Below are 72,089 nucleotides of genomic sequence, written 5' to 3'. Positions count from 1 at the left end.
CTCACCCTCCTCATAACCCAACCATTTGCCGAATTCTGTCAATTCTACTTTGACATCTCTCACATACGTGGTCATCTCACCTCTGACACCCACCACCCCTCATTCAACTTCGGTGACTCCCTACCAGCTCCATTACCAAATTCCTTTTGTTTCCTACATGACTCTAGTTCCTTCCAGTCTTCTTATACCTTTTTTCTCTCCACATCCTCTGTGATCCAGTGATAATGGCCTCCTTGTTATTCTTTGAAGAAGACATTTCATCTCTGGACTCTGGCCATTTTCACTGTCCCCTTATACCTGACACTCTTTCCATCTTCACCTCTGCCTTCTTGGCTTCACTGGATTCCTTCAAAACTCAGCTAAAGTCTCACCTTCTGCAAGAAGCCTTTCCTAATTGCTTTAAGTTAAGGGCCTTCACTCTGAGATTATCTCCAATTTATTCTGTATATGACTTGTCTTTACAAAGTTATTTGCATGTTGTTTCTGGCATTAGATTATTAACTTCTTGCAAACAGGAATTGTCTTTTGCCTATGTTAGTGACCCCAGTCTTTAGCACAGCCTGCCACATAGCAGGCATTTAATAAATGTTTGTTGATTGATTTTTGCTCTTGTTTATTTAAAATTTAAATTTTATCCTTAATGGTCTTTTTTCCTTGGCCATTGCTCCACTGTGAAGATACATTATTATTTATGTATGTATATGTTCCTTATAGATTCTGGACGTCAATTTTTATCTGACCGATTAATTTATAATGAATTTCAAATTATGTTATTTAAATTTTTAAAAAATTCTTTAAATATTGTTTAGACTGTTTCTGGTTATGCAAAATCCTTTATCCTAATCTATTCAAACCTATCAACTTTATCTCCATTAATTTCTTTTCTATCTGAATGCTAAAAGATGGCCTGTTTCATCATAACTGAGACAAATATTCCTTTATCTTCCATTTAAAAATATTCTAAAAATATATTTAGACAGCTGATTCTATTAGAACTTAATGTAGCACATAGCTTTTAATCTCCATTCCCTCCCCCACATTTTAAAAAAGTATTTAGTCATTCTGTTTTCCTAGTGGTTATCACCAAAGAGCAGTTCCATGGTACTTTGTGGGTGTGAATTTATCCACACTAATCTTTTATATTCATTTGACTCCTTATCTGGAGTCTCCATTGATAAATATTTCTTTTTTTTCCAATAACAGTATTTATAATTATTGCATTATACTACAGTTTTATTATCTGGTTATCTTAGTACTATCCCTTTTCTATTTTTTTTTCTTTTTTCATGGTTCTTTTAACATTCCTATCTGTATGGGTTTTTTAAATATAATTTTTGTTAAGTTTTAATTCTATGAGAACAACCTATTGGCATTTGTATGAGTTTTGGATTAAATCTATTATTTAATTTAGAAAGTACTTTTACTCTATTTGTTCTGCCTAAGCATGACAGAGATATGCCTTCATTTATTCAATTCTTGTCCAAATTATTTTGAAATTGTCTTTGTGTGGACCTCCTATATAGAATGGTAAACTAAGGCTCAACGCAGTCTTGAGTTTTCTCATGCCATTTACAAATAGAAATATATAAATCCTCCAATACCAATGTTTATTCCTTTGTTTCTCTACAAATATATAATATAGGCTCATGGTTTCACATATGTACTTTTTCTGTAACATGGGAAAAGATCCTTTCAAATGTTTTCAAAATAATATCTGTTTTGTGAAAAAAAAGAAAAAATCCTGGATTTAATTGAAATATCTCTTTAGAGAGACATTTGCAAGCAAGTTTTTGAAAGTGAAAAATGGGTAATATAGTAGAAAGGACAGCATCACATAATACAATATAATATGGAAATTTAATTGTTATAAATTAAATGTCATAACAGGAAAAACAAAAGAGCCCAAAGAGGGCCTTAGTCAGCAGACACTTGACCTATTTGTCAAGTAGAGAGACAGCAGCCAAAGGCAACACTGACTTAGAATATAAACTCATTTGTAAAATCTTCTGATGCAAGATTATGGCCAGTGTTGCCTCATAAAGCAGAGGGAAGCAATGGTAGGTTAAAATTGATGTAGAGAAAGCTTGGCAAGAGACTCAGCTAAACAGAGCCTTTCGAGGGCAGTTAAAGATGAAAACAGAAGAATGACAATGAACAACAGAAAAATGGAAAATATCAGCAGAGATTTTTATAAGAAACTCTTTTCGCCCTCAAGGATTACTAACAGCCCCAAATATACTTGTACAGGAAGAAAGGAAATTAAAGAGAATAAAGATAGGAAAAACAGTTGTATTAAACCAAGTACATATAGAGGAGAGCTGTGCTAGAGATAACACAATGTGAGGATGTCGAGAGATTGACTTAGGATCATAAACTAAATTTGGTAGGATCCTGTGAGACCTAGGAAAGCCAGAGTTCCAATCCAACTTCAGGTACTTACTAACTATATGATCCTAACCATTTAACTTCTACCTATCTCAGTTTCCTCATCTGTAAAATGACGATATAATAGGATCTCCCCCAGGGTTGTGGTTGGAATCAAATTAGATATTTATAAGTAAGTACTCTGTAAATGCTAGCTAATAATTAATTATGACATATAGTCCAACTCCTTCATCTGACAAATGAGCCGTAGAGATTAGGTAATTTGATCAGTCACAAAAGTAGGTAGTAAAGTGTCAGAGGAAGGATTTGAACCTAGGTCTTCTGAGCCAATGTGATTTTTCACATTTATAAGGTATCAGAAGTAGAAAAGTATCACAAAAATACCTTATTCCTTATTAACTCTCAAAAAATTAGTGAAGAGATCATCAATAATTACCAACTTGCTTTCCCATTTATATAAAATCTTTGTAATTGATGATATGACATGTACATCAAAAGTATCTTTAATGCCAGTACTAGTAGAGAACAATAAGGCTTTTGCAAAAGGAAGTCTACCATGAACCATATCTTTACCCTTACATGAACAATGAATGCAAGATCCCACTAGGCTTATTGTCAACTTTGAAAAAGCTTTCAGTTTTGTAAAGCAAAATATTACTTTAAAGTCTCTCTCCTAATAAAGCATCTCCCATCCTAATTATTTAAAATTCCCTAAAAGATAAAACAACAAAGTTTAACCTTGTTCCAGGAATCTTTGATTATGAATGTCATGAGAAATATAAACTAGAAGCATGGATGTTTTCCAGAGTGTTGAAATGGTCTTAAAACATAGAATGTTAAAACTAGAAGGGCTTTTAGCAAATAAACTTTTAAAAGTGGAAAAGACCTTTAGGAGTTATCTTAGAATATTAGAACTAGAAGGGAATAAAATATATGGAATTTTAGAAGTAGAAGGACCTTAGGACATCAAATTGTTTAAGCTGAATAAGATACTAGAATATATAAAATTAGAATTGAAGGAATGTTAGGACAGAATGTTAGAGTAGGAAGAAGAAATATAAATATGAACACAAAACATATCCTCAAATAAACTTTGGATGAGAGAGACAGATAGATAGACACAGAGATAGAGACAGGGACAGAGAAGAGAAGAGAAGAGAAGAGAAGAGAAGAGAAGAGAAGAGAAGAGAAGAGAAGAGAAGAGAAGAGAAGAGAAGAGAAGAGAAGAGAAGAGAAGAGAAGAGAAGAGAGAGAAGAGAAGAGAAGAGAAAGAGAAGAGAAGAGAAGAGAAGAGAAAGAGAAGAGAAGAGAAGAGAAGAGAAGAGAAGAGAAGAGAAGAGAAGAGAGAGAAGAGAAGAGAGAACCAGAATCTGAGATGATTCTAGGACATTACTGCAAGGAAGTAAGAACTAGGTAGTATTAACCTGGAAAAACACACCACCAATGGGGAATTTCCTTTGAACTAAAGAATTTAGGGTTCTATTTATACATTAGGGAATACCTAAGGAAACTTAAGATTTGTCTCTCTCTACTACTCCTATCCACGGTGATCAATTGGGTGCTTGATGGCCTATTGTTCAGTCTGGGTTATTTAGGGAGTTTCTTGAAGGCAAATTCCCATGGGATAAGGGTAATTTGGAATTTCCTAAAACCAAGTTGCCAGGAGGGATTGTCCTCCTTCCCCTGTTTCAAAGACCACATCTAACCTTGCAGCCAACAACAATTCCACTTATATATTCTCTTGCTTTTTTCCCATTTTGGCCAGGCATTTTACCACTATCCCTAACCCTGCTATTAGGAATCTTAAATCTTTACTTTACTTTAACCCTTAGGGCCACTCCTTTCCTCTCCTTCCGTTCTAGTCTTCTCACCAGACAAGAGAGACATCCTCATCCTCCTAATGATTCTTTGGGTCCTTCCCATGCATCTTGACAATGAACCCATGGAATCTCTGGACCTTTCCATTTCCCTGTCTCCTGAGCCCTCCTATATTTGTTGTCTTTCTCAACTATGAGCTCCTTGAGAGCAGGGATTGTTTTCCTTTTCAGTTGGATCCATAGAGCTTACTCTTTCATTTATTAGAGATCATCTTGTCCAGGGTTCTTAATCCTGGGGCCACAAAGTTTGTAAAAAAATATTTTGAGAACCATATTTCAATATAATTGGTTTTCTTTGTGATCTTATGCAATTTGTCTTATGAGTTTAAAGACATTCTGAGAAGATGCCAGAGTGCCAAAGTCTGTCTATGATACCCAAAAAGGTTAAGAAACTTTTGATCCTTGTTATTCCCTATTCCTTTTTAGAGATGAGGATACTGAAACCCAGAACACAGCAGACGTAGAGGATTCAAGATGAATATAAGGCAGGAGACAATTCCCATCAGCATCCTCATAGCTGGCAGGGCTGGGGCAGCTAGATGCATAGTTCCAACCTCCTCTTCTCACCATTATAGCTCATGCATCATCTGTCAAAAAGACCTAAAAGTAAATCAACAAATTTGCCCAACCAGAAGGCGGGCTAGCAGCACTGAATTGCTACTTACCACATACATGAGAACTTCCCTCAAACAGCAATTTTGTGATGCCAATACTCTGCCCCATACCAAAACTAGCAATTATAGCACCTAGAACAAGAGCTATGCCCAGCATGAGTAGCAGGAAACAGACTAGGAGCAAGCAATAGGGAATCAACCTTGTAATTCATGATGAAAAAATAATATAATAAGTAATTGAGAAAAATGCAGACCGGAGGAAGAATTAGGTAGTACTTTGACTTCAATGCTGCCAGAGTAAATACGTTTAGTACAAGATTTGGCATGGTGAGGGTAGGGGAAGCCCAACAGCTTCAGGGAAGTTCAAGAAAGACCACTGAACTTCAAGCTTGCGAGAGATTGGAGATTCTAAGAAGCCAGCATGAAAAGGGACTGTTTTTCAGTGCTAGGGGACAGTCTGCCACGTATGAGCCACAGCGAGAAGACTGATTAGCCTGTGCTTGCAAGGGCATGATGGAGAGTCATACATAAGGCTGGAAAGATAGGTTGGAGTCAAATCAATATGAGTTTGCATGATTTGAGAGGGAGGGAATGTGAAGCCACTAAAGTTTACTGAGCAAAGGAATGACATGTTCAGACTACAGGAAAATCACTTTGGCTACTGTGTGGATGATGAATTGAAGAGGGAGAACACTGGATGAATAATCCCTATTGTCCAGATTATGGCATTCAGTTGAATGAGCAGCCCATTGAGTAAGTCCATCACTATCTAATTTGGGATAAGTGCTGCTAGTGGACAAAAAGCCAAGCCCCAAACAGAGTACAAGAAAGAACATGGGCCAGATTGGACTCAGGAAGCTGAATAGAACTTTCACCAATCTCAGTTCTTCATTGACTCAAAAACCCAATCATTTTAACATCATATTCTGCCTTCAGTCAGTCAATAAGTACTTATTAAACATCTTCTGTGTGCCAGGCCCTGACTAAGCATTAGCTGTATGAAGAAAGGTAAAAGACAGTCCCTGCCCTCAAGAAGTTTTTATTGTAATAAGAAAGTCAACATATTAAATAATTACATATAAGAGAGACATTTGATAGATAAAGAGAGAAGTAAATGGGTATATGTTCCGAGATAGAGATAGATACAGATGGTTATAGACATATACATATATAGACATTAGAAATAAATAGATCTATATGTCTATATATATTTATATTGAAATAAGGATCTAGATAGACATAGAGATAGGTAGATAGGTAAATAGATTGATGGTAGGGATAGATAGACAGATACTGATGGAGATAAATAGATGGATGGATGGATGGATAGATAGATAGATGCATAGATAGATAGATAGATAGATAGATAGATAGATAGATAGATAGATAGATAGATGATAGGTAGATGAATGGATAGATAGATAGATAGATAGATAGATAGATAGATAGATAGATAGATATGGATATAGAGAGACAAACCAAGATAGATAGACACAGACAGAGAGACAGACAGACAGATAGATAGATAGATAGATAGATAGATAGATAGATAGATAGATAGATAGATGGATGGATGGATGGATGGATAGACAGATAGGTAGATGGATAGACAGGCAGACAGACAGATAGATAGACAGATAGATAGATAGATAGATAGATAGATAGATAGATGATAGATAGATGGATGGATAGATAGATAGATGCATAGATAGATAGATAGATGATAGATGGATAGATAGATAGATAGATAGATAGATAGATAGATAGATAGATAGATAGATATGGATAAAGAGAGACAAACCAAGATAGATAGACACAGACAGAGAGACAGACAGATAGATAGATGGATGGATGGATGGATGGATAGATAGATAGATAGATGATAGATAGATAGATGGATGGATAGATAGATATGGATAGAGAGAGACAAACCAAGATAGATAGACACAGACAGAGAGACAGACAGATAGATAGATGGATGGATGGATAGATAGATAGATAGATAGATAGATAGATAGATAGATAGATAGATAGATAGATAGATAGATAGATAGATAGATAGATAGACAGACAATAAATTAGAAGACAGTTCATCTCAATGAAGAAGGCACTAGTGCCCAGGGGGTTAGGAAAAGGTTCATGAAGAAAGTGAGATTCTGGCAATGCTATAAGCCTACAAATCATGGATGTCACAAGGAACTCTTATCCCATCAGGCATTAATGGCAAAGCCCACAGCATTACAAATGTCCCGTATCCATGACAGAGTGGAAAGAGGGCTTTTTTTCATATTCCAAAAGGAATTTGCTACACCTACTAATTATATAACTTTGGGCAAGTTAGTAGTTTAGTGATTTGGAGCTCAATGTCTTTCAGCTGAGGATAAAATGGAGATAATCATGTCCCACTCAAGAGAGGAGTTGGTGGAGGAAGATACAGACACCCAAGACACTTTAGGAATAGGGCACCATCATCCTGACGATAACTCAGTCTTGTGAAGCAGCCAGAAGGTGCTAAAGGAAGTTAGAGATGGAGAAAACTGTGGCAAACAGGAGTCATGGAAGGTATTGTAGAGGACATGCAGTTACTCTACACATAGCACAACCCTGTCCTTTTTTTTTAGTCATTTATAGCTTTTTCACTTTCATTTTCTCTCTAAAAAGGCAGCACTATAGATAAGGGAAACTGGAATCATGGAACCGCGGGTCTCATTTTGCAGGTAAGAAGATAGGAGCCAGAGTGGCATGACCCAAATTTCACGTTGGTTAAGGCACAAAGCCCCCCTGCTCTACCCAAAACAGGGATCCAGCCATTCCTCAAGGTCTTAGGCTTTCCAGGGGAATGGTTAAGCTCTCTGGCCGCTGGTCTCCCATCCTCCCCAGAATGGAGAGTCTGGCAGCCACAGCTGCCTCTTATATAGTTGGATAGTGCAAAGCACAAGGCTAAAGGCCTGGGCTGACGCCTTTCAGCCCCCTGCAGTGTTATAATTACCTATGGGGCATGTTGACCAACGACTCTATCTCCCCAGTAAGTAGGCCAAGGTAAACATTCCTTAGAAGGGTATTAAGAGGAGAGAATGTACTATGCTGAGGAACAGGGAAGGCTCTAATCCTCTTTTAGGACTAGGGAAAGATTGAGAGTGTTTAACAGATTCCTTAGTATGGTGGAGTAAAAGAAGTCTGGATATGGAATCAAAAGCCCTGGGTTCGAATGCTACTTAATATGGAGGATATTTTATTTACCTTCTCAGCATTCAGTCCCTCCCCTCTCCAAAATGAAGGCATTAAGCTAATCAATAGCTAAGGCTCTTTATAACTTGAAATCTTAGAATTCTATAAACTCTAGTAAGTGCTTATTGTGATTAAGAAAGAGAAGAAATGATCCCTTAACTTAAGAATCTTATGATCTCCTTAAATAAATAACTCATACACCAACCAAAAAGCCAATAAGCAGGATGGTCTATAATCAATAATGTACTTCATCATGAATATGAGAGCTCATATGAGAGGGAGGTCAGAGCTGGGACAGTCAGGCAGAGAAGAGATAGATAAGATTTGGGTAAGTAAAGAGGAGAAAACAGAAGTCTGAAGATAGTAAAATTCTAGACTGATAGAAAACAGAAAAATAGAGAAAATTGTAGACTAATAGAAAACAGAAACAAAAATAGAAAAAAAAAGCCCTGGAAGAAAATGTATAAACCCTCTAGTCCAAGCTCCCTATTTTGCAGAATCAGAAAAACCCAGATGGACATGTGGCTGGTCCCAGATGACTCAGTGAGTTATTGGCAAGGATATAGGATGCTATATATGCCCTTTGACCCAGCAAAATACAACTACTAAATCTGTAACCCAAAGAGATCAAAAAAGGAGGGGACAACCTACCTGTACAAAACTATTTATAGGAGCTCTTTTGGGGATGGCAAAAAATTGGGAATCAAAGCAATGCCCATCAAATGGAGGATGACTGAGCAAGTTGTGATATATGATTGTGATGGAGTACTATTATGCTATAAGAAATGAGGAGCAGAATACTCTCACAAAAACCGGGGAAGACTTATATGAACTGATGCAAAGTGAAGTGAGCAAAACAGGGAGAACATTGTACACAAAAATTGCAAAATTGTTTGATGATCGACAGTGAATGACAGATATTCTCAGTGATACAATGATCCAAGACAATTTTGAAAGAATTATTATGAAACATACTATCTCCAGAGAAAGAGCTGACGGACTCTGAATGCAGATTGAAGCATATTTTTTTTACTCTCTTGATTTTTCCTTGGCTTTTTAATATTTGTTTCTTTCTCAACATGGCTAATATGGAAGTATGTTTTGCATGACTGCACTTGTATAATCTATATCAAATTGATTTTCTTCTCAATGCCTGGAGGAAAGGAGAAGGGAAAGAATATGGAATGCAATATGTTTTAAAAACAAATGTTAAAAATTGTTTTTACACATAATTGGAAAAATAAAATATAAAAATTTAAATAAAACAAAAGAATATAGAATGCTAATGCTTAAATTCAAATTTGGGGGGATTCCACAGGGCAGTCTAAAAACAGAAACCCACTGAGAGTTGAAGAGCAGGAGATAGGGTAGAAGAAAAGAAATGGGAAAGTGAAGAAGCTGTCCAATGTCCCTCTTATATTCATAAGAAATTATGGTACAATATACATATTTTTAAACTTTTTAGTGTCAAGGACCCTTTTAGCAATTTGGGGAAACCTAGGGATTTCTTCTAACAATAATGTCTTTAAGTAATTGAAGGAAATGCTAAATTTCAGTTACAGATGAATAAAAATAAGGATGTAAATTTTTTTCCCATCCAAATTCACAGCTCCCTGAAGTCTATCCCTACATCATGTACCCTAGGTTAAGAACTCTTAGTACAGTGGAAAGAACAATGAATTTTTAGTCAAAAGACTTGGATTCAAGTCTCACCCTTGGAACTTATTAGCTCTGTGGCCTTAGGCAATTCCATTCAGTCAGCAAACATTTATTAAGTGCTTACTGGACTCACTAAGTATCAAAGATTCAAACACAAAGTGTCATTGCCCTCCAGGACCCAGCAGTATACTAGAACATACAAACTTTTTTTTAAAACCCTGACCTTCTGTCTAAATATGAATTCTAAGCTGGAAGAGTGGTAAGGGCTAGGCAATCAGGGTTAAGTGACTTGCCCAAGGTCACACAGCTAGGAAATATCTGAGGCTGAATTTGAATCCACGTCCTCCAACCTTCAAGTCTGAAATTCTATCCCCTGTGCTACCTAGCTGCCAAAACATACAAACTTAGAAACAGCTGAGTAAATGCAACATAATTTGAATACTCATAACTGGGACACCAGAAAAGCTTTCACTTATGTAAGAAGCACCTGAAGCAAGCCTTAAAAGAAGCCAAAAGTCCTCTGAGAGGGGAGAGGAGGAGAAAGCCCATAAGAGGTTTGAGGGGCAGCACAAACCTGAAGCATGAAAGATTGAGTTTAAGAGACAGATAATGGGCCAGTTTGGCTGAAACATTGAGATGTGAAAATGAGTAATGTGAAGCCTGGAAAGGTAGGGCTGGAGCCAGACTCTGAGGAGCTTAAGATGCCAGGCTGAAGAATTTAAATTGTATCCTTAGAGAGAATAGAGAGAAAGAACAATTGATTTCTCCTCCTATCATATATATTTTATGTCACTCATACCTATTATAGACATGTTGGCAAACCAAAGGCACATGTGCTGGGGGAGAGGGAGTCACTGAGAGCCCTCTCGGTGGGCACATGCGCCATTGCCCCAGCACAGAATTCACCAGAGTTCATTACTGGAAAGCCAGAGAGATACAGGGCAGGGTTGCTCCCCTCCCCCCTCCATGCAGTTTGTTGTTTGGGCACTCAGACTCTAAAAAATTCGCCATCACTGTACTATAGATAGATACCACAGTAGGAACAACAGCAACTCCTACCTGTGTCCCATTGTAACGACTAACCACTTTTAATTTATCAGCAGTGAACCTTGAGGAGAAAGTATCGAACCTTTCTCACAGGAGGAATACTTGTCATCTTGAGAAACTTTTTCAAAGGCGGCATGAGCTGTGATAGAGATAAAAAATCATGGAGCACTTTTAGGAAACAGTGAGTTCATCTTGGCTGCTCTACAGGTATGAGTAGAGAAGTAATAGTGTTAAAAATTTAATTAATTAAAGAGAGGTGCTGGATATAATGGAAAAGCTCCTGAATGTTGGACCACAAAATTTGAATTTCATTGTAGGCAAAGGAGAGCCAATAAAATGCTTAAAGTAGGGGAGCAAAATAATCAGAATGGGCTTTAGGAAGAAAATATTGGCAGTGGCATGTAGGATGTTATTAAAGTGGGGAGAAATGTGAATTCTAGCCATGTTGAGTAGGTGTCTAGCAGGGACTGGAGCTCAGGAGAGGTATGAAGGTTGTGTATAAAGAGACCTGTATAAAGATATACCTGTATATGATCATTGAACTCTTGGAGCTAAGGAGATCACCAACTGAGTTTAGAGAGGGATTAGAGGACCTATGATGAAACCTTGAGGAATTCCTGTTGTTGGAGGCTTGAGATGGCTGATAACTAATGTTAATATAGCAAAGGAGACTGAGAAGTAATTGTCATAGCAGCAGCAGAACCAAGAAATAGCAGGGTTTTGGAATTAGACCACACAGAGAGGATGCAGAGGGTTAAACAGATGGGGAAGAAGATTGATTGATGATATCAAAAGCCACAGAGAGGCCAAAGGAACAAGGACTAACAAAATTGGGGATTTAGCAGTTATAGAATCATTAAATCATAAAATCTTGGAGATTTGAGTTGGAGAAGGGAGTTTCAGGCAAGAGGTGGGATGAGAAGCTTGATTACAAGGGGTTGAAAGGTGAGGGAAAGTAAGGAAATAGAGTCAATGAACATAGATGGAGTTTTCTAGAAATTTGGTTATGAAATGTAGAAGCAACATAGGATAATAGCTTGTGGGGATGGGAGGGTCAAGCAGATTTTTAAGGATAAGAGAGACCTGAACTTACTTGTAGGCAGCAGTTGAAGGAGCCAGTTGACAAGGAGAGGGTAAGGGTGAGAGAGAATGATTAAGATGGGATGCAACTTCTAGAGGAGACAGGATGGAATCAATGGATCAAGTAATTGAGCCTTGGCAAGAAGACCTGCCTCTTCCTAGAATAAAAGAGAAAAGAAATGGAAACAAATTTGAGGTGGGGAAGAAGAGGGAGCTCCCAATAGATGGCCTCAATTTTCTTAATAAATTAAGAAGCAGAGTCCTCTAATGAAAAGGAGAGGGGAAGTGGTGGTATTGGGGATAGGAGGAAAGAAAATTTTGATTTGGAGTATATGGTAAAGGGCTTATCAAGGAAAAATAAAAAAGATAAGTTGCACAGTAGTGAGAACGTAGGTAGCTGAGATTTCATAACAAAAGCTTGCAGTGGATCCAGTCACTATGTTTATGAAAATTCTTCCAGTGGCATTGGTTGGTTGTTGTCCATCATACTCAAAGAGGACCAAGATGGCATCAGGCGATGTCTTTTTACTTGTGGATTTCAGTGAGACAGAGTTATCAGCCTCACTTTCTCTTCCAGTGTCATCAAAGTCCAGTGACAAGACAAAACTAAAGATGACTGGAAAAAAACTCAGGATACAGTGGATAATCTAGGGTTCTTTGATATCTAACCAAGCTCTAAGCACCTTACAGTGCCTTCTTCAGACATCTTCATGGCTGTTGGAACAACTGTTCTCCTCCACCCCTGCCATTAGGGGAAGTCTTCACCTGCCTGAGGCAGACACACCCCTAATTCACCAATAGGTCTGAGGCCTATTGGTTCCCTTTAACCTACTTTTACCTGCTTGCTGAGATGATTTACCAGGCTACAGTACATGCCACTGCTTCTTGCAGCCACAGGCAAGAGCTAGATGGCAGGTGAACATCAAAGGGGGGAAGCATCCCTGAGAAGGGCACATCAGAGGTATTAGTCTTCCCTGAACATCCTGAACACCCCCAGTACCATTATACAGCATGTAGAGTGGGAGCGGAGATCACAGATGGTGAGAGTAACCCAGGATTGAGGTTTGGCAAGGCAATAATAATAATGGTGAGATGAAATGGAAAGGGATCCAAGAGCAGAGGAACAGTGTTGTGTTGGATTGATTAAATACAGAGTCAAGGCTGAAAGTGAGAAACTGTGGTTAGAGCAAGAATGATGGCCTGGGAAAACCATGGAGGGCTAAAGCCACTAGATACCATGGTGGGGTAGAAAGAAAGAAGGGAGGAGAGGAGATTGGGATGTAGGCTCTGTATCCCCAGCACAAAACACCATCCCTGGTACACAGTGGGTAAACTGAACTGACCAATCAGACGGAGGAATTTCAAAGATCTGGACTGGAGAGATAGCACAGTTATGGGGGGAGGTGACATCACTTGGGTTGCTGAGATACTTTGAAGATACTGGTCATGGGAGTTGAGGAATTTGATGAACTGGGATACCAGGGCATTTGAAGGGACTCAGATCCTATTAAGTTGGCTTCTGGTGTCCAGGATATAGCAGAAAGAAATCTGACGGCCCCCTGTCAGCTGGGTGACCCTGAGGAAGTATTTTTATCTCTCTGGGTCTTGGTTTCCTTATCTGTAAAATGAGTAGTTTGAACCAGATGATCTTAAGGCCCCCTCTATTTCTAAATCATTGTGGTCCCATGTTTCTAGTTCTGGATATGATCCTGGCAGAGAGAAGTCTGCTCTAAGTGGCCCTGGTTGGGCTGGCAAGAGGCCTGGTCTCTGGGTGCTTAATGGTTTCAGAGGGAAGAAGCAATCATGCTTTTCACAGATGGTTTGGAGAAACAGGGCAAAACAAATAATGCCTCCACACATGGGAGTAGGTTCTGGAGCAAACTGGTAATGAAGGGTGGCATGCTGTCAAGGTTTCACCCAGGGCAGAATATTTACACACACACCCATTCAGTACCAGAGTAAAAAGGCTTCTTAGCCCTGTGGGTAGATCTCAATATTCCCAGGATCCTTTTGGAAAAGGAAGGAGAAGGTGCAGGGGTAGGAATATTAGTGTGATAGAGACCCCCCACCCCCAACTTGCTTAGGTGCTTGGAAATTGTGGAGAGCAAGCCATTCTTCTGTCTGAATCCCAGTTTTCCCATCTATAAAATAAGGAGAGTGGACCAGAGGACCTCAAGTACTTTGCATAAATGGGAAGGGAATAATTGGCACAGTAGATAGAATAGTGGGCCTGGAGTCAAGAAGCCCTGAGTTCAAATCTAGATTCAGATATGTAATAGTTATATGACTCTGGGCAAATCACTTAACCTCTGTTTGCCTCAACTTCTTCAACTGCAAAATGAGAATAATAATAGCTCCTACCTTCCAGAATTGTGAGAATCAAATGAGATAATACTAATTTTTAAAAGGGTCTAGTGCAGTGTCTGGCACATTAAGTGCATGATGAATACTTATACCCTTTTCGCTCTACCTCACAGCTCTCCCCATTTGGTTTTGTGATCCTGTGGTCCTTTCCTTAATGATTATGGAGATTTCGTGCATCATATATGGGTGAATCCTTCCCTAGTTTGGGGTTGTGAGCCATAATTCTTCAGTCTGACCTTCACAAAGCAGGAAGAGCCAATGCAAAATTGGGTATGGAACTCAATATGTTTTCCTCAGTATGTTGATGGCATAAAATGTGGAAGACTTGTGGTTCTGGGAAACATTAACAAGGGAATTTGAATGGAGATGATAGATACACACTGTGAAACAAGGAAGAGCCTGAACAGAGACCCAGACAAGGAGGAACACATTTTGAGTCTTCTTCTGAGGCAATATGGTAGGACTAAGCCCAGGACCGTTAGACACAAAGAAGGTTACTTAGTCCGTCAATAAATCTACCACTATTGGACCCAAGTATGATGGCTTCCAAATGGGAAACCTAAGAGATAGCTGAAAGTGGACCTCCATTAAATCTTATTCAGAATGCGGGAGGCAGAGTTAGCCCCAAATTCATGGGTTTGCTAGAAAGCACCTCAGAAGTCATCCAGTCCAACGCCTTCATTTTAGAGGCAAAGAGAAGTCAATGGATTTGCCCCAGTCACCCAGAAAATCAGCAACAGTACTGGGATTTGAACCTAGGCCCTCTGACCCTGAATCTGGGACACTTTCCACCATACTACCCCAATTCCCAAAGGATGCTATCATGCTCATCATGCTTAGGAGTCGCTCTGATGTTTGGACAGACTATAGAAACTCTTGCCTTTAAGATAGTCTAGGAAAGTATATTATATATATATATATATATATATATATGTACTACACTATATGTAGTCTGTTGAGATATAGACTGAACAGAATGCTGGACTTGGAATTGTAAGGCACAGTGTCACATCCTAGCTTAGATAGCTTATTAGCTATGTGAACTAGCTTACTGGATAGAAAGAATTTATTTCTTTGAGCTTCAACCTACTCATTTGTAAGTTGGGTATAATAGTACACCTAACTCTTAGTTAACCCCAAAGGGCTGGAGAAAGCTGAGCTAGCAAGCTTACTGAGCCAAGCTGAGTTGGATTGGGTTTCTCCCAATTTTGGTTGCTTAGATCCTGCCATTGATACATCACTGCTGCCCTTTGCTCCTGTAACTTGAACCCTGCTCCTGCTTCTGCCCCCAGCTCCCCAATGACCTCTTGCAAGCTGCTCTGAGGAGCCTGTCACTCCTCCAAAAAGTTCTTTCTAACCCATGAACAGATGTTACCACTAAAAGACCAACAGTGCCTCTAGAAGCAGAACAGCCATTGCTGCTAGTGGCTGAGCCAAAGCTCCAGGGTCACCCAGCTCCAAGAAAATGGGGTGAATGACTATGGGGCTTTGCCATGCCTCCGCGCCATATTCCCAATTCAATTCATCACCTAGTGGATAAAGGACACTTTGCCACGTGTTGGAGATGACAACATTTTTTATGTTCAAGTTCCTGCCCTCAAGTAGGTTACAATCTACTTTCCATTAAAAAGTTCATAAGAGCTAGAGATTATGCAATCTAAGCCCCCTCCCCAAACACACACCATTTTAGAAACAGAGGAAATTGAGACCTAGAATAGTATTTTATTTTTCTCAAGGCCACAGATCAAGTTAGTGTTAGAGCTGGGACCAGAACCCAGTTCTCTTGACTTCAGATTTAGTCCCCTTTCCACATAAGGAAAAAAATCAGTGTAGTTTAGGTAGAGAGTTTATCCTTCTGAGCTGGAGTATAGAACATCAAAAACATGAAGGGGGGGGGGGGGGGACTGTAATCATTAACCTTGGGCAACTGCCAGTTCCTTCTGTTCTAGAGTCACCTGATTATTTAGATCAACATCCCGGCTTCCCTCCAACCCAGAATAACCAGACAAAGGAGAAGTAGCCCTTGCTGGCATTCTAGCTGTGAAGGAATTCCTGAAGGGCAAGGAACAGGAGGCATAAAGGAATCCACCTTCATAGATTTGTGGAAGTTCCCAAATGCTGGTGCTGAAATAGAGAGCGTTGAATGGTTCCATGAACAAAGAGAATGTCTGAACTGTATAACTACAGAAAGTCAAATCATAAAACAAGGAATGTCAGAACAGAATAGCAGAGCTGGAAGAGTCCATGGAGCATAGAATGGCAGAACTAGAAGATCCTTAGAGATTACTTAGCCCAAGAGCTTCATTTGTCAGATGAGGAAACTGAGGAACAGAAACATAAAGCTACTTGCTCAAGGTCACATAGTTCGTTAGTAGTAGAACCAGTGCCAAAACTCAAGTTTCCCAATTCCTAGCCTAGTGCTCTTTCCACAAAGCAGGATTTCCCTGGAGTTTTAATCATCTCAACAACTATGTGACGTCTCTGCTGCCTATGTAACTTGGTTTTTATCTCCTGCAATCCTTCATTTGTTTGGCGATGATGAAATAATGGACAACAGCAACCAGTCATTGAGAAATGGCCAGCATACGCACGCTGTGGGGTCAGGAATTGATTGTCCAGATGCTGAACCTTTGGGACTCAAGTCTGAATGCTTTAGAAAGGTGATAAACCTCTGTGGTGGTAGGTCAGAGAGGGGATACTGAAGGGAGAAGAATGAGAGGAGATTTACAATCTCTTCAAGCTCAACTTCATGGATGGTCCATTTGGGGCCAACCTTTAGTTGTATGGTAACCATGCTCGAATACTTCTAATTATAATGAAAAAGACTCCAACTGACTGCTCATAGGTCATCATTAAGCCTAGCCAAATTGATGGCAAACCTCTGGACAAATGTGACCCAGGAAGGAGACATTCCTTGCCTGAGGTCACATAGAAAGTAAATGGAGAAGTCAGGATTTGAACTCAAGTCCTTGGACTGCACATGTTCCTTCATGAAGTCCAAATTATCCTTGAAAAGAGGTCTCTCTACCACATAATTGACAAGTACTCACTCAGATTTTAAGACTTCTAAAGAGAATCCTTGGATGCTGGTACCTTTCTAAACAGCCCATTCCATTTTAGCTCCAATTGCTAGGCAGATTTTCTTTACACCTATTCAATTCAACAAAAATATATTAAGCACCTACTATGGGCAAAGTACAGAAGTCTAAAGTTGCCTCTCTGTAATTCTTCCCATTGTTCTTTACTCTGTCCTCTGGAACCAAGTAGAACAAGGGAAATCTTTCCTTCATGTTACAACTCATAAAAAAAAATTGTAGAGGTTTAAAAAAATTGTATTAATTAAAATTTAAATTATTTTTTTATTTTATGAAAACATTCCACCCAAAGATAGAACATGATATCTTATATTTCCATTTTCCAAGGATATATACCAATTGCTCCAAGCTGGCCCTCCCTGGGCACATCTATTTCTGGTAAACACAAAAGGCTTGTAATGTATGATTCAGTGGGTTCCAGCACTTCACACAGTCTCTGGCACTTAATAAATGCTTTCTCATTCATTCATTCCCTCTTGAATCATCAGCCCATCCAAAAACCTAGTTTGCCTAAGAAAGACTAGAAAGAACTACATACAGCTCACATGGTATCATGTGCTCTCTTTTGGCAAATAGCAAGAACCTTAGGAGTAAGAGAGATAAAGGGTTGGGGTTGATCAAGTCACTGAATCTCTTCAGAGCTCAGTTTTCCCCTCTAGAAATTGAGGGGGATTGGACTCTGTAACGCAATGGATCAAAAAATATTTATTACGTGCCTACTATGTGCCACTACTGTGCTAGGCACTAGAGATAGTCCTTAACTTCAAAGAGTCATAATAGCTAAGATCATTTCTTGATTCCCGAATCTAGGATCACTTTTTGTTGCTATTTGTTTTAGTCATGTCCAACTCTTTGTGACCCCATTTGGAATTTTCTTGACAAAAACACTAGAATAGTTTGCCATTTCCTTCTCCAGGTCATTTTTCAGATGAAGCAACTGAGGCAAACTGGGTTAAGTGACTTGCCCATCATTACACAGCTAATAAATGACTGAGGTCAAATTTGAACTCAGATCTTCCTGACTCCAAACCCAGTGTTCTATCTACTGTGCTACCTAGCTGCCTCTAGAATAACTTACATGAACATAAAATGTTATTGCTTACAAATTAAGTTATTAAATTATTAAAGAGCATTAATATTCCTTATTTCGTTATCTCTTTCCATTAAAATTCTCATCTAATACTACATCATGGTGTGGAGGGGGCTCTGGATTACTGAAGACTATGTAAGTGGAATGCAAATCCTGGAAGACTGAAAAAACTTTGAGAGAAGTCCTCCAGAAAGGGGATAGGTCTGGCATCCAAGAGCCACACAAAGGCTCATCACCAGAAGTTTGGCCACTCCGAAATGAAGTGATTGACTTTGATTTAGTTTATCTATTCAGTTTCTGCTATGTTCAAAACTTTTTGCTAGCCAATGAGGACACAAAGACCCACCATTGCCCTCAGGCAGCTTATGTTCTACCAAGAGAACATGATAAATACAAAGTAAATACAAAGTATATACAAGGTAAGACAGATCAATTGCCCAACATTTATTAAGCCTTTTCCCTGTGTCAAATACTGGGCTAAGTGGTGGGAATACAAAAACAGTAATTAAACAGCGATTGCCCTCAGGGACTTTACATTCTATCTGAGATGACACTATGCACATCCCTGTAAGTATACGTGTAAATATCCAAAGTAATTTCAAGCAGTTTAACAACTGGAAGAATCAGGAAAGGCTTCGTGGAGGAAGTGAAATGAGGCATTTACCTCCCGAAGGCATCATGGTAGTGGTCTGCTTTAATGGAAGGAGCCCCCATATCAATGAAATCATGCACGCTGAAGTTGTGAAGTATCTCTCACTCCGGGACTGTCCATGTCTGGAAATGGGAAGAAGACTGGGTCTAGATTCATACATTTTATATCTGAAAGGATCCTTTGAGAGAGAAATGGAGGTCTATGGAGAGGAGTTGAATTGCTCAGGGTCTAATCACTGATAGAGATGTAGTATGGCACAGTGAATAAAGATCCTTCTGACTCAAAGGTCAGAAAAATCTGAGTTCACGTCCCTCCTCTGGCACATCCTGGCTGTGTGACCCCAAGTCATTTAGACTCTCAGAGCCCTAGGCAACTCTCCAAGACTCTGAGTTACAGAGAAGGGGCCAATCTGCAGTGGTAGAGGGCATTTCCTCATTGGCAGCCCCATGCACCAAAGAAATCACAAATTTCCTCCAATCCTCTCCCCATGTAATTGGTAGGAAACCAAGACAAGATTTGAATATCTCTCTTCAGAATCCAAATCTAGTGAATCTTCCACTATACCATTTAAAGTCAAGAAAACCTGAAGTTAATATTTACTGATACCACCACTACCACCACTACTCCTACTACTACCACCATTTCTCCTCCTCCTCTTTCTTCTATTACCACTTCTATTAATACCCCTACTAGCAGTTGTATTACTTCTACTGCCACCACCACCACTAATAATAATAATGATTAACATTATATAGGTTTTAAAATAATTATTGTTAATAATAATTTAGAAAATTAATGAACACTTATATAGACTTATAAAATATAAGGTTTATAATATGTGTCCTCACAACAACTCTGGGAGATAAGTGATACAGATGAGGAAACTGAGGCTGAGAGAGGTTACATGACTCTCCCAGAGTTACACTGGCTAGCTATATTCATGTGACCCTGGGCAAATCTTTTCCCTTTGAGTTTCTGATTCTCCATCTATAAAATGGGGAGTTTAAAATACGTGAGTGAAGAAAGCACGTTGTAAGATGTAAGCTACTATACAAAGAGTGGGCACTACTAGGTAAGGACCACACTAATCCAGTATGGTTGGCAGGAGATAGATCATGGCCACCATTTTGAAGATGAGGAAATGGAGGTCCAGTTGCAGCAAAGTGAGTCAGCCAAGGTCAGAGGGCTAGTAAGCAGCAGAGTAAGGATTCTAAACCTAGCTGGACACGATGACCTCTCTGACTCCTTTGAGCTCAAACTCCAAGAAAGCCCTTAAGTAGGAGATGGCACCTGAGCTATGCCAGGGCTCATTCCATGTCACCAGACTGTACTGGTCTAAGGCCATTTGCAATTTTTTTCCCAAAGAGAATTCATTAATAGGCATTCAACCCTACCTCTACTTGCAATAGCAACCAGTGGGGAGAGTAGATGCTAAGGGCAAATCTCACAGGCTCCATCTATCTCTAGCATGGGTCAGATGAGACTGGGCTCCCTGGCAAGCTGCCAATGCCCAGATTCTGACTTCTGAGCCTAGCAACTGCCACAAAATCCACAAATATCTAGTCTACAGTGCTCTCACAGTGCCTGCTATGTATCAGGTACTGAGGGACACAGAAAAATATTAGAGTTGGGTCCTTTCATCAGTTGCTAAGAAGTCAAGTTAGGAAAATAAGTCTCATATAAGAGAAGACAGATCTTTGAAGAGGCCAGTTTAGTGTTCTAGAAAGAGCCCTGGACTAAGAATATGGGAGCTTGGGCTCTAGTCTTTCTCCAGTCTACTCTCTGCTACTGGCTTTGTGGCCCTGGGTAAATCATTTTCAGGCTTCAGTTTCTTTTTTATAAAATGGAGGCATTATCAGGACAAAAGAAGATAAGGCATAATAGAGCCAATGGATCCAATCCAAATTAAAATGTAATTGGAAAGTGCTTAGCAAAATTAATTAAAAATTAAACACAAATAAGGGTAATTTGCTGCCTCCTAAGTCAACATGAAGCCCACCAAGATTCATTGTCATTTGAATTTGACATCACTGGTATAGAAAGAGTGTGAAGAGGAAATTGGACAAGGTCCTTGTGGGAAACAGACCAGCCCAGACTAATGAGGAGAGCCTAAGGGAGCAAAAGTTGATCAGGCTGGAGGGGGAGTTTGGGGCCAGATGGCTGAGGGCTTCAAATGTCAGGCTGAGGAGGTTGCATTTTATGGTGTAGCCCCAGGACCCCTTTCTCCCCAACAGGGTTTGGCATCCCAGGATATCGGGAAAGAACTCATCTTGGACTCTTTGGTCTACCACTCGCTCAAGTCTAAACTTCCAGCACAGGGATCTGTTTCCAATTTCACAGCTGAACAAATAAAAAAGGAAACATACAAGCACCAGAAGTATTTAAAATTTCCTTTTTTCTTTTTATTGGCAAAGTAAATATATTTTATGAAGGACAAAAGAAAATATACAGAATTGTAACTTATATACACTGGCTTCATAGATTTTTTATTTCAAATTTACACAAATTTTGATATGTTATTAAAAGATATTTTATATAGATGCATCTATGTACAGTTTATTTACATACATTCATAGGATGTGAGATAAACCAGTCAATACAAGCTAGTTCATTGTATATTAATTTCTAGAGGACAGAAGGAATGCTTCGCTAGCATACGGTAGTCTATTGGCGCTCTTACGTACAGCGTGCTCTTCATTTCTACAATGCGCTAATGCTAGAATTGCAGTGTTTTATTTGGGATTTGTCTGGGACACGGAGAGGAAAGAAAGCCAACTGATAGTTATCTCTGAACAGCAGTGTCTTAGTAAAGATAACCCCCATCCCATTTTCTCTGACTACTGATTCTATTTGATTCTACTGTTTCTTACCTTAAAACAAACACCTCTCTGTCTCTCTCTCTCTGTCTCTCTCTCTCTGTCTCTCTCTCTCTCTCTCTCTCTCTCTCTCTCTGTCTCTCTCTCTCTCTCTCTCTCTCTCTCTCTCTCTCTCTCTCTCTCTCTCTCTCTCACTCTCTCTCTCTCTCACTCTCTCTCTCTCTCTCTCTCTCTCTCTCTCTCTCACATACTCTCTCTGTCTCTCTCTCAATCTCTCTGTCTCTCACACACACACACACATGCACACACATATATGCACACAGGCTTGCATGATAAGCACCCACCAACAGGAACCTACAATGATTTGCTGTTTTATGTATTCATTTATTTGCTTTAAGTTTTCTTCTTACCCACTGAGGCTCAGGGGGCTGCTAGGACAAGAGAGCATCATGAGAGCTAGATCCCACTCGACCCACCCTGGGGCTGCCCTGGAGAATGTCTTCCTCAGGATGGAGGCAGACCCATGGGCTACATGCCACCTTCCCCTATTGGCATGCTCCGGGGATCTCAAACCTGGCGAGGGGACTGGCCCCTTCAAAAACAAGATCCAGGGAAAACAGGATAGATGGCCTCTGCAACGTGGGGTGAGGAGCTAGACTTCAGTAGGTCCTCTATTCAAATCCCGTCTTAGACACTTATTCATGGTGTGGCCATGATGAGTTACTTCACCTTTGCTGGCCTACTTTCTCATCTGTAAAACGGGGGGATTGGGGTGGCCCAGAAGGGCTTTAGGGTCCCTTCCAGCCCCCGCCCTCCTAGGATCCTCCAGGAGATGTGAAAGAAATGACCTTTGACCCACTTTCACTGATTTCCTTCCTGAATTCTTGGCTCCAATGGGATTCATCCTTTGGAAATACGTTCTGTCATTTCCAGATGGGGGAAACAGCTGAAATCTCAACTTTTTTTTTTTAAAGCTTCCTGAATCAGGACAGATCCACGAGGAGTTACAGGCCCATAAGAAGAAATGGGGGTTTCTGAAAGCCTCCCTCCATCCCTCCTCCCCCACTAGAGCCCTTGGCAGTGGCCATAGGGACACAAAGGACTTGTTTTCGTTTTCCAAAAGGAATTTGCTATATCCAAACTGGACAAATAGGCCCAGCTTAATAAAAACTCACAATGAATAGCCCTGTTTATGAGCAAAGCCCACAGGAATGCCAGAACTGTAATTAACTAGCTACAAGGAGCCCATAAATTTTCCTTGTGCCGAAGAAAACAGCTTAAAATAAAACACTGTAATTTCCGAGGGAAGAAGCGGCAGCAAAGACATGAAAGGGGGAGGGGGGAGAAGATCAGGCATAAAAATAATAACCGCAGAAAAGCTTCATTCTCAAATTCCATTTGGAGGACACAAACATTCATGTGTGGTGGTGTCAGATAACAGCGTTCCCTGTTATGGAGACAAATAAATTATCGCTATAAAAAACATTGAACAAAGTGCTGGAGTCAGCTGTTCTCGGCCCAAGAGGTGGGAGGAGAGGGCAGGGGGAGGCAGGTCAGTTCACGGAGCGCACCGAGCGGTTGCTTCGGGGGAAACGATGCACCTTGATATGCTTGGACAAGTGGTCACTCCGGGCAAACTTTTTCTCGCAGACGGGACACTGGTACGGCTTCACACCCGAATGGGAGCGTCTGTGTCGAGAGAGTTCGTCCGACCGGGAAAATCTGCCCATGTAAGGGAAAAGAAGCAAGGGTTAGAATCCCCTGACTCGGGAGCTCAGACGAGAGTCATGCCGCGCAGGAAGGGGGCCTTGGGGCTCATCCAGCCCCTTCTGCGTGCCAGGCAGGGAAACTGAGGCTCAGGGAGCTGCAGGATGTCCAGGGTCCTCCAGTGGGTTAGCGACAATTAGGGGCAGGGGGAGGGGGGCATTTTTCCTCCAGGACTCAGCTCTCCTCATTCCCCCATGCCCTGCTCTCCCCTATATTTCACTGCCTGATTAGACTAATGCTCTGGACTCTCCTGGCATAGAAGGTGACATGATTTGGACTGGCTGAAGGTCTGGCCTCTCTTTTTCCTTTGTGTCATCCCACTTTTTGGAGATGGTTTGATCAGGAAACAGCGATATTCACGGGTAGATGGGCCAGGGTCTTCCAGCTGCCCTGGGCCTCAATGTCTCGGAGAGGCTGGCACAGCAAATGTTTATTCTCGTTTTGAGGAAAGTGAAACTGAGAAGCAAAACCCTCCTCCCCAACCATGGAAAATGATTAGATATGGCTGAGGATACGAACTGGACATTTTGTAGCCTGTGTCCTAAGTATCTCAAGTCATTTTCTTTCTCGAAAAACCTTGTAGGATCTTCCCTGGTTAGAACAATTGAGTCTACATTCCTTAGCTTGGCATTCAAGGACCTTCAGGACCCGACCTAATTTTATTTTACCCCTCTTTCTGCCCCCTCCAGACTCCAGCCAAAGGAGACAACTTGATATTCCTCAAGTATGCATTTTACCGTGCTGACTCCAGGCCTTTAGCACTCCTTGGTCCTTTCCCTCTAGATTGCCGTCTTCTGACATTTTCCCCATCCTTCAAGGCCTACGTCCAACCCTGTTGCCTCCAGGAGTCTCCCCTGATGTCTTTCCTTTCTCTTACCCAACCTAACAGGTCTTTCTTCCTTCAGGATTATCTGCAGAGAGGCTTTCAACATCAGTCATGGCAGAATAATCCTGTGTGTTGCCCCACTGAACAAAAGCAGGGAGATGGCAGCTAGGTATGCCCTACCTAGGCTGAGGAGCCAAAGAGTTAATGGCCTGGGAAGTCTGTTCTGCTGAAAGGACTGGATGTCTAAGTGTGTACAGAACAGTGGCCCAAGTATCCACAGTCGTCTCTCTCCATTCTGTCTCGGTCTCCTCGCTGCTTACCCAGAGGGGCCCAGGGTACACAGCTGTGGCTACTTTTTGAAATTTGGGCACAGAATAGGTAGGGCATGGTCTTGGCGAGCAAACCCGCTCCTCGCAAGCCCAACAATGGGTTTAATTCACACCTGAAACGTTTGAGGGTTTTTTTGAGAGATTTCCCCCAATGGACTCCTTCCACTTGGGAAGAACACACTGTTTACTAAGAAGAGTAAACAGACATCACCTTCAGAAGCCAGCTTGGGAGGAAAGATACCAGAGATTGTGCGGCTGAGTTTAGAATAAACAAACAAAACATAACAATACAAAGCCAAAAACATCATTTCCAGCTGGAGGGAAGTACAGTGGATGCTCCCATCACCAGGCAATATCTAAGGAGTCTTTGTGAATTCAGCCTCAGAGCCTTGAGAGCCTCTGCCATCTTCTCCTCTTCCCAAATGCCAACCAGCCAATCTGGCCAGTGGTCATGAGCTGCCTATAAAGAGTTCTGATGGGCCTTTGTCACCCCCCCTCCTGCCCCACAGCCTTCTCCCAGCCCTGAGTCTACTCTAGTCCATGGGCACTTCCGATGTGGCTGGGAGTGGATCCGCTATCCACAGGAGAGGAGAAGGCTGAGAAGAATAACCCCACAGATGGCAACCCCCTTTTCTACACTGGGAGTCTTAGACATTGTACCTAAAATAGGGATATGGCTTCCTCCCACCTGCCTCAAGAAGCCTTCCTTGACTACTCTAGTTTACTCCTAAGGCATGTTGGTTATAGAACGACAAACCAGAAGGGAACACGGAACACAGACTTGACTACTCTAGTTTACTCCTAAGGCATGTTGGTTATAGAACGACAAATCAGAAGGGAACACGGAACACAGACTTGACTACTCTAGTTTACTCCTAAGGCATGTTGGTTATAGAACGACAAATCAGAAGGGAACACGGAACACAGACTTGACTACTCTAGTTTACTCCTAAGGCATGTTGGTTATAGAACGACAAATCAGAAGGGAACACGGAACACAGACTTGACTACTCTAGTTTACTCCTAAGGCATGTTGGTTATAGAACGACAAATCAGAAGGGAACACGGAACACAGACTTGACTACTCTAGTTTACTCCTAAGGCATGTTGGTTATAGAATGACAAATCAGAAGGGAACACGGAACACAGACTATGAATGCATGAAAAAGCACTAACTAATGGGCGAGGAATGTTAGCGATTGAAGGGTTCTTAGAAAATAGACTGTCAGAACAAGAAAGTAACTAAGAACCAAAGAACTATAATGTTGGGGCTATTGGATGGGATCTTAGAACATAGTGAGCTCATGCCAAAATGGCCTTAGAAAGCGGGTTTTTGGAATAAAGAATGTCAGAGATGCAAAGGTTCTTGGAACACAGAGTATTAGAATTGAAAGGAAACTAAGAACATAGAACAAGGGAGCTGGAAGAGCTCTAAGGACAATATGTTCTTGCTACAAAACATAGACTGTCAGAAGTGGAAAGGCCCTTAGAACATGGAATGGCAGAACTATAAAGAACATAGAAGATACTCTCGTCTAAACCCTTTATGCTGCAGAGGGGGAAGTTGAGGCTCAGAGGGGGGAACCTCTCTGAATTAATTAGAATAGTTAACAGCAGAGTTGTAATTAGAACTTGGCTCTCCTCTCTGCCAAGGTCAAAGTTTGTCTTGAATGAGAGGAGTGAAACCAAGTAGGGAAATGTTCAATTTTGGCTGACTGGCACTGCAATAAAAGCCAATGTTCCAACCTTGATTCCCAAACCTTTCTCTGACTTTCATATTGCACTAGCCCCTACCCAGGGAAGCCCTAAATAGACCACTTGGGATACAAAAGGAGGCAGGAGGGCAGAGCCAAACAAATGCTGTTCATCTCTGTAGAAAGGATCCCTGTTGAGGCTGGAGGGGTCACATGGCCGAAATGTGTGTGTTACTTGAGCCATGGAAGAAGTGTGAGTTAATATGTTAAAAATACACTGGGTCTCATAACCAAGGTCTTAGTGGAGAGGCAAGAATTTTGCAACACTGTTCCCCAGAGCCCCTGGGGGCAGATCGGCTTACTGAGGCCACGGAAATAAAACCCTAGGCATGTTGCTGGTGGACAAAAGGACAATTCCTTAAAGCCAACATGTGGGACTAGGAGAAAGCTGGACATTCCTGAATCAAGGGACAAAACAAGGTACAGTGGAAAGAATGTTAGACCTGGATTAAGTCCCATCACCCCCCACTAACTGTGCCCTTGAAAAGTGACTTCAATAGCTTTCTCCTCTTCGCAATGGGTGAGCTGATTCCTGCCCTGCCAGAGGAAGGTTGTGAAGATCAAACGAGATAATGGGCAATGAAAACATTTTGAGAGAAATCCAGTATTTTAAAAAAAATGAGGGATTGTCATTATTATCAAGTGTTTTGCCCATGGTCACACAACTAGTAGTGGAGAGTTAGATCCCAATATTCTGACTCCAGGACAGGCACATTTTGAAGAAGAAAACACAGTCTTCACTGTCAATAAAGGAAGAAAAGGCAAGACTCACAAATGTTAGACAATTAGAGAATTCCCCAAATCACACAACCAAGGGTTGAATTCCAAATGGCAGAGATAGGAAGTGTTGGAAGAGATTTCTAGAATGACGACTTGGAAGAATGACTTCTAGAAGACTTCTTGGAAGAGGTACAACACTAGCTGGGCCTTGAAGGATGGGCAGAGTTCAGATAAATGAAATAGTATTGGGAATGAATAAAGCATAACCCTTGGATGCTAAGGAAATGGTCCTGGCTAGAGCTAAGGGAGAGTTAACTGGGGCAGGGGTGGGGGGGATGGGAAAGAAGAATTAGGGAGAAGCTTGATTATGGAAGGTACTAAATGCTAGGCTAAGAATTAAAAAAGTGATTTTGAAAGAAACAAGTAGCTATCAAAGGTTTTGAGGTGAGGGAAGGTGGAAGAGAGGATGATGCTGGTAGTGGTACACATGTGGATTAGAAGGAACAGGAAATATCCTTTTCATCCATTATCTACCCCGCCAAAGACTTTCCAAGTCTTCCTCAAACTAACCACTTCATAGAGTGATTGGGCAAGGAGCACAGAATGAAGGTTCAAGTTAAAGTGGCCTTAAAAATAACCTAATCTATCCTTTCCATTTAAAAATTAGAAATTAAGGCAGAGAGGTCAAGTTCAAAGCCAAACAGCCTCAACACAGGGGCCAGATCTAAGACCAGATCGATCTTCTTTCTACTAACGCAATGGGAAAAAGATCTCCTCTTGAAAGCCCAGCTAGGGAATGAAGAATATAGCTAATGTGGGGCACTGTTAGGGAAAGATGAATGAGATGACTCAGGTGTCTGAGAAGTTAAGGTATTACAGCATCAATGCAGGTGAATCTCCCCAATCCAGAAGAAGTTGATAAGACCAGAAACTATGTTATAGTATGTCCAGGGAACAGGGAACCCTCGTTTAGAGAAAAGAAGAAATGGGAGGGAAATACCTATCATCCTCAAACACCTGAAGGACTATCAGGCCATGGGAATAACTTCTGCTTCTTGGCCCCAAAAGGCAGAATTGGGTTCAGTGGAGGACACTGAAATGAGGTTGTCTTTCACTGAGTTTAAAGAAGTACCATGAGAGCTGTCCAACAAAAGAATGGGCCTCCTTGGGAAGCAGTGAGCTTCTTATTGAGCAAAGGTGGGCAGTCAGTCACCTGTCGGGAATGCCATATGTGTGTATGTTGGGGTTGGGGGAGGAGACCTTTCTGTATTCAGAGAGAACTCAAAGGTCTGTGGCTTTGCAATATTCCACATTTTCTGAAAAAACATTCCATATTTAGGCTACATAGTAGAAGCTATTGGTCAGAACATGGAGGAAGATGTTAGGCTCCACCTTCATAGGCGGTGTGTCCCAAAAGATGCTATGCCCCAGGGATGACAGTCCTTTATGTTTGTAGAGCTCTTTCCTGTGATTCTGTCCTGTGCCTCTTTGAGGCAAGTGACAGAAGACACCACTGGGAAGCCCAGAAAAGTCAGTAGGCTTTCCCAAGGTCACATGACAAATTCATGGCAGGATTGGAAGTTGAACTTGGACCTCAACTCCAAAACAAGCTTCCCCTCCACTCTGCTCCCCCTTTCCCTGACTCTGACACTGAGCTCTCACTTACTAACTTTTTTAACCCCCTATCGATACTCAGTATCTGTATCTAAGGCAAAAGAGTGGCAAAGGCTAGGCAAAAGGGGTTCAGGGATTTCCCCAGGTTCACACACAGCTAGGAAGTATATGAGGTCATATTCAAACCCAAGACCTCCTGTCTGTAGGTCTGGCACCCTATCTACTGAGCCACCTACCTAACCCTTTTACTTCTTTTTCTTTTTTTTTTAAACTCTTACCTTCTGTCTTAGAATCAATATTAAATATTGGTACCAAAGCAGATTAATGGTAAGAGCTAGGCAATTTGGGTCAAGTGATGTGCCCAGGGCCATACAACTAGGAAGTGCCTGAGGCCAGATTTGAACAAGAACTAGTTGTCTCTAGACCTGGCTCTCTAACCACTGATCCACCTAGCTGTCCCTCTTACTAACTCTTTCAGTGGAGATCTCAGTCATTGTCCCCTCAGCCACATGAGTGCCGGAGGCCACTGAAAACCCTTGAGGAGAGTGACACAAGGAAAGAGGTGTTTGGTATTGCCATCCAATATATGTAAAGAATTTTTAAAGCCCATTCACAAGAGGGGAATGACAGACTAGAATGCACCCAACGCCATGTCCAGGATAGTCTGCTGACGTAGGTAGAAAGAGCAGATAAGTATTTCTTGGGGGCAGCCTACAGATGGTGGCCACCATGACAGCAGGAAGTCTACACTAACCAACTCTGCTCACCAGTACAAGCCAAATGCTGCCTCTTTAAACCAATTCATCTGCTTAGGAGAGGCAGGCCTGATCCAGGACACAGATCTAATCTTTTCCTTCTTAATCTTAGTAATCTCACTTTATCTCAGTAAACTCCTTTACCTGACAAGAATCCTGGGGTATCAGTTTCTAGAACTTAATGATATGCTGCATTAATACATACAGATGTTTATTCTGCTGACTCATATGACCTTAGATTAAAGGACGGAATCTTAGAGGTCAGTCTATCCAACCCCTGGCCAGTGAAGGAGCCCTTTCTATACCATCCCTTGGAGGTGGTCGTCCAGCTTCTGCTTGAATATTTCCAGCAATGTTCATGGGCTCCAAGTGGTATAGTGGAAAGAGCGATGGCCCTGGAGTCAGAGCTCTGGGTTCAAATCATTTACTACCTGTGTGACCTGGAGTTCTAAATTTCCTCATTTGTAAAACAAAGGGTTCTTCTAGAATGATGACTGCTCTTTTAGTGCAATCAAAAGGGGCTTTGGGAGGAAAAGGGTATGAATCACAAAATGTCAGAAAAATGATTGTTAAAAATTTCAGTGACATGGAAATTTTTTTTTAATTTTTTAAGAGGGGTGCTTACCCTAGTGTAAATATCAATAATATGGAAATAGGTCTTGATCAATGGCACATGTAAAACCCAGTGAAATTGTGCCTTGGCTATGGGAGGGGGGAGTGGGAAGAGGGGAGACAAAGAACATGAATCATGTAACCATGGAAAAATTTTCTTAATTATTTAAAGTGGAAAAAAAAAGGAGTACTTGGGCTTAAGTTCTACCTTTGCTATTAAGTTTATGACTCTGGATAAATCATTGGACCTCAATTTCCCCATCTGTAAAATGGAGGAGTTGGACTAAATGACCCTTAAGTTCCCTCTATCTCTAGTTTTATGACTCTGTGTCTCTATGAATCAGTTCATCCCATTGCTGGACAGTTCTTCCTTACAGTTCAGTCCTCCCCTCTAACTGTATCCCTGTAATTCCCACACCTGTGCCCCCATCAGGCCAAGACCAATCTTGGGGAGTCACACACAAGGCTGGACAGTCCCTATTCTATAGGGTAACCCTTTAGATCTTTGATAACCTTAAATTTGTACCCCCAAACACACTCATCACCCCAATTCTCTTCTATGGGCTAAATACCCCAGATCGTTTCAATCTTTCAAGATCCTTCATCCTCATGGCTCCTCTCCTCTGCATATGAACCAGTTTCTGAGGGGGGTTTTCCTGACCTGGAATCAGACACTTTGGTCCAGTTTCCCACAGCCAGCATGTCTACATTTTCTGAAATGAGATTAAAGGCAAGGGGAAACAAAGGTTGAAATGGCTTTCATCTCCTTACTCCAGGGTGGGGCAGGTTAGACAAGTGGTCAGAGCCTGGCATCCATAAGGCCAAGATCATGGCTAGATAGTTTAGGTGGCTTTAGCTTCTCTGTTCACCAGCCTCCAATCACAGCAGACCTCAAGCCACCATCTAACAAACTTATGACACTGATTTTAAAAGGAGCTCATTTAATGGAGGCTCAGGGAGGCTCCATGTTCAGGAGAGATCATGTTGGCTCAAGATAAACCTATTCCAATTGCTTAGGACAAAATCGCCAATGCCTTCATTCTCACAGGCTCAGGAACATAATAATAATAAATAATAACTAACATTTCTAGGATACTTGAAGGTCTACAAAGCACTTTACACAGATTATCTCATTTGATCATCACATGAAGTCTGTGAAGTGGGTGTTACGGTTCTATCCATTTTACAAATGAGGAAACTGAGGCAGAGAGTAAGTGACTTGCTCAGGGTCACACAGTTAATAATTACCTAAGGAAGAAGGCTTTGAACTCACGTTTTCCTGACCAGGTCCATCATTTCAGTTACTCTACTACCTACCTACATTGTCTTCATATATCAAATGGCAATACATAAAACACTTTGTATACCTTAAGTATTATGGGTATTGTTACAATTATGACTGAATATGAGTTGATATTATTATTCAACAGCAGTATTACTTGTAGGTAAAGAATAAGTAGACAGACACCTATTGGGGTATTATTTAGAGGATTGTAAAAGGGCCTCCAAATCCCTGGTCTAGTGTTCTAACAATCCCAGCATTTGAGTCCTTTGATGAATTTTGGCACAGTGTCTCCAGAAGGCTCTTTAAAAAATATAAACAGATCCAGTCAAAGGACCTGAGAATGTTTAGCCTGGAAAAGATACAGAAGAGATTTTACAAATCTTTTATTTTTGAAGTCAACATAAATGTTAATTATTTTATAAATTATTTATTATTAAGATTGATTGGGATAGAGGGACAGTTGAGAGGGGAGAGGGAAGCAGGAGCAGAATCTTCAGATAGTTGCAGGGCTATCAAGTGGAAGAAGGAATTAACTTAGGGCAAAATGAGCATTAACAAGGAGCAAGGAAAGACAGGCAGATTTTAGCTCAATAGAAAGAAGTCTGCAACCATCTGTTGCCCAACAGTAAACTCCCATCAGATCATCACCACTCAGGCTACTCAGAGGCTGGATGACCTCCTGCTATAAAAGGAGGCTGCCTTTAGTGTGTGGGGCACCAGAGAGCCTCCAGGGTCTTCCTGATTCTATCATTGACAGGGCTGATGACATGGAACCTTTTATTAGTCACTGACACTTTGGCTGGATTAGTCAGCCTGGCTGACATCAGTCATGATAAGTAAGTCTTGATTGTAATGGAGAAGGGAGACCCAGAAGGAAAAGGTCTAACCCATGTCATGGGCTTTAGGATCAGCAGCCTTGCACCATGATGTCATGGGCAAAGTACTAGACTTGGGATCAAAGACATGGGTTCAAATCTCAACCTTGTCACTTACTGGCTGTGTGATAATGAGCAGCATGTCTCCCCTTTCTTGGCCTTAATGTACTCAACTATAAAATAATTGGATTTCAAAGGTCCCTTAAGTTCGGAGTCCTACAAGCCCCACACAGCAAGGAGATGTAGGCAGCCTAGAACACAGGAGCTAGCCTTCAAAATTGACACAATCTGGTTCCTCACCCAAGATCTATCTTGGACCCAGCTGATTCCCTTTCCATTTCAGCTTCCCTGGCTTGTCTCTAGAACACAGACTAAATGGTCCCTAGGAATCCTACTTCCCACATTCCCAGAGGATCTCTAAGGGTCCGTCCATCTCTAAACACTATTATTTCATGGGCCTTTTCTGCTGTACTGTGTAGTAGGAAGAGACCTGGCAAGGAGGCAGGCCATCTAGGTCCCATTAATCCCAGCATTGTTCCTCACTTGCTGCAAAATCTCATCAAAGTCACTTCCCTTTCTTAGGACCTCAGTCTTCTACTCCTCTGTCCAGGCAGGATAATGACCCAAACCTCATCTTTCTTCCGGGAATTTTGTAGGAATCCACCAAGAACCCAGATATGAAAGGGCTTTGAAAATTACAGGGATTCCTCTGGGCCAGTCTGCTATAAGAGACTCTTCAGAAGTCTGTGAAATCAGCAAAGGTCCTCTTGGGTTCCCCTTTCATTGATACTTCCTCATTTCCTACTGCCTACCCCCATCTTCTCTCCCTCCATGCCCTATCCCAACATACTTCCAAGAGAGAACACCACAATCTCATTCAGAAGAAGGGACCAGGGAAGAGAAAGTATGGTGCAAAGAGTGGTGGATTGGGCATCAGGACCTGAGCTCAGTCACTGATCTGCCATTGTGTGACCTTGGGGATGTCACTGCCTTTCTCTTGAGCTATTTCCTCATTAGTAAAATTAAAGGGTTGGTCTAGATGTGAGGTTCTTAACCTTATTGTTTCATGGTTCCTTCTGGCAAGCTAAAAAAGATCTCTTCTCAGAATAATGTTTTTAATTGCACAAAATAAAATATATAGGATTATAAAGGAAATCAATTAGGCTGAAATATAGTTATCAAAATATTTTAATTCATGGATCTGAGATTAATAACTTCTGGTTAAGGGGCAGCTGGGTGGCTCAGTGGATAGAGAGGCAGACCTGGGTTCAAATATGGTCTCAGACTCTGGGCTGCATGTGTGACCCTGGGCAAGTCACTTAAGCCCCATTTTTTAGCTCTTACTGCTCTTTCTCCCTTAGAACCAATACTCATTGATTCACAGACAGAAGGTAAGAGTTCAAAAAAATAAAAGAAGCAACCTCTAGTTGGAGAACTGCTCATGTATCTTTTAGGTCAACATAAACTAATTATGAGTAGAGACTCATTCTTTGTACTTGTATCCCTAGCACCTAGTCCTGTGCCTGGCACATAGTAGGCTCATTAATAAAAACTTGTTGATTAACTAACTGACCCTATGCCTCACTTCCAAAAGGATTTTGCATTCTGCTAGAGAACAAAGCCATACACAAAGAAACAGGGAAGTAAGCACAGAAATTCTGGCCCTAGTGAATAGATTTTTAGAAGTTAAGGGGGGCATCTGGGTAGTTGGGGGCAGCTGGGTGGTTCAGTGGATGGAGAGCCAGGCCTACAGACAGGAGGTCCTAGGTTCAAATCTGACCTCAGACACTTCCCAGCTGTGTGACTCTGGACAAGTCACTTAGCCCCCACTGCCTAGCTCTTACCACTCTTCTGCTTTGGAACCAATATGCAGTATTGATTCTAAGATGGAAGGTATGGGTTAAAAAATAAAATAAAATTTAAAAAGTTGAGGAAGAACTGGGCTTTTCTCTAGGCTGCTAATCATTCTATCACATAAGACCAGCCCTAAAGTTTATGATTGTCTGACCATTAGTTAGATTGAATAATAAAATGAAAATATCCTATGATGTGAGGGTTTAAAGAGAGGACTTTAAAACAAACAAACAAAATATCCAGGATGAAAGAGCTGTTAGAATTATTAAAACAGAACACAAAATGTCCCAACTAAATGAGACTTTAGAGCACTGAGTTATAGAGCTGGAAAAGACCTTAAAGGTCATCTTACAAATTAGGAAACTGAGGACTGATGTGGAGAAAGTGACTTGCTCAAGGTCATCTGGCCATCATGATTGAGATTCAAAGATAGGTCCAAATTTGATGCTTTTGCCACATCACCCTGCCACTTTAGAATGGGAAAATGCCATCCTTTCCTAGTGGTAGTGTGCTAGCAGGGACAATATTTCTCTCTTTCACAGTAGCATGCAAAGAACCAATATGATTCATGGCTCAAGAGAAACCTTTTAAGCCCCATTATCCTGCCTCTGGTTTCATAGATAACTTGGCTTATTCCAAGTCATGAATACTTCAGGAATATGACAGCCAATCTTACCCTTCCCACTCCCCCAAAACTATTAAGCACAGTAAAGAACATTATGCTTTGGGGTTGGGATGGGGAAGAAGCAAGGCTAGATCAGAAATCCTGCACTTCCATCTTTGCCATCCATCCATCACTGTCCTCTTTGAGCCTCAACTTGACTCATCTGGAAACGAAGAACTCTCTTCCAACTCTAGCCAAATTTTATGATCCTCCGAAAGAAATATTCCAACCCCCACCAAGTCCAGCCGCCATTGAAGCAAAGTCGGGGTAGGGTGGGGTGGGGTTGTTTAAATAAAGGGTTCTAGATCAGGGGAGGAAGGGCTAGCGTATAAGGTATATTCATAAAGAATAACTGCTTCCTGATTTGATTAGAAATCAGTTGTTCTTACCTTCATAAAGAAGGATACTTCCCAGTTTGAGTAGATGTCTTGGTCCCAACCATTGATTAAAAAAAAAAGACCTCCCAGCCTGAGTAAACATGGGCAATCCTGACCTTTAATACAGGAATCTTGTTATGGGCCCCCCATCAGGGCACCATCCAGCTGTGACTGGACAATTCTAACGAAGAGAAACCGGCTACTCCACAAAAAGATCTATTCTATCTCTAGAGAGCTCTAGCTGTAAGAAAAAGTTCCTTAATCTATTGTCTTTAGTCTATAACCTAGCATAACAGAGCTAGATGAGGACATAGGGAATTGCCAAACTAACCTCCTCATAATATAATGAGGAAACTGAGGCCTAGAGGCTACGTGACTTGCTCACAGATAACCAGGGTTAGACCAGATTGGTCTAATCCTAGACCTGATGATGAACTTCACATTGCCCAGGTCACAACTGTCAAGAGGTAAAGGCTAAAAGCAATTCTTTCTTAAGTAACAGCTCAGTGAAAATAATGTAGATAAGTGACTCAATCCTCCGCTTCACAGTGGCAGTGGAAACTTTACTACCCAGCATTCCTCAGGAAGGAGAAACTGTAGGCTCAAACCACACTGGGCTCATATCCATGCTCCCTCAGGCAAAAGTCATGTAGCGGACAAAGTCCTCCATTTGAAATCTGAAGCCTTCAGATTCAAGTTTAGGCTCTCCTACCGATTAGCAGTGCCATCTTGGAGAGGCCACTTCCCATTGCTAAGACTCAGCTTGCCCATCTGTAAAATGGACCTAAAGCCTGCCTACCTCCAAAGATTGTTGTGAACACCAGAGGAAAAATGTGTGAGGTGCTTTGTAAAGTATTACGTGAACATTAGTTAGCATTACTGCTGGATTTCACAGATGATTTCCTCCAAGGGTAGGATTAAATTTTGCATCTGTGTACTCCACCTCCCTGCCTGATTGCAGGGATTTCACCAAAAGCTTGAGAATCTCTCACTTTATAATCAGACTTCAAACGAGTAAAAGACTTGATCCATGACTAACTCAACCAGGCCTATGAAGAAACAATTGGGTTGGGCTCCTTGGATCATGAGGTCACGGCCAAGGCACCACCTGGTGGCAGTGTACCCTAAAAACAGGTCAGATTTTTGGGAGCAACAAGCACCTTTTCAAATTAATTCTAATTTAAATTAGCAAGCACTAGCATGTTTCCCAGAAGCCATCTTCCCATCAGGATAAAGCTGGTTCTGCCAAATCCCAAACTCTCAGGGCCAGCTCTGAGGTCAGACTAAAAAAGAGGGATTCAAAAGGAGACAAAATTTGCACACAAATAACTCTTGTGGGTAAGGATGCTGAAGAAAGCAGTGCAATAGATAGTCAGACTGGGAGGCAGGGTATGGGTTCAACTCTATACAAGTCACTTGACCTCTCTGGGCCTCAGTTTCCTCATTGACAAAATGAAGAGGTTAGGTTAGATGGCCTCTAGCCATCATGTAGATCCTGTTTCCCCAATAGGGTGAAGTAGGAACAGGGCACTCAACTACACTCACTGGATTCATTTGTTGCCTTGAAGCTGGTGGGAAGCATGGTGCATGTACGCTCAAAAGCCTAACTTGGGATTGAGGGATGGTGATAGGACAATAAAGAAAAGACTTGGATTTTAGCCGTGTGACTTTGAACAGGTCACTTCCCTCTACATCTATTTTCCTACCTGGTAAATGATATGCCAGGTCCAGGAGATCTCAAAGCCCCTTCTAGCTCTGCCTATTCTAAGATTAAGTTGGAAGAATGAGATTGCTATCCTTGAAATATAATCACACACACTGGGGGGAAGGGGAGAAGGAGGTAAGGCAGCAGGATATGCCAGATCACTAGAGAATTTTCTCTCACTTTCTTGCATTCTGTCCCCAGGGAATTTGGAAAAAGTCCATTCTTGATCTCTGCTAAACCAGTAGCTTACAGGGAAGTGGCAGAAGGTCATGGGTAAGTGTAATCATTCAGAAAGGGCCTTTATAATCAAAGACATTGTTTTTTAAAAGTTCCACCTCTCTGGGCCAACTGTGTTCCCTAAAAGGAAAGGGGCCGAGTCTTCATTTCAGCCTAAGTGCTCTCCCTCAGAGCAAGCTCCAGAGGCTTATTGCCCATGGGGGAGTGAATGTTTTGACTTTTGACAATTTAGCAATTTAGCAAGCGCGCGTGCGCACGTGCACACACACACACGCACACACACACACACACACACACACACACACACACACACACACACACACGCCCTGTTCCACCCTACTGCTCAACACTATCACAAATTCTCTTGAGGGGTGTCATTTCCAAGAACTTGAGGCACAAGCATGTTCTTTACAAAGAGAAAATGATATACTCCTCATTCCAAATAGACACACAAACATGCGCACACGCACACAAACACATGACAGGGGAAGAGCCTGGAAAGTCGGCAGTTCCTGCAGGCTAGAAATTCCAATGGGATGACCTACACTGGGCAAGAATATGGGCTTTGGGATTGCAAGATGCCTAGGAAGGCCTGGAGAGGACGAAGAACTTCTGGAAAAGGTAAGCAGGCTTTTTGAGGGGTTTTTCTGAATAATCTGGAAGCTCTCAGAGTTTGTTCTGCCTAATATCGGTACATAGAGAACCCTGGAATGCTGGGGTTTGGAGGGTGGGAAAAATACATCTCCCTCCTCCGCACACAATCATAAAAGTTCTTCCAAGCCCAACCACCAAGGAGATCCAAAACATTCCCAAGCTGAGAAACCTGGCTCACCACCTTGGCTGGCCTGATAAATGCTGATGACTGAAATAGAACGGAGGCAACTGGACTCTGGTAGCTGTGCTACAGAGAAATTCACTTCCTTTTCTAGACCTCAGTTTCCTCCTTTGTAAAATGAAGGATCACTCCAAGCTTTTAGGTATGCCTAGAATTTCTCTGGAGTCTCTCTCCCAACAAAATTGGGCTCCCTCCCAGTGATGGTCCTACTCCAGCATGCTGACTGATTCTAGCATGGCCAGAAGCGAGTGACTGCCTCTGGATAAGTCTGGGTGCCCATTTCTGCTCAATAAGTCACAGGAGTTTCATGTAAAATGTTTAGAGCTGGAAGAGACCTTGAAGGTCATCCAGTCTTGAGTTCCTGAGGCTCAGTAATCTTCTCTGTGGGACAAGGAGAGAACACCAGAGGCTTGGTTAGCCACTCACCTTGCTCCCACCTCTTCCATAAAGCCTTCCTTCATTAGTCCAGCCCATTGCAATCTAGCGGATAGAGCACAGGTCTGGAGTCAAGAAGACTTCTCTTCCTGAGTTCAAATCTAGCCTTGGACACTTACTAGCTATATAACCCTGGTCAAGCCACTTAACCCTGTTTCCTCATCTGTAAAATGAATTGAAGAAGGAAATGGTATCCCTGTCAGGAGTCAAGAGTAACTAGATGGAGTTACAAAGAGTCAGATATGACTGAAAATGACTGAACAACATGGTGGATCGATAGGCAGCAGGTCCAATGTGAAGAATTGGATAAATTCTCTGGGGGGTAAATACCTAGTTTTAAAGCTTGTCTCTAATGTTTATTCACCTTAGATAAGTCACCTAATCTCTCTTAGGATTAGTTTCCTCAACTACCTAAAAATGAGGGGTTAGATGAGGCGACCTCTGACCTCTGCATCCCCTAAACTCCTAATACATTCATGGTTTATTGCCAGTTATTTGACTTTTGGCATGTAGTCTCTGCTATGCCACAAATTTCCAAGGTGACCTTATCCCTTTTCCCCCATCAGGACTTGTTTCCTTCCCTGTAAAATGAATTTAAGACCAGTAAAAAGAACATCAGACTTAGAATCTGAAGCCTGGAGTTTGAGACTTGGCTCTTCTTCTAATAGCATAACCATGGGTAATTCCTATCCCTTTGGGCCTCAAGTTTCCTCATCTATAAAATGAAGGAGTTAGACTAGAGTGACAAGGCTCCATACAACTCTAATAGCTAATGAGTCTACGATGCTGGTTTAACAACTGAGTCCTTTTCACTACTTGGTATTCTCGGTCATTTGGTTAGATATTTCTGTCTTATCTCCTCCTCCATTAGATTCCTTAAGGGAAGGGGCTATGTCTCATTGACTAATTCATTACTGACCTTCTTCATGGCACCCTACCATCCCCAGAGTACAGTCCAAGGGCATTGCACACAGTAGGCATTCAGAAAATATCTGTCTGATTGGTTGACTGACTCGTGAACTTTGCCCCCTTTCCAACAACAATTGGGGATCCCATATTTAACCTGGTCACTCTTTGGGCAACTCCATCTCCAACTGCCCAGCTGCCCAAGGTGTTTGCCTCAGCTCTCCATAACACATTCCTGCTGCAATGAGGCTAAGGTGAACCCATACACAGCTAGCCTCACCTAGCTGTCAGGAAACCAGAAAGCAGTTGGATTTTGCTTTAGAAATTGGTGCAGCATAAGTGCACATGCTCTATGCCTTGTGGTCCTCCTCCACTTTAAGATTTCCCCTTGGGGTTCCACCCTCCTCCTTTGGAGAACGGACAACAATGGGAAGCAGGATCGGGGACTGGCCTTCCTCTACAGGGCTCTATTTTTCAGCAAAGGCCCTTGTCTGCTGGACCCTAAGTGGATTGGAATAAGAGGCCCCCCACACCATGAGCAGCGGCACACACACACCACCCCAGGATACTGACCTCCAGCCACACCCAGGCCACGTGCATGCAAAAGGCTTCTCGCCCGTGTGCCTCCGCAGATGGGCCTTGAGGTGGCTGCTCTTGGTATACATCTTGGTACAGCCAGGGAAAGTACATTTGTGCATTTTAATGAGTTCCGCCGCTGGGTTCTTTGGAAACTTCTGGCCTACCAGGATCCCTGCGGGCCCCGGCACCATGCCGCCCGGCCCAATGGGTTTGGCTGCGATGGGGACAGGGGCTATCCGCACAAACTTGGAGGGCAAGTTCAAGTTGGAAGACTGGACGATCTGTGGCACCAGCGCAAAGGTCTGCCCCTGGATGTTGACAAGGAGCTGCGCAATTTTAATGTTGTCCGGGTTCTGGCCCGGTGAACTGGGACCTGTACTTGACTCTTGTTTGATCTGCATGGGTTGAATTTGGAGTATGACAGGGATCCCGCCCTCTGTGGCCGCTGTACTGTTTGAACTGTGGGCACCTTCCGTTGAGCTGCCAGACTGAGGGGTTTTGCTTTCTTTCAAGCTGCCCCCGGGCAGGATGTGGTCTTTATGCTGCCCAGAAGAGAGCTGGCTGCAAACCCGGAGGTCCTTGGTCCCATCCTCAGGCCCTTCCTTGAGCTCCAGCTCCATGTTTTCCTCCAGGAACTCCTCAATCTCCTCCAAGGTGGGCTGGAATGGCCCCATGTCTTCTGGTTCTGGAAACCGGAAATGTTCCTCTTTCACCATAGGCTGGCACCGCCGCCAGTCCCACCAGGCCACAGGACTGCCCCCCAGCGTTGCCTGGGACAGCAGGTAGTCTAAGATGCTGCCCTGGCCCTCCACACTGGGCGTGCTCCCGTAGCCGGAGCCTAGGACTTGAGAGTCAGGGCTGGAGCAAGAGCAGAAACTGGAGGAGTCGCTGTCATCTTCTGACAATGGAGAGGGCAGCATGTGGTATGCCCGCCCGCCAGCCGGCATGTCCCCCAGGTAACCAAGGGGGAACTTGGTGGTTGAGAAAGACTCCCCCACCGGGAGTAAGTGATCCACCATTCCTAGAACAGTGTTTCCGGAGTGCCCACCAGCATATACCAAGAGATCCCAAGGTCAGATGAGAACCTGCAGAGAAGGGACAAAGAGGCACGAGAGTCAGGCGGCCGTTCTAGGAGGCAGACTGGGCCTTCAAGCATTGCCACACGCTCAGCGAGCGCTCTGTCACTGGTGAATTGTGTCTGCCTAAGCATTTTCCAAGATTGCACCACCTGTTTGCAAAAGAGCCCTTTCCAAAACCATTTCACAACTCTGGGCCTTCGGGTTGCAGACAATGGCTCCTTCCCAGAATTCTCTGGGAGAGATGCGATGAATATGCAGAATACACCAGCATTCAAAATGGCAGGTGGGGAAAGGGACATCCTAGTTGACTAGGGAGTCATCTCTCTACAGAAAGCATAGATTTCATGCCTGCAAGGCCAACCCAAGGGAATACAGGAATCTTCATGGTGTCCTCGGCACAGAAGCAGAAAGGATAGGCCGAGAAGGGCCAGGATGGCCTCAACTTCTCTAATAAAATACATTTTCCTCAACATAATTAATATAATATGGAGGAAGGAGCTCAAGCTCGAGGGGCCAGGCATATCTCTATCCTTAGGCAAAACACTTTCTTGCTCAGGACCACCCATACTTCTTCCATGGAATTAGAGGCTTGGACTAGAATTCTGAAGTCATGTTTTCATAGGAATATTTCGGTCACTATAGTTCCATAAAATTGACTTCTTTTGTGATCCTACATATTTTACTTTATGCATTTAAAAAGTCAAGACAACCATGAAAGTCCATGACACCAAAAAGGTGGCACTTGGTGGCACTCTGAGGTCCCTTTCAGTTCCAACCCCCAATGATCAGTATTCCATAATAGCCTGCTATCGATCAGGACCTTACTCCCTCCCACTGGCTGCCATTTTGCTGGTGGCCTGACCCTGGGTTGGCTTTTCTCCCCTCTATATAGTCAACAATAACCAGCTTGGTCAGAAGTGCTACATCTCGGAGGAACTTTGCCCCTTCAAAAGCATTGCAGCTGTCTTGTTTATCAGGGCTGGAATGGGGGGGAGGGGGGAAGGGGAAAGGGGAATGCATTTAATCTGAGTCCAAAGCTTCTAAGGTTACCTGACATTGGCCCAATGGAAAATGACAGAGCCCCCTTCGTCAATCATAACAAGTATCCTAATGAACTGTTTCCAAAGGAGAGGGGTGGAAGAGCCATGCCCATACACAGTGGAAAGAACCCTGGAATCAAGAGACTTGGGCTTGAATTTCCATACGTAATAACTGTGTGACCTTGGGTAAGTCACTACCCATCTCTAATATCCTCCTCCTTAAAATGAGGGTAATGATACTTGTAGGATCCAATAGGACTACTATAAGAAAAGTGGTTTCTAAAACTTAAAGAGCTATCAAAATGTTACTTGTTAGGATTACTCCAGGATTTATCTCTGGGTAGATAAGAGGATAGAAGCAGGTCATCTTCTCTCTAAGACAACTCAAAAGTATTTGTAACAGTCATGGTGGCAACTAGGATCCTCAGTGACCATCAGCCCTCATGACTGAATTGAAATATATTCCCAATGGAAACTAGAGCCATCTCCCACTTACATGACCCCAGACTAGGTCTTCCTGTCATCTTGTTCCTTTTCAAAACCAATGTTCTCCATTGTACAAAGAAAATCTCCAAATCACAGATTGCCAGAGTCAAGAAGGACCTTAGAACATCAACTGTTAAGAGTTAGGAGAACTCAGAATACAGAGCCAGAAGAGGCCACAGAACATAAAATGTCATAGGTGGAGAGAGCTTTAGAACACAGCATGCTAGAGTGAGAAATGGCCACAGATGTTGTTTTATTCCAAACCCTCATAGTCACATCCCATCTAATTTAATTTTAGATGCCAAGAGGGAAGAGGTAAAGCAAGCTTACTCATCTATGTTCATGGAGTTGGAAGGGACCCCCGAGGTCACATAGGGCAAATCTCTCATTTTTCATATATGGAAACTGAAGTCTAGAAACCAGACTTGCTGGGTAACTTGAGGTCACCCAGACCTCAGCAGAGATGGGCTTCAAATCCAGGCTCCAACCTACTTTCCACTGTGTCTCAGTGCCTCTCTTCACAATTCTCATGTATGTAGAAAGATTGTGAAGATTGAAAAGCCTTCTTCTCAGGATTTCCCCATGGTAGGTAGGGCAAAGATTATCATCTCTGCTTTATAGATGCAGAAAATGAATGTTTCTGACACTAGTTTTACCATTAATTAACTGCATGACCATGGAAAATTCACTTGACCTCTCAGGCTCAGTTTACCTATTGGAACAATAGCTAGACAGCCTCTAAGATCCCTTCTAGCTCTGGCATTCTATTATTCTAGATTCTCCCTTCTACTATTGGTTATTATTTTTATTATTATTAATTATTACTATTTTTATTATCATGGGCAAGGCATTAAAACTCTCTACTATCAGTTTGCCCGAATGGAAAATGAGTCAATTGCTATTAATCTTGCCCTTGACCATCTTCAACTTAAAAAGGAAAATGATAAGAACCAGCTACAGAAGGATGATTATATCTTGAGTTAATTTCCAAATCTCCAACATACCCAGGAAAAAGGCAGGACCAAGTAAAGGGAGAGGGAGTGCCAAGAGCATTTTCGTTTAGATGGGACCATAGAGATCATTTACTCTGACAAAACAGGATCCAACGGATGGAAATCTGGCTCTTAAAGGCCATCTAGCCCAATCCCTTCATCTTTCAGAGAAGAAAACTGAGGCCCAGGGTGGTAAAGTGATTTCCTCAAAGTGGCACACTTGGTAAATGGAAGGGCAGGAGATGCCTCTGACTTCAAATGCAGCATTCTTTCCATGTTGCTTCTTTTTATTGCATGCTAAGTGATGGGATTTCAACCCAGGTTGATACCAGAACCTAAGGAATATCTACTATTCAAGAAGGATCCACATATTCAACTGAATTATTTGAATGACTCTGTCTCTCCACAAACCCTGATGATGATGTCTCTTATGAGACATCAGGGACCAAGAACAATTTAATCAGATGGCAGATGGGAATAAGTATAGACTTTTTAAAAATCTCAACAAAAGTTGAAAGATTTTTTTTTTCCCCCAGGTCTGGGACACTCAGAAATGGGAGTTGGAAAGTAGCAAGTCCTTCGGAGAACTTTCTGGTTATACTGTCCTTGGGCTCCATCCCAGTCTCTAGGTAATGTCACCACACTGGACAGCTGTCACATTTTAAGGTCCCGACCTCATAAAATACTCTGTGTGGCCCAGTGGGCACAGCTATCTCTGGGGTGAAAATGTTCTTTTAATCAGTCTTTTAAAAAGAGATGGGCCCCTTGCAAATAAAGGTTGGTGTAAAAACAAAAGCAACAATAAACATAGAAAAATAAAGAAATAGCCCTCCTGTTGGATCCCTGGGACAGTGTAGTAGGGTAGGCTTGGATTCAAAAGTCTGTGTTCAAATCCCAAGCAAGTCCCTTTATCTCAGTTTCCTTCTCTATAAAAGGTAGAACTAAATCAACTCTACATTCTCATGTGGTTCTAAATCATGCAACGTCTAAGATCATTGAAGAGCAGATCAGCCATGATACCAGATCAATCTGGTGTCTATGAAGCCCATTGACTTAAGGCAGTACTAGGAACAATTGAATATGAGCAGAAAATGAAATGAGAATTGACCTCATCTTTCCTGAAATTCACCTGTCACTTACCTACTCTATACCTGGCTAGCCCGAGCATCAAATGGTATGAGAGATGAGAGGAGAAAACATGTTCCTTTTCCTGTGGATTGTTATCTTCAGAGTATCATAGAACACTAAAGACCTGGGTTCAAATCCTGCCTCTTGAGCTTGCTCCTGTTGGGACCTTGGGTAGTCTTACCTATCAACATTAGAAAGAATTATCTATCAATTATTAGAATTATTAGATATCTATCAGTTATTAGAAATGTAGAATGAGTCCCAGGTCTTAAAGAGCAAGTCTTATAATGACTAGTCTTATAAGATATATACCATGTAGACAGAAAATAATATTGGAATGGGGTAGGCACTAGTGTCTGGAGAAATGGATAAGGGCTTCTTGGAGGAGTGGGGATTTGAGCAGTCTTGAAAGAAGATAACAGGGGATGGTAATATGCCTGAGAATTCCAAAGAAAAGACCTGAAGATAGAAAAGTCATTGAACTTGTCTTGGCCTCAGTTTTCTATAAAATAAAAAGAGTGAACTAAATGTGAAGTATCTTCCTGTTCCTGATTCATGACTTATGATTTAACACATTTAAGACTAAATCATACATGCCAAAACACAACCAAGTGTCAAAAATTCTATAAAGACCAACTGTCATTGAGTAAACGGAAAATCATTTACTCTTCACAGGAAGAGAAGGTCTATACTTCAATGAGTCATAGAATAGGAATCAGGAGACTTAAGTCATAAACTTTCTGTGTGACCTTGGGTAAGTCATTTAATCTAGAATTACTGAACCCAAAGGGAATTCACAAAATGCCTCTGGTTTAACCTCCTGCTTAATTTATCCCTTTGTAAAGCCTCCTTTTATTCCTTTGCAGAATGAGAGGGCTGACTCTCTTCCAAGGTCTCTTCCAGCTGTGGCATATGTTCCAAGGCCCCTTCAAGTTCTACCTTTCTAGGTCCTAAAGATCCTTCCATGAATACTACCCTGCGTTCTAAGGCAGGATCCTCCTACTTCTAACATTCTATGATTTGATACAAGAATATGTTCACCAAGGAAGTGAGATTTGAATTGGGCCTAGTAGGACTCAAGACAGAAAAAAATCTGGAGAAGACTTTGCTGGAGGGAGGCAATAGAATGAGAGAAGGCAATCAATTCATATTTAGTTCTAGATTTGCAGGGGAAGAATGAGATAAATTTAGAGAGGCAGTTCAGACGCTGGACACCAGCCTAAAGAATTTGGGTTTGAAGCAATGGGGACCAATTGTGAACAGGGGAATGCCCAGTTGAAAAAGGGAAATTTTGGATAATTGTGGTGTCAAAATGCAGGACAGACTATTGTGTAATGGGGAAGAGAGACTAAAAGAAAGGGAAATCAATTAGGAAGAGACTTCCTCATTTGAAAGGAAATACAAATTACTTGCTTAGATTTTACTATTACAGTAAGGAGTTTGTGCCAGGAGGCAGGTAGAGGAGTTGCTCCATATCTCTCTAGGGAAAGAACCCCAAGTGATTCCCTAGTCCATTATTACAGAGGAGAAAACAGGTTCAGGGGGTATTTGCCCACAAGCAAAGTCTAGACTTGCAAACCTAGGTGTCTTGACACTCAAACCTCCACTCTTTCCATCTACTAAGGCTTCTTTCCAATCCAAAGCATAATCTCCAAACTTTCCCTAACAATTCCTTCAGGCCAAACAAAATTAGAGCAGGTCGGGGTAGAAGAGACAGTAGATGTTAAGGAACAGGACCTGTATGGAAGGAGGAGGAATTTATAATAAAAGTAGTTCCAGCCCAAAACTGGCCATTAGGTTCATAGGAAAATTCAGGGGAGGAAAAGAGGGGGGGGGGGAGGAAGAGTCTGATTTCCTTGCAAAATAAGAGTCTCTAATCAACTTTGGTCTCCGATGCCAAAAAGCACAGTAGGTCCCACAGCATTAGCACCTACATTTCAGCAACATCTCACCCTTCAGAAAATTGGCCTGCTGCCTGGCTTCTTGAGTAATCACAAGCCCTCCACAACTGTAAATAAGCCCCCTTTTTTTGGGGGGGGGGTAGGGGGAATCGGAATTTCATTAATTCCCACACATCACAGCCTGTCCAAAACACTGGCGGCACTTCCTTCCTAGCTTCTGCGCCCACCCTTTGCCCATCATTCAGAAGGCTTGACTGGTCCTCTTAAAAGCTGCATTATAAGAAATCCATTTCATTCTTCTGGATAAGGGCTGGAAGGGAAGGCCCAGTCAGTCCAGGGTTGGGTTCCTAATCCCTGGTGGGGGTGAAAAAGGAGGGGGGGGCGATCAGGCCTCTTCCAGGGCTTCTCGAAGCCTGGGGGATCCCCATTTGCTAGGGTCTGGGAAAGAGGAGATTTGGAGGCAGAGAAGGGAGGGGCACAACAGCCCAGGGCTCCCTTTGAACTTCACCACCTCTTGTTTGTCAGTTGGGTTGGAAACACTCAGGGACAGATCCCGCTCGGGCGTCATTATGCAAGATGAATGCCTGTTCCCTTTGCCCCCAGCATTCGCTGGGGCCCCCAGGCATTCAGCCACTGAGCACAAGGCGGCTCCAGGCATTTCTATGCTAATGTCCGGGGCCTGAATGGGTCTCGCACAGAATGTGCCCCGCGATTCAAGGCTTGGGAGACTGGAGGAGAGGGGGAGGGGAAGGAAGGGGGAAGGGAGGGAGGGGAGGGGATAGGAGGGGGCTGCGTTTCTCAGTCGCTGAGACACGAGTTATTTTTAAAGGTTGCTACAGAGCACCTGAGTGTGTGTATGTGTGTGCGTGAGTATGTTTTTCCCTTTCCCACTCCCTGAATAAACATCTCGAAATGCCTACGGTATGTGTCAATTACACCTTATTCTGCATCGGGCCTGAAGCTCTGAATGGTTCCGATCGAGATGGCGCATAACCAAAAGCAGGCTGTTGCTGTGTCCGCCCCCCCCCCCCCCCCCCCCCCGCTCCCGCCTTCCTTCCACCCCCTTCTCTTTTCCTTGATCCCAAAGTGCAGAGGATGACCGACAGTAACCCTGCCTTTCTCCGCTTCTCCTGTCAACAGGACCAAAACAGCTAGCAGACAGGCATACTCTAGACGAGCTGCACCCAATGCCTCGATCGCCTCCAGCCCCCAGTCCCCTGACCCCTTCTCTCCAAAACAACCCAGCTGCGGCGTTCCCGCAACCCCACGATTCCAACCCGCGGGCCGCCTGCCAGCCTGCCATCTGGAGAAGTTTAGGAAAAGGGATCCCTCTTCCCACCCCCACCCTCCAAAGCGGGCTCCTCTAGCTCCTCTCCCCGCGACCCAAGCACCGATCTTGGGAGCTGGGCAATTGGATCTTTCGCGTCGCTGCCATCTGACCCCCAGGGCGCCCATCCCGATCCCCGCAACCTGGACACACAAACAGCTCAGGGCCGCATTCCTGCGCAGCGCCCCCTTCTTCGCCCAGGCTGCGGGCACCCAAGCTCCCAGCCCCGACTGACCAGAGGGCTCGGTCTTCCAGGGAGGACAGGCACCTGGTCCCAGCCCGGACCCCAGACCCCGGTTGGGCCAGAGCAGTGGTCGGGAGTTCTAGTTGGCAGGCGCTTGGCCTCGTCTGGCTTGTTTACGCCAAAAGCCCACCTCCTGGAGGGCCGATAGGCCGGAGCTCAAAGGCCATCTTCCTTCCCCGCCCCGCGCCCATATGGTTGTAAACACGTCGGCCGCTTCCCGTGGAAAGCCTGGTTAGCTGGGCTCGGCTAGTCTAGGGGATCAGCCAGACCTCCAGGGCTGAGTCTCCTCAGGTTGAATCCTATCCACCCCCCTACCCAAATACCAGGAGCAAGACCCAGACCCGCACCCACACACACACATACCCAGGGACACACAGACCTGAAGCCCCACTCCAACACGTCACCCGGAGACACGAGCTCACCGAGAGACACACCGGCACACATACACGTAACAGACGCGCAGACATACACGGGCACACAAACACGTAACGGAGACACGCAGAGGTAGACACACAAACACGTAACAGACACACTGAGACACACGGGCACACAAACACGTAACGGAGACACACGCAGAGGTAGACACACAAACACCTAACAGACACATGCAAAGACAGACAGCCGTGTAGACACACGAACTCACAAACACAGAAAGACAGAAACAAGGACGCACAAGCGCGTAAATCCAGAAGCTGGTGTAGACCGACAGACATAAAAACACACAGATTCACACAGACACACGGTTTCTAGGACCACACATCCCAGCTGGTTCCCGCACGTACATCCCCTCCAATTAAGCAGGTCCCCATTAATATTCCTCTCACTTCTTCCCCCACCCCACCCCGTCCGTCTGGCTTATTTGATCCCAATCTCTCCGCTTCCCCCCTACCCATTTCGTACCTGAGCTTTTCGCACCGTGAGAATTTTAAGGGATTGTGGGGAGTCAAAATAGGGCTTAGCGCAGGGGAGGGGGGAAACACTCCAAAAGAGGGGGTCCGCCAATCCAATTCCGAATCCGTGGGAGCTCCTTTGTGGATGGAAAAAAAAAAAACAACACACCACCCCCAAAAAGAGAAAAAAATAGAAAACCAATCCCGCCTGATCGCTAAGAGATGAGCAAAGTTGCGGGCTAGCCGAGTCTCAGGAACCGGGCCCGGTGCCCTTGAACTAGAGCGAGCAGGCTGGCTCGGGCGGGGCAGAGGAAGGCAAGCGGGCCGACGGCCCGAGGGGGCAGGCGGGCGGCCGAGGAGGCGGGCGGCCGTGCAAGGGCAGCAGCCGGTGCTGCTGATGTGTCCTTTAGCCGAGCGAGAGTAGTACTATATGGCCGTCACATGACTGCCTGGGAGACTAGTCCTGGGAACGCAGGGGAAGGCTTGGAGGAGGCTCGGCCCCAGCGAGCTGGCCCATTGGCCGCCGCTGCCGCGAGGGGGCCGGCCCGCGGGCCGGGCGTCAGAGCCTGAGAGGGGCGGCCCTTCGCGCTGCGCGCTCCCCCCCCCCCCCCCGACGCCTGCCCCTCGCCTCCTACTCCCTTCCCTTCTTGCGCTGCGGGGAGCAGGAGGCGCTGCTCCAGGGAGCAGCAGTGCTTCGCACCCCGCTGGCCTAGGGGGGCACAAGGGAGACCTGTAAATCTTTGCCGAAGGAGGGAGTCAAGTGGGCGCGAGGATTCGGATTCTGCAAAGCGTGAATGAGCCCCATGGAAAGCAGAGGCGCGTGCACGTGGGTGCATGCTGGTAAGCGCGCGTGCGCGTGCGCGTGCGTGAATCTGGTGGCTCCGGGTCCAGTATCGGCCACCGGCGGCGCTAAAAGCTGGTCAGCGCCCGCTGGTCCCTCCTGATTCCTCACCTCTCTTGCAGCCAGCCTCTTCCTCTCTGGTGGGATGGGAGGACTTCAAGTGTATCAGTTACAAACTGAATCTTGAAGGAAAGAAAGATGCTGTCCAATCAATCAATAAGGATGTATTAAGCGTCTACTGTGTGCTAAGCACCTTACAATTATTATCTCATTTGATCTTCACATCAACCTTGGGGAGTATTTGCTCTTATATCTTCATTGTATAGATGAGGAAACCGAGGCAAGCAGATGTGAAATGATTTGCCTATGGTTGCTACTCAGTCAACGAATAAACATTTATTAGGTGCCTACTATGTGCCAGGCACTGTGCTAAGAATTTAGGATACAGAGGCAAAAGACTGTCCCTGCCCTTAAGAAGCCATGGAAGACAATCTGCAAACAAATGTATATAAAGCAATCTATGTACAGTACAGGGAAAATAGGAAATAACAGTGGACAAACAGGAAATAATGGAGAGATTTGGAGAAGGTTTCCAGTTAAAGATGGGATTTTAGTTGGAACTTAAAGGAACCTAAAGGGGTTAGCAATCTTTTTTTTTTTTTTAAACCCTTTACCTTTTTAGAAACAATACTGTGTAGTGATTCTAAGCCAGAAGAGTGGTAAGGGCTAGGCAATGGGGATTAAGTGACTTTCCTAGGGTCATACAGCTGGGAAGTGTCTGAGGTCAGATTTGAACCCAGGACCTCCTGTCTCTGAGATTGGCTCTCAATCCACTAAACCACCTAGCTGCCCTCCAGAATTGTACAATTTTTGACAATTGTTTTCTGACATTTTAGGATTCAGCTTTTCTCCCTCCCTGCCACCCCACCCCACCCCACCCCCAGGTAGTAAATAGTCTGATATAGGTTATACCAGTACTTTCATGCAATATGCATTTCCATCTTGCTCATGTTATAATAGAAGACACATGTCACACATACAATAGAAATCTAATAAAGGAAATAAAGTAGGTGTCCTGCTTTGATCTACACTCAGATTCCAACAGTTATGTCTGTTGTCATTGTCTTCAAAACTTGCTTTGCTGAAAATGGCTTAGTCTTTCTCAGTTGATCATCATATACTATTTCTGTTTCTGCACACATTGCTCTCCTGGTTCTGCTCATTTCATTTGTGTCAGTTTATATCAATCTTTCTAGGCTTTTCTTAACTAATCCTGTTCATCATTTCTTTTGGCACAATAGTACTCCATTACAACCGTATAATAAATATAACTTGCTCATCCATTCCCCAAATGAAGGACAATGAAGGATTAGTGGTCTTGAGGAGGAGAGAGAGCATTCATGCCTGGGGAATAGCCAGAGAAAATGCCTGGAGTAGAGAGATGGAGATCCATTTCATCAAGGAGTAAGGTAGGATGGGAGGAATGTGCTTATTTCTATCTTTCTCAAACATTTTTTTTTAGGTCTTCAGATTATGAACTCTAGAAAGGACCTGATACTCTGTAGCCTTAGGCAATTCTATTCAACAAACATTTCCTGAGAAAAGCAAAGATGTACTCTTGGCTCTTCAGGGGAAACAAAGAAGAAAATGTCATACATAGGAGTTTAATAAGAAAAATGAGATGGATTGACAAATAAATATAGAATCATAGATTGAGAGCTAGAAGGGAACCGGGGAAGCCATCTAGTCCAGCTCCTTCGATTTACTTAGGAGAAAACTAAGGTCAAATGACTTGCCCAAGTTCACAGAGATGAATTATTTTTGAACCTCAGTCCTCTGACTCTGGATCCAGAACTACCTGAGGCACCCTCATTTTATAGAGGAAAAAATCCAAGTGCAAGAAGATCTAGTGAAAAGGAGAGGGTACAGTGAGAGGTGGAAAGAAAGGATTATGGGGTTCAAAAGAAGGAATGTCATGCCATTTAGTTGGGAAGACTCAGGAAAGAGGGAATGAAGGAAACATTCCCTTAAGAGTCTGAGCACTAGGTTTTTATTATTTGTTCTACGAGTTCACAAAGGCAACATGGCATAGGACGGAGGGAGACAGAGAGACAGACAGAGACAGAGACAAAGACACACAGAGAGAGGGGGGGAAGAGGGAGAGAGGAGTGATGATTTTATTATCCCCATCTTGTCAAGGATTTGGTTCTGGTGATAGAATTGTGAAGGGAACCCATGAAAGGAACCCTCAACACACACAGGTCAGCTAGGTGTTGCAATGAAGGTGGGGGGCGCATCCTGGAGTCAGAAGGACCTGAGTTCAAATCTGCACTCAGACACTTACTAGCATCAGCCTGAGCAAGTCATTTAACTCTGTTTGCCTTAGTTTCCTCATCTGTAAAATAAGCTGCAGAGGGAAATGGCTATCCATTCTAGTATCTTTGCCTAGAAGAACCCAAATAGACTCTCAAAGAATTGAACACAACTGAACAACATTACCAGCACATACCATGCAGGTAACTATCCAAAGCATTGTTCCATATCTAGGAGTTAGAAGATTCAGATTCTAGTTCTGGCTTTGCTACTAGAACCAAGTTCTGCGTCAGGCAAGTCAGGACACTTCTCTGGATTTCAAGTCCTCCATCTACAAGATGAGGAAGATAAAATCTGAATTGACAATGATATTACTTAGGAATTTGAAATCAAAAGCAACTAGGACTATAGTCCCTGGCCTTTTAGGCTAATGTCCTTTCCACTAGAACACACGCTCCCTCCATGCCAAGACAATAAACTCTTTAGGATTAGGAAAAGAAAAGGCTTTGGTGATCTCCCAAGACAAAGAATCTTTTTTTTTTATTTTTGCCCATGCATAAGTATACAAAGTATCTATGATTTCCTTAGCATGAAAAAAAGTCTCATCGTGGGAACTCTTGCCATCAATGAAAATTGTAATTGTAGAATTGGAGGGGACCTTAGAAGTCACCTAGTCAACCCTTTTATTTTACAGATGAGGAAACTGAGGCCCATAGAGATTAAGTTACTTGCCCAAGATCACACAGTGACACAAAGTGACTTGTAAGTGACAAAGCTGAATCAGATTGTTTCTCAGGAGGTGTTGGAGGCACATAGAGGTTCCTCCTGAATCACACAACTAGGAAGAACCGGCTCCTTCTGACTTCTCTGTGTAAAATAAATGAACTTTCTGTCCTCACTGTAACCCCTTACTGGCAATAAAATGAAAGTCTGGGATATATTCTTGGAACTGGTTCCAGATATTTGTTCATATAAAATCACAAGATTTGAAGTTTAGAGATAATATTACAGATATAAACGAAACTCAGAGGAGTAAAGTCATTTGCCTAATTTCATATTGGAAGTCAGTGACAAGAGACAGAATCTAAACACAAGTCTTGTGACTTCAAAGCCAGTATTCTTTCTACTCTACCAGAATGTCTTCTTCTCTTGGTGAAGTTTTGAGATCTCTCTGTGTTGACCTTTCTCCTTCATTTATCTCACTCTTCTTCTCACACTTATTCGTGCTCTTATCTTCCCTAAAATTAAATATTATAGTCCATAGAACATAGCTTATGTGACATCTATTTCTATACTCGTTGTACCTGACATAGGGCGTTGACACAATCATCTATTAATAAATGTTGAATGAATGAATGCATGAATGAAAACACATTTATTAATCACTTACTATGTGCCAAGCACTGTGCTAAGTGTTGGGAATATAAATAGAAAGAAAATGAAACAGCCTCAAGGAGTTCACACACTAATTAGGGAAGATAACACATAAATGGAAGTTCAGCTTAGGACAGATGGAAAGGTCCAGGGATGTGCTAGAGCCAATTTCTGAGAGAATTCAAATAAATTGTACTGAGAACTGGAGCATTATCCCAAGCTAAACTGCTGCCCACAATCATTTTGATATTATATTGATCTATAAACATTTGGAAAAAGTATTTTAACAGATGTTGCCATATTAAATCCTTAAAATGCCAAAGTTACATGAAATAAGAAGTCTTCAAAATATAGTGTCCTAGGCAGCCCAGTGGCTCATTAGATAGCGAGCCAGACCTGGAGACAGGAGATCCTGGGTTTAAGTCTGGTCTCAGATACTTCTAGCTGTGTGATCCTGGGCAAGTCACTTAACCCCCATTTCCTGGACTTACCACTCTTCTGCCTTTTGAACCAATACATAGTATTGACTCTAAGATAGAAATTAAGGGTTTAAATACAGGTTCACTGAAAGCATCCCTGGAAAACCTATAGGATGACCAACCCTGCTCAATACTTTTATTCAATCTTGAAAAAAAAGGTCACTTTACCCAACAATGCAGTGCTCTGCAGAATAGAAAATATTAAAAAAAAATGAGTGGGAAAGAACTTGCCTAGGACCATTTCTGTTTAGTGCCAAGGAAACAAGATAACCATACAATTTGCATTGAACTTTAAAGGGTTGGTCATCCTAGGCTTTCTGTCTCTAGAAGATGGGGATTGATGCCCTCAGCAGGGCTTTGAGAACCTGTAACTCATGCATATCCTTCTCTGAAGTTGGGTGGGCACAAGCTATTCATCTGCCTTCCCTGAAAGAACAGTGAAGGGATAGAGTAGTGCCTGCCCCCCAAAGCACAAGGAATTCTATATTCAAACAATGAAAATATACACTTAGAGTTACAGTTTAGTACACTGAGAACATCATGAAACCTTAGACTTGGGGAGTTAGGATGAGAAAAATGTACCCATAGTTCTAAAAGGGGCCATAGAAAGTAAGTTATTCCAACACCTTCATTTTACTGAGGAGAAAACTGAGACCCAGAAGGATCAAATTATTTGCCTGAGGTCACAAATTTTCCAAGTGGTAGAACCAGGTCAAAGGATGTTAGCTCTAAAAGGGATTTTACCCATCTTTGTTTCTCACCTCCATTTATTGAAATGATCATTCAGGAGTCCCCGTTCTGGCGCTAAATGGCTAGGTCACCCTAGACACCCTTCTCTTGGCTTCAGTTTATTCTCTATAAAAATAGGGAGTTGGATTTTACAATCTTCAAGATCCTCTCCAGTCCTGGCATCCCATTAATTTGTTTGGTTGATTCTATGGAGTTTTTTATAGTATACTTGAATTCTTTCTTGGATATCTCTTTTCACATTCATCTCCTCCTTGCCAAAACATTTGTTTGTGTTTGAGGGGAACAGAATAGACAGCAGTGGTATAATGGGAAAGGGACCAGAGTAAGGGCCTGTAGGTTGGGATGGAAACTCTTTAAGATTGGATATTATTGCTTGAGGTTTTGTTTTTGGTTTTGTTTCATACATAATTCTGTTATTGTTGATTTGTTTCTTGTCATGTCTGACTCTCCATGATCCTATTTGAAATTTTCTTAGCAAAGATACTGAAGTGCTTTATCATTTCCTTCTCTAGCTCATTTTACACATGAGGAAACTGAGGTGAGCAAGGTTAAGTGACTTGCCATGGATCCCACAGCTAGTAAGTTATAGTCAAGGTAAATTGGAGTTAATCTTAGAGAGAATTGAGTTCAAATGCCTTCGGTTTGAATGTTGGCTCTTCCATGTATCACTTGAGTGATCTTGGACAAATCATTAGCCTCTCTGCACTTCAGTTTCCTTCCCTGGGTAAGTCAGTTAACTTCTGTCAATCTTAGTTTCCTTTACCATATAATCAGGATTATAATAACTCTTACATCCAAGGGTTGTTGTGAGGATCAAATAAGAAAGTATTTGTAAAATGTTTAGCACATAGTAGGAGCTTAATAAATGCATGTTTCTTTCCTTCCTGCCTGAAATGCTCCCCCTTGTTTGGCCTGGTGAGAAATGTCTATGGTATCTATTAGAGGGTATCTATTAGTTAAAGTGGGGACAGATCTCCAGTTTGGGAGTTTGGGGTTGCAGAAAAACTAGAGCTCACTGGGTATTCACCTTATGTCTGGCATCAGTACAGTGAGCACCCAAGAGAAGGAATTCACTAGATTGCCTAAGGAGTAAACTGGTTTTATTTGGAAACAGAACTAGGTTGGTGAGTAGCTTCTGCACTTCCAGCCTGATTGGGATAAGGAGGCATAGTCTTTAAAGACATTAAAACAAAAAATTCCATCCACATTCAGAGGAAACACTGTGGGAATAAAAACACCAAAGAAAAACAACTGCTTGAATACATGGGTCGAGGGGATATGGTTGGGGATGTAGACTGTAAATGAACATCCTAGTGCAAACATCAACAACATGGAAATAGATTTTGATCAAGGACACATGTAATCCCCAGTGCAATTGCTCATCAGCTGCGGGAAGGGTGGGTGGTGGGGAGGGAGGGAAATAAAGTGAGTATTGTAAACCCCCCCAAAATAAATAAATCATAAAAATAAATAAATAAAACATTTGTGAGCGATAAATAAATAAATAAATGAGAGGAAAATAAAACATATAAAAAAAATCCAAACCTTCCCAATGTCATATTTTAAGAGCAAAAGATACAGCAGAAAATGTAGAGGCAGATAGGGTGGTCCATTGGAACAGATTTTGATTTGGGAGTTAAGGTACTCCCAAGTTCTAGTTATTACGTGATTCAATTAAACAAACATCCATTATATTTAAGACACAGGGCTGGGCACTAGAGGTTTACAAATTTAAAAAGGAGGGAGAGAGCAAAAGCGAGTGAGAGAAAGACAGATAGACAGAAAGACAGAGAGGGAGGAAGGAAGGAAGGAAGGAAGGAAGGAAGGAAGGAAGGAAGGAAGGAAGGAAGGAAGGAAGGAAGGAAGGAAGGAAGGAAGGAAGGAAGGAAGGAAGGAAGGAAGGAAGGAAGAAAGAGAGAGAGAGAAAGAGACAGGGGGAAGAAAGAGGGAGAAAGTCCTGATATTTTCAAGAATCAATACTAAGTAGTGGGCAGAGAGAGGGAATACAGAATGTACACAGTTAAGTAAAAAGAAGGGAACTTGAGGTGAGGGAAGAAATGCTAGTAATGGGGAAAAGGGGGGGGGTTAGAAAAGGTTTACTGGGGAAAGGAACACTTTGAGCTGAATCTTGTAGGAACACAAGAATTCTGATAGACTAAATTGTTGAGGATAAGCCTTATAGGCAGGAAGTATTGCCTACTCTAAATGCACCGAGGCATCCATCTTGTATCCTTATTCAGACCCTCATTATCTCCTGTCTTAGTTTACCTAAAAGTTTCCTAATTGGTCTCTCTGTCTCCAGTATCTCCTGTCTCCAATCTCATTTTCCAAATAGCAACCAAAATAATCTTTCTAAGGCTTAGGTCTGACCATGTTACTTTCCTGCTCAACCTTCAGTAACTCCTACTCCCTTCTAAGATGAAATACAAAGGTCTCAGCCTCACATTTAAGGCCCAACCTGTCCTACCTCCAGCTATTCTTCTAGTCTCAGTGCACATTCCTCATCTTCATCCATTATCTTCCAACACAACTGGGCTACTAGATGTTTCACATACATGAAATCTCATCTTCTATCTCAGTGCCTTTGTGGAGGCCATCCCTCATCCCTAGGATGACTTCCTTCTTCATAATAGCCCAATGGGAATCTTATTTTCCTTCAAGATGCCTTTCAGGAGTCACTTCTTCCTTAAAGCCTTCCTGGTCTTCTGCCCTGTCCCAGAGGTTAGCTCAGTACTCTGGTATTCCAATGGATCATGGCCATTGATAAGTTATTATTCTTTGGATTCTCTTTTAGGCGTTTAAAGGCCTTAATCACCTAGCCCTCCCTCCACCTTCTCAGTCTTCTTAGACCTTTTTCTTCACTTATTCTTTGATCCAGTGACATTGGTTTCCTTGCTGTCTTCCTTCTATTGGAGTTCATTCTCTGTTCTTTCCTTCACTGTTGCTGCTATTATTCTTTTGCTTCAGAGAGGACCAATGATTTCATGGGTGATGTCTTGACTTGGTTTTTTTAAAACCCTCACCTTCCAACTTGGAATCAATACTGGGTATTGATTCCAAGCCAGAAGAGCAGTAAGGGCTAGGCAATGTGGGGCTAAGTGACTTGGCCAACGTCACACAGCTAGGAAGTATCTGAGGTCAGGTTTGAACCCAGGACCTCCCTTCTCTGGACCTGGCTCTCAATCCACTAAGCCACTAAGCTGTTCCCTTGACATATTCTTGAATTGGATTTCAGTAAGGAAGAATTGCACAAAGTCACCAGCCTCAATCTTTCTTCCAGAGTCATCAGAAGTTCAATGTCAAGACAAAAGTCAGGACAGCTAGTCATGGCCTGTGATACAGTGGATGACCTTGATGCCTGACCAAGCTCTAAGTGCTCCACAGCCACCTTCGTGGCCATTAGAACAATTGTTCTCATCTGCCCATTCCTCAGGGGTTGTCCCTAAACTCCTTCTCTCCACTCTGCATTTTCACTGCTTGTCTCCCATTCCCTTCTTTCAATTCCCAACTAAAATCCCACCCACTGAAGGATCCTTTCTCAATTCTTTTTAATTCTACTGCCTTTCTTCTGTGGATTTCTTCCTATTTAGGATCAGATCATCATCACATCATCATTATCACCATTGATAGTATTTATATAATATCCACTATTTTCAAGCAGTCATTGGGCTAAATCTAATTTGATCTTCACAGCAACCTTGAGAGGTGTGGGCTATTATTATCCTCATTTTACAGTTGAGGAACCTGAGGCATATAGTGGATAAGTGACTTGCCCAAGATCACACAGCTAGTAGGTCTTTGAGGCCAGATTTGAGCTCAGTTCTTCCTGACTCCAGACTTAGGGTTCTATCCATTGTACTACCTAGCAGCCCGATCTGATATAGAGTTTGTAAATAATTGTTGACGTGCTGTTTCCTCCATCACATTTCCCCTTGATTCTTAAAGGCAGGAATTGTCTTTTGCCTCCTATATATTCCCAGCACTTCGAACAGTGTCTAGCATATATTAGGTACTTTATAAATGTCTGCTGACTATGTGTATATGTTATGTACACTTAATAAATGCTTTGACATTCATTCATTCATTCATTCATTCATTCATTCATTCATTCTATTCCCCAGCAGAATATAAACTCCTTGAGAGTAGGGAGCTGTGAGGATGCCAAAAATATACAAGATAGATATAAGTAGCTATCTTTTAATTAAGGAAAAATCTTCTCCAACAAAAAGGACCATCATCAAGAAGGAAACAGTCCCCCAAAGAAGGGAAGAGACCAATAGGAGCACCATGGGCAATTTTATCCCCCTAAAATGAAATAATATTTAGACAGGAAACCACTAGTTTACCCTCAGTTGGGGTTGTTTCCAAACCATCTGCCAGTCCACCTTCATGATTCCTCAGATTCCCAACAGGAACTCTGAGATCAAGCCTTCAGATTCATGAAATCACAGAATCTACAAATTGGAAGGGACTTGAGTGGCCTTTGGTTGGATGATACAGTATGGGCTTGAGTGAGGAAGACCTGAGTTCAAATTCAACCTCACACACTTAATACCTATATGACCCCAAGCAAGTGACTTAACCTCTATTTGCCTCAGTTTCCTCATCCATAAAACAGAGATTATAGTAGCAACTACCCACCCTGCACTCCTGGATTGTTGAGATATTTGTGAAGTGCTTAGCACAGTGCCTGGTGTATAGCAGACGCTATATAAATGTTAGCTAATATTTTTATTATTATCTCTTCTAACCAACTGGGGAAAGGAATTCATCCTTCACACTTATTCACTTATTCCATGAATATTTATTCATTTATTCAGCCTCCATTTAGAGACCTGAATGATGGAGGAAGTTTTGAACAGCTTTACTTTTAGTTTCTGACATCAAGCCTCAGTTTGCCTCATTGTAACTTCTAATCATTGCTTTTGGTCCTCAGAGGACAAAAAACAACAAATGATCCCTTTCCCCCATGTTAGCCTTTCAAATATTTCAAGACAGCTACCATGTCTTCCCACTCCCACCCTGAGTCTTTTCTTCTCCAGGCTAACCACAAACAGCTCTTTCAAACAGTCCTGACATGATGTGGGTTCAAAGCCCTTGACCATCCTCAACGTCTTCTTTGGGACACTATCCAGCTTATTAAAGCTTCTTAAACCATAGTGCCCCGCAATATAATATTCCCAATGATATTTGTTGAGGGCAGAGGAGAGAAGGACTATTAGCTCCCTCTTCTAGAAGCTACATCCCTTTTAATGGAACCCAAGCTGGCCTTAGCTTTTCTAACTGCCACAACACATTGCTGATTCAGATTAAGCTGGAAGTCCATGAAAATCTCCAAATCTTCAAAAAACAAAGCTGTTGTCTCACCATCCATCCTTTCCTCTGGGCTTGAGCCCTTTACCTTGGGCTGTTGGTTTTTCTGTGCCTAAGTATAACTTTATATTTTTGTTTATGAAATTTCATCTTATTAGATTCTGCCCAATGTTCTAGACTGTTGAGCTCCTCTCAGATCCTCATTCTGTTATCTCTCGTATTAGGGATCCTTCCCTGCTTTATGACATGAGTGAATTGGATAGGTATATCACCTATTCCTTTATCCGACTCATTCATAAAAATATTAAGCAGTCCAGGGGAAAGCACAGTCCCCTTGGGGTACTCAGATACAGTCCTTCAACCCTCTGGGATATGATTTATTTGGGCCAGAGATGTAAATTGATTTTAAACCCTTGCGTCCTCCTACATTATTTCCCTAAATATCTCAGGCTGTAGCAATGCTGTTCATAATCTTTTCCATTTGAACACTATGTTTCTCACTTGAAACAATAGTTCTGGGGGCAGCTAGGTGACTCAGTGGATTGAGAGCCAGGCCTAAAGATGGGACGTCCTGGGTTCTAATTAAGTCTCAAGTACTTCCTAGCTGTGTGACCTTGGGCAAGTCAAAACCCCAATTGTCCAGCCTAACTGCTCTTCTGCCTTGGAATTAATACATGGGACTGATTCCAAGACAGAAGGAAAGGATTTTTTACAAAATTGTTCTGCCTTCTCTCTGCTCTCCGTTATGCCCCATTACTTCTCTCAAGCAAGGAACATATCCCTTGTTTTTGTTTGGTTGAGACATAGCTACCAAAGTCCTTTTTGTTGTCTTTAATAATTTTTGCCATTCTGAGCTTGTTCTGACTTTTAGCCCTCCTGACATTAAACTCATAGAGTCAGTTTCATTTTTATTGTCTTCCTTGGCTGTATTTCTCTTTCCATGTTTTGTACATGTGCCTTTAAAAATCTAAATTCATTCAATAATCATAAAATCACTACATTTTGGAGTTTGGAAGTTGTTTTCTATAATTTCTTGCCTGTTGGAGCTCCCTCCCCAATAACTCAACTTCTGTTCTAAGCTTTAATGTCTTGAGTAATTCACAATGTAACCTGTTCCACCATTGGGCAGCTCTCAATGTTAAAAAGTTCTTTGGAGTAAGCCAAAATCTGTTTGCTATAACTCTTCTACCACCACCACCTACATTAGTCCTAGGTCTCTCCCTCTGGAGAAAAAATCTAATCTAGCAAATCTAATCTCACTGCCATTGTGGCAATTAACCAAAGTAAATCCTCATGTTGACTTTGAGAATCAGCAGGTTATTGTGGAAGGGTGCTTGATGGGAATCAGAGGACCAGGGTTTAAATCGCATTTCTAATATCTGGTACTTATTTAACCTTGAGAGAAACTCTTAAACCCTCTGGACCTCAGATCTCCTCATTTGTAAATGAAAGATTGTCCTGAGTTATTTTAAGGGCCCTTGCAGCTTTAAATCAAAGATCCTATAAATTCCTACCACTTTCTTCAGATGCCTTTATCCCTTTTCTTTTGTTATAATCAGAGATGATTCTAAAGCAGAATTTCATTTTAAGCATTTCTCATTCCTTCTGAGTTGAATTTCCTTCTAAAGCCTCTGGCCATTGAATCACATTTATCTTTCTCTGGACTTTTAAATAATCTACTTTATTAAATTCTAGGTACATATCCAACTATGCTCAGTATTCCTTCCCTTATTATGAAAACATCTCTCTTCATTGCCTCTTTTACTTTGTGAGAGATTAAATCATCATCAAATCAAGCCAAAAATTCATCCGAAGTCCTGTTTTAGCAGAATGAGACTTCCAGGATTTTGAAGTCTCTACCCTTTATTGCCTCTGTGACCATTCTGTTCAAGTTATTAAGAAAGAATTATCCACAAGTTCCAGCTGTCTGGATGGTCTGTAGCTCACTCCCACAATGATTCTCTTCATTTCCAGCCATCTCTCATCTCCTGTGACTAAATATTCTCTGTTGTTTGCACTCTCAGATTCATACAACTGTGTATTCTGATTATTTACCATGTTATAATTCTTCTCCTATTAGATGTGTTCCCTTTTTTAATGAATTCTCTGCATCAGGCAAATTAGACCATGTCATTAGAATGCATCCTAGCTTCTCTCTTTATTAATAACATTCTCTATGCCTGTCATATCCTCCATATTTCTCTTTACGTGTTGAAATCCCATCCATCCAATGAAGCAACAGCTGAAATGCCAACTCTTTCATGAAACCTTCCCAAATTTTCCCACTCAGTGATTACCTTCCCCTTGACCTACAAAGAACTTGGTTTTTCACTTCTCTAATAAATTTATTATCATTTTCCATAGTTACCTATGTTTGTGTTATTCCTCAATCAGACTATAAATTCTATGATGGCAAAGACTATATATAACATATAAATATATGTGATATATATATATCAAATAAAAAATTTCTATCTCCTTTTAAATCTAACAATGTCCTGCATACAGTAAGTGATTAATAAATGTTGGTCAAGTAAGTGAATGAATAAATGAAAAGTTTGCTTGGGGAACTAAACAAATTATAAATGTACAATAAATAATGAACGAATTTTTTTAATAAATGAATGAAAGGGTTACCCAGTAAGTAAACCAAACAATAAAAGCATCATAGACCCAGAGGTCATTTTTACCCACCCAGCACACATTTACTAAGTACCTACTGTGTGCTCAGCCTGGCCTTTAGAGCTTTTGGCAGTCTGGCCTCTTCTTGCCTCTCTATTACCAATACTCTATTCTCTATTAACAAATACTCTTTGGATTCCTCTAAAAGACATGGGCCTATGCAGGAGTGTTGTACTGACAAAGTCCCAGAAGTAGCTGTGGGTCATGTATAAATGTATATAACATAAGTAATTGGCAGGGAAGGAGGATGGAAAAGCCAGACAAGGTGGCCTAAATGAAACAGACAGGTTCCTGGAGGGAGAAATGAGAGGTGGCATGTGTCAGGCACATTGAACCATCTGAACCATCACCTCCCATCCACCTCCTGGTGGACACAGGCCAGTGCTCTGAGCCCAAGAGTTCCAGGGATGGTGATGCCCTCCAGACCACTAGTTCTTCCCTCACTTGGTCCTTGAACCCATCAGCAAGGGTAGCCATTCTTAGAGAAAATGGGTTGCCATCTCCACCAAGATGCCCAACTGCCACTAACAGATGAAGCTAAACAGTTATGGGATCATCCAAACCTCTATGACTATTAGATCCTGCTTCCATTCTGGGCTCCATATTCTTAGTATGACTAGGAGTCACCCTTGTGGAGCTGAAACCTAGCAACTGCTTCCCTGGGGCCAAAAATCATACCTTCTCCTCCAAAGCACAGTTCCAGAAATCTCAAAAGCTCTTGGCATTGTCTAATGGTCAAACATTAGAAATCAATGTGCTTTTATTAATGGAAATGAATTAAAAAAAAAACATTACATTTCATTTGGCTACAGCAAAATAGCCTCTCTGTCTTCCTCTGCATCTCTGCATCTCTGTCTGTTTCTTCTATCTCTCCTCACTTTTCCCATCTCTCTGCCCCTCTGTGTATGTCTCTCCTTCCACCTCTCCCCCATGTCTCCCCCTCCTCCACTTTTCTTCCCTCTCTGTCTCTGTCTTCCTCTGCTTCCCTCTATCTCGTTGTATCTGCTGCCCCTGTCTCTTTCTACCTTTGTCTTCCCTCCTTCCCTCCCTCCTCCCTGTCTCTATCTTTCTTCCTTCTATCTCTGTTTTGTCTCCTCCCTCTCTTCCCCCTCTCTCCTCATCACTTTCTCTCTTTCCTTGTTTCTCTGTGTCCTCCTTCTGCTTCCCCACTGCCTCCCTGTCTCCTAACCTTTATCTGTCTTTCTCTGTCCTCTCCTATCTCTCTCTCTCTCTCCTTCCCTCCTTCCCTCTCCCCTCTCCTCTCTCTCTTCTGTCTCCCTATCTCCTTTTCTGTCCCTTTCTCTCACCTTACCTTCTAGTCTAAGAATTATGGCCATCTAATGCTCTAACAACACAGAGTTATGGGTAATAAAAGCAAACATTTATTAAGAACTGACTATGCATAAATAACTGTCCTGAATGATGAGGATAATCAATTGACATTAGTAATACATCCTTGCTCTTTGGGGTCTTACAGTTTAACAGGCAGATTACTATAATACTGATATAACAGATATAACAGATAAGTACACTAAAGAGGTATGAAATGCTGTTTGGTGAAAGATGGAGGAACTGGGAAGACTTCTCAGAAAAAGTAATCTTTGAGTTGGATTTGAAAGATTGATCGGTATAGTGGTGTGCTGGTAAAATATTTAGCAACCAGCTCTCCTAAAAATGTACACTGGACAGACTTTTAAGTTTAACTTTCATATTTAAATTTTTCTCCATCTCTTTCTTAAGTCTACATAATTATCACAGTCTTTGTCATTTTTTATTTTTCTTTTTTCTTTTCTTTTTCTTTTATTCAATTGATTAATTAAGCACAGTTTTCCATGGCTACATAATTCATGTTCTTTCCCTCCCCTCCTCTCACCCACCTCCCATAGCCAATGAACAATTCCACTGGGTCAAGACCTATTTCCATGTTATTGATATTTGCACTAGGATAATCATTTAGAGTCTACATCCCCAATCATATCCCCATCAACCCATGTGATCAAGCAGTTGTTTTTCTTCTGTGTTTCTGCTCCCACAGTTCTTTCTCTGGATATGGATAGCATTCTTTCTCTTAAGCCCCTCAGAATTGCCCTGGATCATTTCACTGATGCTAGTAGAGAAGTCCATTACATTCAATTGTACCACAGTGTATTAGTCTCTGTGTACAATGTCCTCCTGGTTCTGCTCCTTTCAATCTGCATCAATTCCTGGAGGTCATTCCAGTTCACATGGAATTCCTCCAGTTTATTATTCCTTTGAGCACAATAGTATTCCATCACCAACATATACCACAATTTGTTTAGTCACTTCCCAAGTGAAGGGCATCCCCTCATTTTCCAATTTTTTACCACCACAAAGAACACAGCTATGAATATTCTTGTGCATGTCTTTTTCCTTAATATCTCTTTGGGGTACAATCTCAGCAGTGCTATGGCTGTATCAAAGGGCAGACAGTCTTTTAGCACCCTTTGGGCATAGTTCCAAATTGCCCTCTAGAATGGTTGGATCAATTCACAACTCTACCAGCAATGCATTAATGTCCCTATTTTGCTGCATCCCCTCCAACATTTATTACTTTCCTTTGCTGTCATATTGGCCAATCTGCTAGGTATGAGGTGGTATCTCAGAGTTGTTTTGATTTGCTTTTCTCTAATTATAAGAGATTTAGAACACTTTTTTATGTGCTTGTTGATAGTTTGGATTTCTTTATCTGAAAAAAAATTGCCTATTCATGTACCTTGCCCATTTATCAATCAGGAAATGGCTTGCTTTTTTGTACAATTGATTTAGCTCCTTATATATTTGAGTAATTAGACCTTTGTTAGAGGTTTTTGTTATAAAGACTTTGCTTCCTTTCTAATTTTGGTTCTTTGACAATTTTTTATGCATAAATGCTAGAAATCTAATAATCGATTCTCCCCAGCCAGGGTAGAGCTGGATCCAGCATACCACTAGATAAATAGAACTTTCCTTAGGATCCATGCTTCATTCTTCTCTCTTCATTCTGTACACTCACTCCCTTGGCAATTCACTCCAATGGCTTCAACACAGAGAAAGTCTATTTAGAATATAAATCAATCAATAGGAATTATAAATGCTGAGATGAAAGGGACCAAGAGATCATCTTCACTTACTATGTTCCCAGACTGGCATTCAAGGCCATTTAAAATCTCATCTTTCCTTCCCTCTGCAACGCCATTTCTCTCTGTTCTCTCTATACATAATCCCCATATTTAGGCTCAAGACTGGTCTCTAGTTTTCTTTAAAAGCCAGAGCTCTTTTTGGATTATTGAAATCTCTGTGTTCAGCCTGAGCTCTAGATTCCTTTCTCCTAATGCCTAGATTATCTCCACCTGGATTACCATTGGCATCTCACATAGCAGTTCAAACTGGGAAGAGAACCCAGTTTCTACACTCAAGAAGCCTGGAGATCCTGGGGCAAGACACTTTCATGGATAACAGTGGTGTATATAATATGGCCTGTTCATGAGGAAATTGTAAATATGGAGTGCTACATGAGGTTAAAGGAGAAAGGCTTTATAAGTCAGTTGTGTAAATTTTATAAAAAAAAAATTGTGCAAATTTAATATTAAGTTGTACAAATGAGAACACGTGCATAAGGTGTTTGGCAACCCTTAAGATACTGTGGAGTGTGTCCTAAAAGGGTTAGTATAGATTTAAGCTACTAAAACTTTAAGCTGTGCTAAGACTTTTGGGATATCTTGTATGAATATTCATTATTCTTAGAGAGATAAGCTTCCTGTATGTGAAATGATTTCCAGAGCTAGAAGAGAATAGAGAGGTCATCTAGTACATTGGTGTCAAATTCAAATAGAAACAGAGCCATTAAACAAATGATTCCTGTAGACCATATATTAACTTAGAAAACTACACACTAGCATTATCCATGTTCTATTGGATTTTTCTTTATTTTGCTAAATTCTTCCCAACTACATTTTAATCCAGTTGCCATCACCCAGGAGCATTGTGGCTGGATGCCAGCCTCTGATTAGCCACCTCTGACCTAGAACATTCTCCTCCTTTTGCAGATTAGAAAGTTAAGTGACATTGCAGGTCATACAAGTAAGACATAGGCAAGTCTAGATTTAAGCCCAGGTTTTTTTTACTCTAAGTTCATTGATTTTTTTCATGTTATCATACAGTCACTAATTTAATTTAGTCTGGGGAATATAGACACTTAAAGAATACAGATAATAAAGGAGATCTATTGTATTTGTGATTAATAAATGTGAAGGACTAAGAGAGATAGAGTCCTGGAGAGCTTTCTGGAAGAGATCGGCTTTGAGTGAAAATGTGGGCCATTTTTTGCCCAACAAATCTGAGCACCACATCTGAACTCTAGGAAATCAGGCAGTATTTAGCTGTGTTGGAGCAAGAGCAAAGAGTCAGGACCAGAGTGGGAAGTGCCATTCCAAAGCTAATTTTGGCTCCAAGGCAGTGATCATTCTGAGTGACCTTTGCCTTTGCAAGTCTGAATTTCCCCCTTTCTCTTGCTGTTGGATCCATGGAGGTTTCCTGCAGTTTGACTTCCAGGGTTACATTCTGGAAAACAAATTAAAACCAGTTTTTATCAGCCAGGCTGCAGACTAGATGCTCACCTACCAAATGGAATTTCAGAGTAATGGAATTACTATTCAAAGAGGAAAGAATCTTAGAATAAAAAATATTGGAGGCTTAGAAGAGACCTTCAGGATCAACAAACAGTTATTAGTCACCTACTGTGTGCCAGACACTATGCTAAGCTCTGGGTTACAAAGAGAGGTGAAACATGGTATCTGCCTTCAGAGAGGAGATAACATGCAAAAATAAATAGGGTCACCCGGTGTAAATAGGAGGAAATCAAGGCAGAGTCAACATGATGGCTTAGAGATAGCAACAGTTCAGACTTCCACAAACGTTTCCTCATCAAGTCAAAACCAAAATGCTTTGAGGGGACTGAAAACCAAATCTAACAACAGGACAAAGCTAAGGAACCCTCCCACTGGACGTAACTTAAAAAGTACACCCCCCAAAAACCTGAACTCTAGAAAACATGGGTTTAAGGGGAAGGAAAAAGGAAGGTCCCAGGACCCCTCCCCCACCTACAGTGCTAAGCTTCCAGCAGTGGCTGGAATCTCTGGGTGGGCAAGGGCACTATTCAGGGCATTGAATACAGGCAGCATAGAGGAAGCTGGAGGAGAAGCTCAGAACAGGCAGCCCAGTCTCAGCCAAAACACTCTATTTTGCCCCCCCTTGAGGTTTTGGCCTCAGGGCACATTCAGTTTTGCAGACCAACTCCACCCTGGCTCAATCTCATCAATAGGGCTGATGAGAAGCCCTCAGAAGGCAGGGAAGCTCAAGATCCAATATCCCTCCCCCATAGACTGCTCTGAGATCCTTGCTGACTAAGCTCCAAGGGCAAAGACTACAACCACTATAGGCAACAGCATTGATAACAGGGCAGGAAGCCCAGATTTTTTTCACCTTCTGCTGTCAGCTGGGGAAGATCTGACTAACCTGGTCAATCAGTAGCACAGAGAAAAATCCCCTTCAGGAAAGAACAGCCTAAATCCACAGATCCAACACATAATGAGAGGAGCAAGATTACAGGCAAATACAGGGGGGAAGAAGGGGAAAATATGAGTAAAAAACAGAAAAAAGAAAAAAAGAAATTATAATCAACAGCTTCTATCCAGGCAATGAACAAAAGGCAAATGGAACCGAGAAGGATCAAGGAACACCAAGCAAAAACACAAAAACTCCAGTGAATTGGACACAGGCTTTGAAAGAACTCAAAATACAATTCAAAAAACAATTAAGAGAAGCTAAAAACAACTGGGAAAAGAACTTAAAAAGCAAAATAAATCATCTGGAAATAGAAAGCAGTGTCTTGAAAAACAAAATTAATCTTCTTGAAGATGAGGCAAAGGAAATGAAAGATAGCCTCCAAAGAAAATCAGAACAGAAGGAGAAGGATGACCAAAAAGCCAGGAATGAAATTCAGTCTTTAAAAACTCTAATCCAACAACTAGTAGCAAACAAATTCATAAGGCAGCAGGAAAATATAAACAAAATCAAAAGAATGAAATAAATTGAGGAAAATATGAAATACCTCATCCACAAAATGGAAGACCTAGAAAACATATCTGGGAGAGACAACTTGAGTATCATTGGACTACCAGAAGACCATGACAAAACAAAAGGCTTGACTTCATTATACAGGAAATTATCCAAGAAAACTGCCCCAACATTCTAGAGCAAGAGGCCAACGTGGAGATTGAAAGAATCCACAGATCACATCCTGTACTTAATCCTCAATTGACAACACCCAGGAATGTTATAGCCAAATTTGAGAACTAATAGACCAAGGAAAAAAATATTACAAGCTACTAAGAAGAAGTCATTTAGATGGAACCACAGTTAGGATAACACAGGATCTGGCTGCAGCTTCACTGAAGGACTGAAAGGCATGGAATATGATATTCCAGAAAGTAAGGGAACTAGGTCTACAACCAAGAATCAACTACCCAGCAAAACCGACTATATTCTTGCAGGGGAAAGTATGGTCATTTAATAAGATAGAAAATTTCCAGGCATTCATAAGAAAACATCAGACATGAACAGAAAATTTGATGCCCAAACACCAAATCTAAGAGAATCACCAAAAGGTAATTAAGAAAGGGGAAAAAACAAAAAACAAAAAAACTTTTTTAAGGGACCCAATAAGTTAAAATGATTGGCATCCCTATGAGAAAAGAGGATATTTGTAACTCTTAAAAATTATTATCACTTAGAAGGAACTGTGACAAATTGTATAGGATGAAACACACACACACTCACATATATATATACATATATACATATATATAGTTATATACATATATAACTAGAGATTTAAAAAGAGGTTAATACTAAGAGAAATGGGGAAAGAGACAAAATGGGGTAAATTTATATTTCACATAGAAGTGCATAAGAGCAGGGGGGAGAACACCAATACACTGGAAGGGTAAAGAGGTCAGAGACAGGAAATACTTACTTATTACATGCATTGAAATTGACTCAAAGAGGGAAAAACAATCAGATCCATTGGGGCAGAGAATTGATGTGCACCCTATAGAGAAGTAGAAGGGTAACAAATGGACTGGCTGGGAGGGAAGTAATAAAAGGGAGGGAGAGTGTATGGGGGTAGATTAAAAAGACCCTAAAGAAAAATAAGAGGGGATTAAGAAGGGGGGGAAGAGAAGCAAAATAAGGGTGGGAAATAGAGGGACTGTTTGAAAACAAAACACTAGTGTAGAAGGAAATAGTGAAAGAAGAAAGGAGAGAAGTAGGAGTAGAAATCAAAATGTTGGGAAATACACTGCTGGTAATCATCACTCTGAATGTGAATGGAATTAACTCACCCATAAATTGCAAGCAAATAGCAGAGTGAATTATAAACCAAAATCCTACCATGTATTATCTACAAGAAACACACATAAGGAAGGTAGACAGACACAGAGTAAAGGCAAGGAGATGGAGTAAGATCTATTGGGCATCAACTGAGAAAATGAAAGCAGGAGTCAGTCATGATATCTGACAAAGCAAAAGTAAAAATAGATCTAGTTAAAAGAGATAGGGAAGGTAATTATATCCTGATAAAAGGCAGTATAGACAATGAGGAAATATAAGTACTCAACATGTATGCGCCAAATGGCATAGCATGCAGATTTCTAAAGGAGAAACTAGTAGAGCTCAAGGATGAAATAGATAGAAAAAATATACTAGTGGGAAACCTGAACCTTCCTCTATCAGATCTATATAAATCAAACCAAAATATAAATAAGAAAGGTAAGAGATATGAATGAAATCTTAGAAAAATTGGAGTTAGTAGATATGTGGAGAAAAATAAATAGGGACAAAAAGGAATACACCTTCTTTTCAGCAGCGCATGGTACATTAACAAAGATTGATCATATACTAGGGCATAAAAACATGGCAAACAAATGCAAAAGAGCAGCAGTAATAAATGCAACCTTTTCAGTTCATAATGCAATAAAATAATAATTAGTAAGGGTACATGGAGAGCCAAATCAAAAATTAATTGGAAATTAAATAATATGATTCTCCAAAATCAGTTAAAGAACAAATCATAGAAACAATGAATAATTTCATTAAAGAAAATGACAATGATGAGACATCCTTTCAAAATCTATGGGATGCAGCCAAAGCAGTATTCAGGGGGAACTTTATATCCTTGAGTTTATATATTAACAAATTAGGGAGGGAAGAAGTCAATGAATTGGGCATGCAAATTAAAACCTATAAAGTGAACAAATTAAAAATCCTCAGATGAAGACTAAATTAGAGATCCTATAGACCTAAATTACACTACAGACTAATCTCCCTAATGAACATATATGCAAAAATCTTAAATAGAATACTAGCAAAAAAATTCTAGCAAGTGATCACAAGGGTTATTCATTATGATCAGGTGGGATTTATACCAGGAATGCAAGGATGGTTCAATATTAGGAAAACCATCCACATAATTGACCATATCAGCAAGCAAACTGACAAAAAGATGCAGAAAAAGCCTTTGACAAAACACAACACTCATTACTATTGAAAATACTAAAAATTACAGGAATAGAAGGGCCTTTCCAAAAAAATAACAAACAGCGTATATCTAAAACCATCAGCAAACATCATCTGCAATGGAGATAAACTAGAAGTATTCCCAATAAGATCAGGAGTAAAATAAGGATGCCCATTATCACCTCTAATATTTAACATTGGACTAGAAACACTAGCAGTAGCAATTAGAGAAGAAAAAGAAATGGAAGGTATTAAAATAGGCAATGAGGAGACAAAGCTATCACTATTTGAGGATGATATGATGCTTTACTTAAAGAATCCTAGAGAATCAACTAAAAAGCTAGTAGAAATAATCAACAACTTTAGCAAAGTTGCAGGATACAAAATAAACCCACATAAGACACCAGCATTTCCATATATTTCCAACACATCTCAGCAGCAAGAATTAGAAAGAGAAATTCCATTTAAAATCACCCTAGACAATATAAAATACTTAGGAATCTACTAGCCAAGACAAACACAGGAACTATATGAACACAACTACAAAAGACTTTCCACACAATTAAAACTAGATCTAAATAATTTGTAGGATGAACTAGCATAATAAAAATGACAATCCTATCCAAAGTTATTTACTTTT

The 72,089-nt window shown here is 41.7% G+C and overlaps 1 protein-coding gene across 1 annotated transcript; it reads right to left on the bottom strand.

Annotated features, from left to right (window-relative positions):
• Positions 1 to 21,471: 21,471 nt before the first annotated feature.
• On the bottom strand, positions 21,472 to 49,577 carry KLF15 (KLF transcription factor 15). Its single transcript, XM_056804712.1, has 3 exons — positions 49,134 to 49,577; positions 40,031 to 41,121; positions 21,472 to 23,629 (listed from the first exon to the last, which is right to left on the bottom strand). Exons 2-3 carry the CDS (start codon positions 41,053 to 41,055, stop codon positions 23,461 to 23,463), a joined length of 1,194 nt encoding a protein of 397 aa, XP_056660690.1. The 5' UTR covers positions 41,056 to 41,121; positions 49,134 to 49,577; the 3' UTR covers positions 21,472 to 23,460.
• Positions 49,578 to 72,089: the final 22,512 nt, after the last annotated feature.

Source organism: Monodelphis domestica, chromosome 7 (genome assembly GCF_027887165.1).
Source record: "Monodelphis domestica isolate mMonDom1 chromosome 7, mMonDom1.pri, whole genome shotgun sequence".
NCBI classification, from domain to species: Eukaryota; Metazoa; Chordata; class Mammalia; order Didelphimorphia; family Didelphidae; genus Monodelphis; species Monodelphis domestica.
The sequence above is the reverse complement of the archived record's forward strand: the minus strand, read 5'-3'. Positions and strand labels throughout refer to the sequence as shown.

Coding starts and splice junctions, on each gene's coding strand:
- KLF15 (XM_056804712.1), bottom strand. CDS start 41,055: ATGGTGGATCACTTACTCCCGGTGGGGGAGTCTTTCTCAACCACCAAG. Junction 23,630..40,030: donor TGGCCTGGGTGTGGCTGGAG/GTCAGTATCCTG, acceptor TTACATGGGCAG/ATTTTCCCGGTCGGACGAAC.